The sequence below is a fragment of the Ambystoma mexicanum genome, chromosome 6q (genome assembly GCF_040938575.1).
Source record: "Ambystoma mexicanum isolate Mex_15411 chromosome 6q, UKY_AmexF1_1, whole genome shotgun sequence".
NCBI lineage: Eukaryota > Metazoa > Chordata > Amphibia > Caudata > Ambystomatidae > Ambystoma > Ambystoma mexicanum.
In genome coordinates, this window is record NC_090937.1 from 1,331,769,557 (window position 1) to 1,331,841,645 (window position 72,089).

Genomic DNA, 72,089 nt, shown 5'->3' on the forward strand with positions numbered 1-72,089 from the left:
CCACCAGCATGTCAATTTCTCTTGCACTGAAGTTGACAGCCCTCTGCCATGGGGCTTACACTCTGGTCTGAGGAAGATGGTGCGGACATGGCAAACGCTGAGGCATGTGTGAGTGGGCATGGTTCTCCTGGAGATGGGCTGTGGAGCACTGGTGGTGGTATGCCATGGTGGGAGTGCAACAAAGCTGCTGAGTTGGTCAAAAGGCCGGCGAAAGGAACACAGGCAATGTCTGGAGAGAAGGTACCCCCAAAGCAGTGCAGGTGGGAAACAGGCATGCACACTGGGCATTCAGCAGCAGATGTCAATGTGAGAGGCAGCACAGGACAGGAGGAGGCAATGGCACAGAGGTGGGAGAGTGGGTCTTTTGTGTCTCACTACGAATGCAGCCGAAAACAGAGTAAAGACCCTCAGCACATAAGTTACGTGACACAAGCAGCATGCAACACGCTGACGCTTCCCACAGCATTGGCAGGGATACATGAGGACGCAGAAACTCAACACTGGCTGTGCGTGAGAAGGAACAAAGATGGACCAGTTTCGAATACACATATTTGGGGGTGCCGTACAATCATTTCCCTTCAGGTAGCATACTTTTTTTGGGGGGGTCATGTCTCTGCGCATACACACATATTTTCCATACCATTTTGAGGTCTACGGTGTATCATGTACACACTTTTTGTTTTTGTGGGTGCCACAGCATATCACATACCTATTTCTTATTGTGTCCTAAATTCATCATTTTATCAATTGTAACAGCAAATATGTGGTTTATGCAATCAAATGCATTTGTTCAAAACTATACATCGGGAGCACCATACGCAATTTAAGATTCAGAATTGGAGAACATATACAATCTATCTTAAACCCAATACCAAAAACACCTTTGGCTCATCACTACCAGACCAACCATTCACAAAATGATATTGACAAATTAAGATTTTTTGGAATTGACTAAATACAGTCCCCACCAAGAGGAGGCAACTTAGAAAAAATCTTGAGGAAAAGAGAAGCGTACTGGATTAGCTATTTGGATGCTTGTTACACTGGACTTAACAAAGATCAGGAGATGCACCATTATCTATGAAAAGAAACATAATAAACACTAACATTGGGCAATATGAAACAATAAGAACCATAAAGGTCTGGCAACAGAAAAAAGAGAAAAAAGAATTACAAATCCAACGAAAGAAATGAGAAAATGATTCTAAAGCATTTGGAAAAGACAACACAGAACTAGTAGCCATACCAATGAATACTGTAAAAATTGTCAAGGATGGGAAATGCAATATCGGGCAAAACTTGTTTTTATAAACAAGCAGTACCTAACAATAGGAGTATAAACAGACTCTCATAACACTGCATAATTCCTGCATAAGAAACGAGGACTCAATCAAGGAATAACTATCAGATTTCAACGCAGTCCGACATATAAACTGCAAATCCAAACAAAAATTCGAAAAACATTGTGCCAACATGCACATCAATTTAGTCTTCGGACGAATGGTTTTAAGGAAATAATAATTGTACTAAACAAAATTAAAACACACGAACATACAAGACTATGTCTTCATTACAAGAGGTTTTACTCCCAAACCAAAATGGCGTTGCAACGTAACATCTCCACACGCATAAAACCAAAGTCACGTGATCGGACTTCCATTGTACAACCAGGAACACGGACGTAGTGCGGCGAACAGCGCAAAGCTATGTTAACAATGGCAAGGAAAATAGAAGGTAAAAACAACGCTCGCCGCCAACTATTCACAACTTCTAGAACTGTTGTAAACTAATGCACTTAGATCAGCAAAGAAAATGCAGATTTCGACACAATTTCACGCATTAGCATTGATTATTTGCCTTTCACATGTAGGCAACTGATACTAGACCACGGCGAAAATTTGACTTTTTTCGATCGAATAGTAAAATTTTGACTCGACCTAAAGAAGAATAAGGTACTATTGTATTCAGTTAAAAAACATATGTCAAAATAATAATGCCCACAGAGAGAGGATGTTGAACCAGCTACCATACCATGTTAGTTTGTAAATCGAAAAGTTGTGATTCTCACACAAATGAAACGTCCACATATTAAGTATGTGCTAAATGATTCTACATACAACAGTAATTTAACCAGTTTGAGCACTTTGCAAAGGGAAAAAAATTGCCAAAACAGTACTGTGTGTTTCTTTTCCAGAGATTGTTTACGCTGAAATATAAGGAACGTATAAAGATAAACTCAGCCAACAAAACTGTCCAAGCAGTTTTCTCTGTGACCAACAACAGAACAATTGAAAAAAAAGTAAAAGCAAAATGAAATGTCTTTGAATTACAAGGAACGCATGAAACAATACTTAGTCAACAATATGTTCAAACAATTACTTCTGTGATTATTAACAGAACAATTTAAAAAGGAAGAAAGAAATTCTGTGACTTTTAACAGATTTCGACAGAGAACAAGTAAGCCCTTAAAAGGAATTCTGTGATTTCTAACAGATTTATCTTTAAAGTCAAATCTAACATAAGGAACCTCCTGAAGAACTGTCAGATAGATAGACGGGGAAACACGTGTCGAGGAACCAAATAAAGGAGTATGAGAGGAACCTAAGAAAGGAACTTGAAAGAAGAACAAATAGACCTTTCAGTAAGAGGAACCAAATAAAGGAAAGAGGAATCTAATAAAGGAGTACAGAAGGAGAACAGATAGATGATTGGCAAACCTTAAAACTTTGTGCGAATTAAAAACTGCAAGACAATCCACAAACCAACTGGGAAATCTACATTGAAAAAGGTGAATGCTTTGTGGAAGAAACGAATCTGTAATATTAAAACAACATTGCACAAATTCACTGCAAGATCAATATTGCAGCAACTGGCGATATAAATATTAAATAAAGGCGCCATTTCAAAACAATACAGGATTTTTTTGTTATTTCAAGTTTCCAAACCCTGGTCAGCCTCAGGGTACCTGGATTTTGAATTAGAGCTGCCGTTTTCATACCATAATTTTTCTAACCTTCTTTGAAAATCACTAACTATATACTAATCTTATAGGGCGCCAGTAGCCGCTACAAGGCTGATTAATTGTAATTTGTCCTCTCAGTGTCATGCTGACTGTGGCCAGATGCGTGTGTTGATGATGTCCCATCAGCATGTGAATAGGCAGGTGTTGCATGGCACTTCACTGCATGGCACGGGGTGGGGCAGGCAGTGTAGGTGTAGTGGGTGGGTAAGGGGTCACTGTGGGGGATTTGGATGTTGCATTGTCATGCAGGGAGCAGATCTGGCTGCATGTGTGCCAGGCCACATGTTTAATTTGTGGTTGTTAGTTATTTTTTGCATTTGTTTCATGTCACTCATGGGTGCATGGATGTTTTGCCTGCTCTCACATTGATTTTTATTTCTCTGAAGATTCATTCATCTTGGGATGATGGGTGCTGGAATTGTGCAGAAACAGCATCAGTGTTTGTGGGTTTCCAGGCCAACAGAGGGGGACTTGCATGGATTGCATAGTCCAGCTGCAGCACACTCACATGGAATGAGGTAAGATGTGCATTTATGTTGCTGTACACTTTTGTTTTTCATATTCAACATGATTGCTTTGATGTGACTGTGTATTGTGTGCATTCTTGTGGTCAGGGAATGGGTTGGGCGGTGAACATGTTTTTATTGTATAACACACATTGTGGGTCCAGCGCTATCCTCACATGAGTTAATTTGCATCAGTGTTGTACTATGCCTTTCGACTTGTGGTCTCATGGGTGTGGTTTGGTGTCTACATGCATTACAGTTATTGTCCATGTGACAGTCGTTAGGTACTTCGTTGCGTGGGCTGTGTTGTTTTCGGTTTACTACCAGTACTTTGTAGTTTGCAGTTGCTGTGACTGTTTTGGTAATTGGTGCCATGCAGATTAGGGGCATAAATCACTGTACATTTCCTATGTACCTGCACCATTATTTGACACGTATGTGAAATCTGGCATTTGGGTGTGTGATCACTTTTGCTCACTTGTCAATTGGCTCTTTTTCAGTGGTCATTTAGATATGGGGTGCATTGTCTCCATATTGCCAGTATGTATGTCACGTATGGAATCTTTCACCCCTGCTTCACGCTCACAGCAACATGACTATGTTTGTGCCTGTCATGCATATTCTCCCACAGGTGTGCAATTCTATTTCAGTGGGCTCATAGAATTGGTGGACATGATGCTTTTGATGTCAATGAATGACTTGCTGCTCAGATTTGATTGTTCACTAATTGATTAATTTTTCTGTTGCAACAGTTTTTACATGGTATGTTTTCTGACATTTTTACAGTTGTTCTGCCTCAGGAGAGATTTCACTCTATGCTTACCACGGTGCTAGTGGTATAGTCTCACTTACATATCTTTTCTTTGCCCAATATTTGTGCATGTTGTTTTATGTGTAATGGATGTACATGATGTGGGCCTCCCAGGGGCACATTCTCAGTGTGTTGTGGTGGCCGCAGAGGATGTTCCCATATTCATCTTTGACTTACACCTGGATGTGGCTTCATTGTGTGTTCTACACAGGAGCAGGATTTTAAGTGAAGTAGGATTGCACCAGCTGGGTGCATGCAACCTCTCCACATGCCCTATGGCCAGCCTTGGGCAAGGGTGTTGCCTGCGGGTGCAGCTTGTGTCACAACTGCATGTCCACTGAGAAACCACACCGTTTGACAACATTGTGCAGGACACATTCTGTGACAATGATTCTGCAGACTACTGGTGGTGCATATAGCAGCACACCACCAGAGTGGTCAAGGAAGTGGAAACATGACTTTAGCACTCCGAAGGTGCACTACACTATGCCCCTAGTCGCTACATGGGCTGTATTATAACTCACCTCAGCAGGTGTGGTGGGATTCCTGATGTGCGTCATCATGAAGGTGGTCAGCGGGTAGAAACTGTCCCCAGTAAATGTGTACATGGTTGTCATTGATTTGGCAGTGTGTATTGGTCAGTGTGTGATGTGTATGCATGTGAGTGCTCGTTCATTCCCACCAATGAGTTATGCATTCCCATGCTTGCCAGATACCAGAGCCTAGGGCAGGGCTGACATGCAGAAGATATAGCTGACATAGCTGCTTTCCGGATAGCTGGCATACACTTTGGTTATTATTCCCTGGGCATCACACGCCACCTGTACATTTATGGAGTGCTAGCGCTTTCTGTTCTAGTATATGTGCTCAATTATTCTGGGGGGCTACAGCACAACATGGCTGCAATCTATTGCACCGAGTACTCGTGGGAAGTGTGGCACAACATGGAAATCCTGCATCACGATTTGCCTTTCTGCTGGTGTTCTAGGCATATATATGTGGTGGGGCACACCTGCTTATGCAGCTATGCACAAAAGCACCTGGTGTAGATAGCGTGACTGTGTGGCCTGCGAGATCCCACCTATTATTGCACTGGTCTTCTGGATCGATCCAGTGGCAAGGAAATGTAGTGCAATCAGCACTTTTTGTAAGGGGGTTAGGGCCTGAGAGCAGATGGTGGGCCATGTTAGCCCATCTTCCCATACTCTGACCAGGTCTAGGATGATATTGGGGGTCTTGTACCTGGTATAGACCCACCTGGTCATCCAGCATCCTGAGAAGTGTAGTGCGTGGTGTGAATATCTGGTCCCTGGGTATCCTCCTCCTCCTGTTTCCATGCACGATGGCTCTAACAAACATTGGATTCATCATGGATGTAGATGTTCATTTGGTGCATATTGCATGCTTTACTGGTATTTGTTACGATGCGTGTGGGCATTTACGCCAGCTATCATGTGATGAATGTGTCCTGGGATTTGCGTGTGTTTTTTTGTGACCCAACATACCGAGTTCAAATACATGAATACAATTAGATTTGCGCTGGTCTGGGCGTACAATTGCTTAGCCGTGGTCCATCCCTCATTACGCCCATATTGTCATGTGTAATTCCTCATTCTGCATGTTCTGCCACCTATTTTGGTTGCTGCGTTGGCCCGGCCCACACTCTGCTTGGAGTCTTGTGCAAAGGCATTTGTGCACTCGCCATGATGTCGGGCCTGCTCGGAATACTCGCAAGTCCCGTTTGCTTTGAATCGCCGAACAGGGATTTGTGCGCAGTTTGGCACACAAGTCCCTGATTTCCACGCAAATAAATCCATGAATCGGGCCCTGTTGTGGAGGAAGAGTCAATCTCAAGACCATGCAAGATTGCAGTGCCTTTGCCACTCAGTCAAATGAATCTGTGTATACCTCATAAGGGATTTATTTCCCATGGGAATGAACTATGCATGTAAATGGGACTGTTCAGAAATTGTGTGCATGCATTCAGGTGCTTAGATATAGTGAAAACCATTGTGAGTATGCACAAATAGTCCAAAGGAGTGTGTATAGGTGTGTTCTAGCTCAGGCTTAATTCCTTTGATATGATATAAGTAATTTATAATGCACCTGTACACACATGTTTCTAGGTGCAACAAGCCAAGGAGGGGAAACAGAAGGAGGACAAACAATGATCTTACTAGGCCTTGTGTCATACAGATTGCTCAAGTGCAGGGAAGAGAGGAGGGGAGAAGTGCCAAGGAGATGTGGGGGATGAGGAGAAGTGCATGTGACTCAATAAGTGCTACCAGTGGGTTGCTCTTAAGTGCAACAAGAAGGGTCTGTAGGGTTGCAGATACAGACCCTTATGTGCTGAGGGAACCCGGAGGCAGTAGGAGGGCAACTGGACATGCAGGAGCAGTGGCCCTAATTCAGGGGTGGCCAGGTGACCAGTGTGCAGAGCTATCAGGGACATTAGCAGGGGAGAGGATGAGAACCGGCCCTTTTGGGCCTTAAAATCCAGATGGACACCATAAGAGACACAGGGAAACTTTGCATCCTTCTCTTATTAGATCTATCCGCAGCGTTCGATCTAGTGGATCATAACAAACTCTGCTCTACTCTAGCCAAAGACTTCAACTTCTCCACAAACACGTCCACATGGATCAAATCCTTTCTTGCAGAACGAATCTCCAGGGTTTCCATAGGTAAAGAAGCTGCTGACCCTATCACAGTCCCCATTGGTGTACTCCAAGGATATTGTCTGTAACCGACACTCTATAACCCATACACTAAGCTTCTCTTCTCATCTCTAGATGATGGGTGTCATCTACACTAATTTTGCAGATGACACCCAGATCCTCATCCACCTTACAGAGAACTACACTCAAGACACTCAGACTATCAACAAAATCTATGTCATAATTCAAAACTGTATGGCCTTAAACAGCCTTTGCCTCAATGATGAGAAGACAGAGGTGCTCATTGTGGGACCCCAGTCTAAAATAGCTGCACTCCATCCTGACTACTCCTCCATCAATATTGCTGGCACTATGATTAAGGTACTGAAACATGTAAAAATGGTGTATACTTAGATACTAACCTCACCAAGACTAAACACATTAACGCTCTCTCATCCTCCACTTCCTATACCGCAAAATATATTGCCCTAAGCCGCCAATTCCTGACCCCCACCAACTTCATCACCCTGGCTAGGGCAGCGATCTTATCAAAGCCTTATCTACTGTAATGTATTATTACTTGGAACATCCAGTGCTAACTTTAATAAATTACAGCTAATACAAAATAAAGCCCTACGATCCGCCTTCGGAATAAGAAAATCTGACCATATTTCCAATACCAGACGAGACCACCACTGGCTGCCCATTAGAGCCAGAGTCATCTTCAAAACCCTCTGCATCACCTTTAAATGCCTCCACAAAAATGGACCCATTTACCATAACCACGCTTCAGCCAAAAAATAACTTACCAGATCCCTAAGATCCAATAACCACGCACTTCTAGCTATCCCCCGGTACAAAAAGACGAGAGCAGGTGGGTGTAGCTTCCAATACCTAGCCCCCAAACTCCCACTTTGCATTAAAAATGAGGAAACGTTCACAGGTTTCAAGAAACTCCTAAAAACCTGGCTGTTCAACAAATTCCAGTAACAACCACTACTATGTTACTTTGAAATAGAACTGCACTTGCGCTGTACCACTGGTTGCTGTAAATAGCTCTTTTTTTTGTTACTCCATAGTCTGCACTACAGCCATATGTACCCGCTGGGTCTACTGTTGTAATCCTACTGTAACTGTGCCCGATTGACCCTCCAATAAATGTTTTAACACACTGTCTGTAACCTCCCTGTGATACCTAAGGGTCTGGGCGTATAACAAATGCAATAAATAAAATAAGAAAGAAGAAGCGAACAGGAAGGTCTTGAGTTGCTTCCGCAACTAGAGGTGTTTCTGCTCATGTTTGACAGAGGAAGGGAGGCTGTTCCAGAGGGAGGCCCCAGCCAAGGAACGGGATCTGACCCCCATTCTCTGCTTAGGAAAACGTCTGACCCTCAGAGAATTGGAGGTGGATGAGTGGAGAGCTCGAGAAGAAAGATGTTTAGGAAGAAAAAGATGGAGGTAGTGCCGTCCCGGGACCCAGAAAGCCTTATGGATGATTCAAAGGGTCTTCAACTTGATCCTTGCAGCCACAGGAAGCCAGTGCAGAGAGTTCAGAGCTGGAGAGATATGATCCCTGGGCTTGAGGCCAAGGACAAGTCTTGCAGTCTTGTTCTGGATGAGTTGTAAAGGTCAAAGACTTTGCTGTGTGTTTATTCACTAATAACTAACCCCACTGTTCTCGTTTCAATAATCAGTACCTGCCCTAGTGACCCTGCTCTTGTTTTGTACTCCTTCAAAAAAAGACAAAAATGACTGACTTAAAATGCAAAAAAGCCAGAAAACTAGTCACACAATGGTGCAAAGTGATTAGAAACCAACCCACATAAATATGAAGTGGGCAACAGTCAATAGAAGAAAAATCACACCTATTTTTATTTAAGGGATGTTCAAACCTTGGATAAGCAAAGCAGTATTATGAGATACAGGTAGCTTTGCTTGCACTGTGGCAGGAACTATTAATGAGATAGCAAGAATATGCGAAGCAAATATTGTGGTGTTGATCTCAATGTGATTTCTTATGAGGACATTGCACCTCTGCAATGACATGTGACTGTGAGGACCTCTGCTAGTACAATATATAAATGCAGCCTTTGTTGCCAAAAGAGCTCTTCGTCTTCCTGCCATGAATGGTACAAATGGAGGTACACAGGTGAGGCTGAGCGTATACCAAAGACAGATCACTGAGCACTGGTGAAGAAAGAATGAAACACGTGATATGCAACCTAGCTTCCCATTGCCAAAATTCATGTTCAACCCAGAATCAATGTTTTAAAAGGCAGGTCATTTAAGGTAAGGAAAAATGCAAGAGACTTTTACACTAGAACAAGTTGAGCCTTGCCAAAATATTTAAAGCATATAAAAACGTGGGTAGATGCACTGGGTATGCTGCGGGTGGTTGTGTAAGGATGAACCCTCTGCCCTAAGAGTCCTGGGTAATAAATAGTTCAATGAATGTAAACACAACTTCACTGCACAGATCAAGCAAAATATAAATCAATGGAAGTTGTTGGGTCAGGAAGTAGTGCAGTCTTTAATAAGGTAGGTACAGCCGGTACCTAGGATGTTTTTCAAACAATAGGAAACATTGATTCAACATATACATACAATAGAACACACATTCCCAGCTAGAGGGCATCAATTCTCATCAACAAGGCCCCAGGGTTACAGGCAACACGTGCGTCGTAGTGGTACACATATTCATCATTATATTGTACTGAAACCAGAGTGAATTTTAGGTACCACATTGTGCGTTTTCTGTTGCATGCAGAGCTTTGCTAATTGCCATGCCTACCAGATGCTCTCTTTTGCAAAACCTCTCTGTGGCATTGGTTTTGGCATAATGGTGGTGTTTCACCACAAAACTAACCAGCCTAGAATCCTCAAACATGGATCAGCCACTATAGTTTTACCAACTACAGTAAGGCTGACTATAGGATTGCAGACAACCTCACACTGGGCCTCATCACGAGTTGGGCGGGTATGCCGGTGGTATTTCTGCCAGGATACTGCCCGCACTAATAGCATTACCGCTACCCCCCTTGGCGCTATTAGCACCGGATCACTTGTTTGGTGGAACGGGAATTCCCCATTGGGCTCATTCGGAAATTCTCCATTTCCCATTGGGCCCAATGGGGAATTTTCGGCACAACTACTATCGGCAGTAATTGCGCCAAAAATCAGCAAATTCACAGCGGATTTACCCCCAGGTTACAGCTGGTGGTAAATCCAGCCAAACGCGTGATTTGGCGGACCCTTAACTGCGGCGGTAATATGCTGCATTTAAGTGTTACCGCCAAACTCGTGATGACACCCACTGCCTGCAATGTGCATCTTTTAAAAACAATTGATACATACGTCCAAGTGATTAGTAGCTAAAATGTGAAAAACTGCTTATAATATTGAACTGTAAAACATGTACAGAATTGGGAATAGGCGGGGGATTATCAGCAACAGGCATATATTCTATAAATGGCTCTGGTACTCATTATTACTGCTCTGTCTCTATATGGTGTACTAGTGTCTAAATTATGACCAAAGGAGTAGTGCTATGTAAGATGATTACAATTGATCGATGTATTGTATTGTATTTTATAGAAGCCACTATTGATAATGAACGACATTCAATATAATCATACATAAATGGTGCATTTCGTAAAAATACTGTATCGAAATGTAAAACATGCGTCAGTCAGACGCTCAATGTCCACGGCTTCCATCAAAAGGTCACACCCTTCAGAGAAGGATTTTGCTTCATGTGCCACCCGGATATTTTCCAGCCAAAGGCAAGGCTTGTTGTTTCGTCCTGTACAACCTTAACATCGCCTGCCATTCCGTTCCGCCGTCCGCTCATGTTCTGAAATCCTCGCCGGAAGCGCAGTGTAAGTTAGCTGTCAGTTCCGGTTAGTGATGGTTCATCGGCGCTGCATTCTCTTTGGTCTTGCTGTCTTTAGGTCAGAACGATGCTTTGATGTGTTTTTTCGCCTCCAAAATGTCCCCACCTCTAGTGCGAATTCCGAAACGAATGTCTCCTGTGATTTTTTTAAGGGGCTTTAAAAGTTGGCTGAAATGTAACTCTCGAAGCTGCCTCAATGTGATGGAAATATCAGCGGCTAAGGTGATGTGATTAAGCACAGCTCGGGACCCGCTGCGATATGTATGCATGGCCTTTGCCAAGCCTCGGGTCGGCAAACGAGGTAGCACTGTGAAATGGTGAAATCCTTTAACCATACTCTTGGAATCATTCCAGTGAACGGGGAAACACAGGGCCAAAGAAAGCCAACAGACATCAAATTGCCGTTTTAAAATACACGGGGAGGAAAAGTATTCGAGAAAAGGACGGTTCTAAGGATGCAAAAATGCCAAAGAGAACATTCCAAAAAAAGCGTGCATTAATGTCATTACTGGTTACATTGACATTATTTAAAGGCCAATAAATACCGTATTTTGCCCTGATCCAATACAAAAGAAATACGGTTGGTGTACCAGGACTACATCGTTGAACATAATTTAATTGCTAGCTTATTCTTTGGGTGTCTACTCTAATAAAACGGATAAGAGACAAGGGAACGTCCAGAATTGAGGAAAATTGATAATACTGGAGAAATGCAATGAGTGGTAGTGTGGGTGACGTTGAAGGCAGAAGACATAGTCCATCTGTTCCCTGAGCAATTTATTAAGGAAACAAAGAAAAACGCTCTTTTCTACTCCCATTTATTTTCCCATAGAGAAAAGTCCAAATTGTTAAAGCTGGAGCGCAAAAACTGCTGGTCGGGTTTGGACGAAATAAGAAACAACTTGGGCACGAAGAATTGACTTAATTTCAGCGACAGGTTTGGGATTATTCTGTCCAGTAGTTTTTAGAATATTCAATGGGAAATGGGCGGCCCCCTGCTTCCAAAAAAATTGCTATATCTCCAAAGATCCTTTGTTGTAATATCGGGGAAAACCAAAATAATAAAAAGTGTGCAAAAAGCCATTTGGAGGAGGGAAATGGAGTACATTGAAACAGGTTAGAGGTGGGGAGAGGGAATGACGATACCAGGTGCAATTGGAGTGGTGGGAGTGGTCTGGGAAGCCAGTTATAGTTCAAACATTTTAGGATTATCGGGGGAATACTGTGGGAATCTTGCGAGAGGACCGCGGCTACAACAGAAGACACGCTCGGAAAAGAAAATGCGTCACATGTAGCAAAGAGTGAAAGGAGGTAATGGGAGAGGGCCAGGGAGGGAAAAAGCAGCTGAGGGTAGTGGGGGACCATGGAAAGAGGAGGTGGCCACTTGGTGAATGCCTGTATGGGCAGGGAGGAGTTTTTTTATTTTCAAGCTTTTTTTGGATTATCGCAGGAATACCGGGGAAATACCCAGGGCATGAGTAGTTCATTGCTGCTGTATCCGCAGTTGATTGCCATTATCCGGGTAATATCAGGGGAATCCCGTGGGAATCGGAAGAGAGTGGGGAAAAAAAGAACTGTTATACATTGCGGGCAACATTTACAGTGGCCATGGCCAAAGGCCATGGCTGGTGGGCCCCAAAGAAACCTATTGCTGCAACATATACAGTGGCTAAGGCCATTGGTAGTGGGCCCCAAAGAAATATATTGGCGCAACATGTACAGCAGACACTGCCGAAGATCAGGGATATTGGGCCTCAAAGAAACCTATCAGTGCAACATGTACGGTGGCCATGGCCAGAGGCCATAGATATTGGGCCCAAAAGAAACCTATTGGTGTAACATGTACAATGGCCAATGTTGAATGCCATGGCTAGTGGGCTCCAACAGAACTATAGTATAACAGTACGTTTCAAATTTAGTGACAAAACCTTTGTTCAGAGAGAGTTAAGGTAATCAGATTTATTGCAACACCCTTGAAATTCAGCACTCACATTTGAAGCAAGTCTACCTTAACTTTGCACCCCCTGTTGTGCAACGTATGACCAGAATGCTGACATCGCACATGATATCACTGACGAAGGCCATGTATAGTGCTCACCAAAGAAACGTGTGCAGTGGGGTTCCATGTAATTTCATTGCCTGCAATTCCATCCCCTGTCATTTTAACATGTACATTCCAACAAAAATGCTCATTGTTTTTCTTTTTTTGTTGGGGTGGGGGTCCCCCCCAATACCCTCTCCCACACCTGTTTTTGGCTATTGTCTACTCGCCCAAACTGTTATCTGCCCTTTCCCACCCCCCTAAAAAGTTTCATGAGCATATTCGTTGTAATTTGCATGTTAAAATGCCAGGGGATGAAAATGCAGGCGATGAAAGGATGTTGTACTGTGCAGTGGAAGGCCATGGCCACTGGCCAATCTAGCATTGAATCGTATTCGAACTGAACTAGTCAAGAGTGATGGCTTACTAGAAGATCAAAAGTGACCTGCTACTGTTAAATACGGGTATCCATGAAGCTCACTGCACGGACTTCTTTTATGCAAGCCCCCCTGCAAGATGTTTATATGCTGCCCTGGCTGGGAAGGGCGCAGAGCAAGGGCTTTAAACTCATTAAATGGACTAGTTGAAGGACCAATAGTGTTGTAAAGTCCAACAAAATGAGTTCTGGCATTGCTGGTACCAGGAATAGTAATATTTTGGAGACTTTTTGAACCACATAAAGCCAGAACCAAACTGCTCTTGAGATGATGACGCTTCTTTTGGCCATCACATTTCCGTTTGAGTCATCTGGACCACCAGTTCAGATAACAGGCTCAAAGCCAGGGTTCACCAATAGAATCCACTTGAAATTCAATAAGCTTCAACTGAATCATAAGCTTTCTTCAAGTTGACCTAGCTTGTCTTGTCGGCCCATGACTTCAAACATTAGAAAATGCCTATAAGATCATTGCAACGTGGCTAAGAAAAGAAAGAGAGCGTAGAGTTTAAGGGATTAGAGGTGCCTTACATGGCTTTTGTTTTTTTCTGATCTCCGCCCATGACCTCTTATCAGGAAATTGAAATACAGTTTATGTTTAAACTGTTTTCTCCATTATTTACTCCTCTGTTGTCTCCTGTTCAACTATTGCCCAGAGTGTAAAGCCTATCTATGCATAAATTACATGTTCAGTATACTTGCCTTGAGGTATAGGTGTTTAGTTTGTTTATAAGTTGTCTGTATTTAATTAAAGTAAATTATGTTATAGAACTCTTTTTTGACACTTCTTATATTTTGTAATAACCATATATTGTTGCTTGAATTCTCCCACTGTTGACAAACTACTATGCAGAGTATAGACTACCCTCTGCCCATGTTTCCAAGCAGACAAAAGAGTATACATTTAATATGCTACCTGTGTTATATTTATTGCAGGGATAGTGCAAAATCTACTTGCAGTACACATTTGGAAATTACGCTTAGAAGTTGTCACTCCCCCTTGCACTACAGATGACCAACCTTACAGGCCGATTCATGGAATAATTAGCGCGGCGCAAGTGGGCAAAAACGTGCGATTCGCAGTGGAATAGCGAAAATCGCAGTGCAAGTGCGAAAATCGCACGAAAAGCAGCGCACATCGATTCATGGAAGTCCGTGCGCGAGAAAACCAGCGGATGTGCGATAAAAAAGTGCGCGGCGCACGTTGGCGCACAGGCCATCAAACAGCGTGCGCCAGGTCACAGCGAAAATCGCACAGGCCAGAGCGAAAATCGCACATAGCGCGGCGCACGCAACAAAAGTAGGCGGAACACGGGGCGTACCACTCGGAATGGGGAACAACTTGCCAAAATGTGGGCGTCACGGGGGAAGCACAGGGTACAAGTGCGCGGAACGCCCACACGCTCGCCTACAACACGTATTCATGGAATAGAATAGGGCAAAAAAGCGCACGCTCAAACCAGCGCACAGGCACAAACACGACCGCCACAAGAAAGCAGGCGGTAGCGTCTCTGCGCCTGTAAGAAATGTGCGCCAAAAGGTGCGCCAACAAATAGCACCTATATACAGCCATGATGAATGCCCAATACTGTGGCCCTCCAGGACAAATGACGTGCAAAGGGGTACCCACAAACACAGACACGCGCTGACAGAAAAAAAATGTGTGCGTGTATACCGGGGTGCGCGGGAAGTCTCACACGCGAATTGGCCGGGTACGTGGATTACAGGGGTGCGTGGGAAGTACCACACGCGATTTGTCAGGGTACGTGGATTTCAGGGGTGCGCGGGAAGTTCCACACGCGATATGGCCGGGTACAAGGATTTCAGGGGTGCGCGGGAAGTTCCACACGCGATTAGGCAGGGTACGTGGATTTCAGGGGTGCGCGGGAAGTTCCACACGCGATTTGGCCGGGTACGTGGATTTCAGGGGTGCGCGGGAAGTTCCACACGCGATTAGTCAGGGTACGTGGATTGCAGGGGTGCGCGGGAAGTTCCACACGCGATTTGGCCGTGTACGTGGATTTCAGGGGTGCGCGGGAAGTACCACACGCGATTTGTCAGGGTACGTGGATTTCAGGGGTGGGCGGGAAGTTCCACACGCGATTTGCCCGGGTACGTGGATTTCAGGGGTGCGCAGGAAGTTCCACATGCGATTAGGCAGGGTACGTGGATTGCAGGGGTGCGCGGGAAGTTCCACACGCGATTTGGCTGTGTGCTCCCAGGTATTACCTGTACACCCTCCACGGCCCCTGCAGGCAGCACACACCACAGGGGACTACCCTGACCACCTGCTCATGTCACCCACCACCCCCACCCCCCAGCCACCAGGGGCACCCTCCACCAGGCCCCCACCCATGTCTCCCACCACCCCCACCCCCCAGCCACCAGGGGCAGCCTCCACCAGGCCCCCACCCATGTCTCCCACCACCCCCACCCCCCAGCCACCAGGGGCAGCCTCCACCAGGCCCCCACCCATGTCTCCCACCACCCCCACCCCCCAGCCACCAGGGGCACCCTCCACCAGGCCCCCACCCATGTCTCCCACCACCCCCACCCCCCAGCCACCAGGGGCAGCCTCCACCAGGCCCCCACCCATGTCTCCCACCACCCCAACCCCCCAGCCACCATGGGCACCCTCCACCAGGCCCCCACCCATGTCTCCCACCACCCCCAACTCCCAGCACTGTGGGGCACCTGCCAGCAGGCCCCCACCCATGTCTCCCACCACCCCCAACCCCCAGCACTGTGGGGCACCTGCCAGCAGGCCCCCACCCATGTCAAACCCATGTCTCCCACCACCCCCACCCCCCAGCCACCAGGGGCACCCTCCACCAGGCCCCCACTCATGCCCAACTCATGTCACCCACCACCCCCACCCCCCAGCCACCAGGGGCAGCCTCCACCAGGCCCCCACCCATGTCTCCCACCACCCCCACCCCCCAGCAGTGCAGGGGCAGCCTCCACCAGGCCCCCACCCATGTCTCCCACCACCCCCACCCCCCAGCCACCAGGGGCACCCTCCACCAGGCCCCCACCCATGTCTCCCACCACCCCCACCCACCAGCAGTGCAGGGGCAGCCTCCACCAGGCCCCCACCCATGTCTCCCACCACCCCCACCCCCTAGCAGTGCAGGGGCATCCTCCACCAGGCCCCCACCCATGTCTCCCACCACCCCCACCCCCCAGCCACCAGGGGCAGCCTCCACCAGGCCCCCACCCATGTCTCCCGACACCCCCACCCCCCAGCCACCAGGGGCACCCTCCACCAGGCCCCCACCCATGTCTCCCACCACCCCCACCCCCTAGCACTGTGGGGCACCTGCCAGCAGGCCCCCACCCATGTCCAACCCATGTCTCCCACCACCCCCACCCCCAAGCCACCAGGGGCAGCCTCCACCAGGCCCCCACCCATGTCTCCCACCACCCCCACCCCCCAGCCACCAGGGGCAGCCTCCACCAGGCCCCCAACCATGTCTCCCACCACCCCCACCCCCCAGCCACCAGGGGCACCCTCCACCAGGCCCCCACCCATGTCTCCCACCACCCCCACCCCCCAGCCACCAGGGGCAGCCTCCACCAGGCCCCCACCCATGTCTCCCACCACCCCCACCCCCCAGCCACCAGGGGCACCCTCCACCAGGCCCCCACCCATGTCTCCCACCACCCCCACCCCCCAGCCACCAGGGGCACCCTCCACCAGGCCCCCACCCATGTCTCCCACCACCCCCACCCCCCAGCACTGTGGGGCACCTGCCAGCAGGCCCCACCCATGTCTCCCACCACCCCCACCCCCCAGCACTGTGGGGCACCTGCCAGCAGGCCCCCACCCATGTCCAACCCATGTCTCCCACCACCCCCACCCCCCGGCCACCAGGGGCACCCTCCACCAGGCCCCCACTCATGCCCAACTCATGTCACCCACCACCCCCACCCCCCAGCCACCAGGGGCAGCCTACACCAGGCCCCCAACCTTGTCTCCCACCACCCCCACCCCCCAGCAGTGCAGGGGCAGCCTCCACCAGGCCCCCACCTATGTCTCCCACCACCCCCACCCCCCAGCCACCAGGGGCACCCTCCACCAGGCCCCCACCCATGTCTCCCACCACCCCCACCCACCAGCAGTGCAGGGGCAGCCTCCACCAGGCCCCCACCCATGTCTCCCACCACCCCCACCCCCCAGCAGTGCAGGGGCATCCTCCACCAGGCCCCCACCCATGTCTCCCACCACCCCCACCCCCCAGCCACCAGGGGCACCCTCCACCAGGCCCCCACCCATGTCTCCCACCACCCCCACCCCCCAGCACTGTGGGGCACCTGCCAGCAGGCCCCCACCCATGTCCAACCCATGTCTCCCACCACCCCCACCCCCCAGCCACCAGGGGCAGCCTCCACCAGGCCCCCACCCATGTCTCCCACCACCCCCACCCCCCAGCCACCAGGGGCAGCCTCCACCAGGCCCCCACCCATGTCTCCCACCACCCCCACCCCCCAGCCACCAGGGGCACCCTCCACCAGGCCCCCACCCATGTCTCCCACCACCCCCACCCCCCAGCCACCAGGGGCAGCCTCCACCAGGCCCCCACCCATGTCTCCCACCACCCCCACCCCCCAGCCACCAGGGGCACCCTCCACCAGGCCCCCACCCATGTCTCCCACCACCCCCACCCCCCAGCACTGTGGGGCACCTGCCAGCAGGCCCCCACCCATGTCTCCCACCACCCCCACCCCCCAGCACTGTGGGGCACCTGCCAGCAGGCCCCCACCCATGTCCAACTCATGTCTCCCACCACCCCCACCCCCCAGCCACCAGGGGCAGCCTCCACCAGGCCCCCACCCATGTCTCCCACCACCCCCACCCCCCAGCCACCAGGGGCACCCTCCACCAGGCCCCCACCCATGTCTCCCACCACCCCCACCCCCCAGCCACCAGGGGCACCCTCCACCAGGCCCCCACCCATGTCTCCCACCACCCCCACCCCCCAGCCACCAGGGGCACCCTCCACCAGGCCCCCACCCATGTCTCCCACCACCCCCACCCCCCAGCACTGTGGGGCACCTGCCAGCAGGCCCCACCCATGTCTCCCACCACCCCCACCCCCCAGCACTGTGGGGCACCTGCCAGCAGGCCCCCACCCATGTCCAACCCATGTCTCCCACCACCCCCACCCCCCAGCCACCAGGGGCACCCTCCACCAGGCCCCCACTCATGCCCAACTCATGTCACCCACCACCCCCACCCCCCAGCCACCAGGGGCAGCCTCCACCAGGCCCCCACCCATGTCTCCCACCACCCCCACCCCCCAGCAGTGCAGGGGCAGCCTCCACCAGGCCCCCACCCATGTCTCCCACCACCCCCACCCCCCAGCCACCAGGGGCACCCTCCACCAGGCCCCCACCCATGTCTCCCACCACCCCCACCCACCAGCAGTGCAGGGGCAGCCTCCACCAGGCCCCCACCCATGTCTCCCACCACCCCCACCCCCCAGCAGTGCAGGGGCATCCTCCACCAGGCCCCCACCCATGTCTCCCACCACCCCCACCCCCCAGCCACCAGGGGCAGCCTCCACTAGGCCCCCACCCATGTCTCCCACCACCCCCACCCCCCAGCCACCAGGGGCACCCTCCACCAGGCCCCCACCCATGTCTCCCACCACCCCACCCCCCAGCACTGTGGGGCACCTGCCAACAGGCCCCCAACCATGTCCAACCCATGTCTCCCACCACCCCCACCCCCCAGCCACCAGGGGCAGCCTCCACCAGGCCCCCACCCATGTCTCCCACCACCCCCACCCCCCAGCCACCAGGGGCAGCCTCCACCAGGCCCCCACCCATGTCTCCCACCACCCCCACCCCCCAGCCACCAGGGGCACCCTCCACCAGGCCCCCATCCATGTCTCCCACCACCCCCACCCCCCAGCCACCAGGGGCAGCCTCCACCAGGCCCCCACCCATGTCTCCCACCACCCCCACCCCCCAGCCACCAGGGGCACCCTCCACCAGGCCCCCACCCATGTCTCCCACCACCCCCACCCCCCAGCACTGTGGGGCACCTGCCAGCAGGCCCCCACCCATGTCTCCCACCACCCCCACCCCCCAGCACTGTGGGGCACCTGCCAGCAGGCCCCCACCCATGTCCAACCCATGTCTCCCACTACCCCCACCCCCCAGCCTGCAGGGGCACCCTCCACCAGGCCCCCACCCATGTCACCCACCACCCCCACCCCCCAGCAGTGCAGGGGCATCCTCCACCAGGCCCCCACCCATGTCTCCCACCACCCCCACCCCCAGCAGTGCAGGGGCATCCTCCACCAGGCCCCCACCCATGTCTCCCACCACCCCCACCCACCAGCAGTGCAGGGGCAGCCTCCACCAGGCCCCCACCCATGTCTCCCACCACCCCCACCCCCCAGCAGTGCAGGGGCATCCTCCACCAGGCCCCCACCCATGTCTCCCACCACCCCCAGCCACCAGGGGCAGCCTCCACCAGGCCCCCACCCATGTCTCCCACCACCCCCACCCCCCAGCCACCAGGGGCACCCTCCACCGGGCCCCCACCCATGTCTCCCACCACCCCCACCCCCCAGCACTGTGGGGCACCTGCCAGCAGGCCCCCACCCATGTCCAACCCATGTCTCCCACCACCCCCACCCCCCAGCCACCAGGGGCAGCCTCCACCAGGCCCCCACCCATGTCTCCCACCACCCCCACCCCCCAGCCACCAGGGGCAGCCTCCACCAGGCCCCCACCCATGTCTCCCACCACCCCCACCCCCCAGCCACCAGGGGCACCCTCCACCAGGCCCCAACCCATGTCTCCCACCACCCCCACCCCCCAGCCACCAGGGGCAGCCTCCACCAGGCCCCCACCCATGTCTCCCACCACCCCCACCCCCCAGCCACCAGGGGCACCCTCCACCAGCCCCCACCCATGTCTCCCACCACCCCCACCCCCCAGCACTGTGGGGCACCTGCCAGCAGGCCCCCACCCATGTCTCCCACCACCCCCACCCCCCAGCACTGTGGGGCACCTGCCAGCAGGCCCCCACCCATGTCCAACCCATGTCTCCCACCACCCCCACCCCCCAGCCTCCAGGGGCAGCCTCCACCAGGCCCCCACCCATGTCTCCCACCACCCCCACCCCCCAGCCACCAGGGGCACCCTCCACCAGGCCCCCACCCATGTCTCCCACCACCCCCACCCCCCAGCCACCAGGGGCAGCCTCCACCAGGCCCCCACCCATGTCTCCCACCACCCCCACCCCCCAGCCACCAGGGGCACCCTCCACCAGGCCCCCACCCATGTCTCCCACCACCCCCACCCCCCCAGCACTGTGGGGCACCTGCCAGCAGGCCCCCACCCATGTCTCCCACCACCCCCACCCCCCAGCACTGTGGGGCACCTGCCAGCAGGCCCCCACCCATGTCCAACCCATGTCTCCCACCACCCCCACCCCCCAGCCACCAGGGGCACCCTCCACCAGGCCCCCACCCATGTCACCCACCACCCCCACCCCCCAGCAGTGCAGGGGCATCCTCCACCAGGCCCCCACCCATGTCTCCCACCACCCCCACCCCCCAGCAGTGCAGGGGCATCCTCCACCAGGCCCCCACCCATGTCTCCCACCACCCCCACCCCCCAGCCACCAGGGGCAGCCTCCACCAGGCCCCCACCCATGTCCAACCCATGTCTGCCACCACCCCCACCCCCCAGCCACCAGGGGCAGCCTCCACCAGGCCCCCACCCATGTCTCCCACCACCCCCACCCCCCAGCCACCAGGGGCACCCTCCACCAGGCCCCCACCCATGTCTCCCACCACCCCCACCCCCCAGCCACCAGGGGCAGCCTCCACCAGGCCCCCACCCATGTCTCCCGCCACCCCCACCCTCCAGCCACCAGGGGCACCCTCCACCAGGCCCCCACCCATGTCTCCCACCACCCCCACCCCCAGCCACCAGGGGCAGCCTCCACCAGGCCCCCACCCATGTCTCCCACCACCCCCACCCCCCAGCCACCAGGGGCAGCCTCCACCAGGCCCCCACCCATGTCTCCCACCACCCCCACCCCCCAGCACTGTGGGGCACCTGCCAGCAGGCCCCCACCCATGTCTCCCACCACCCCCACCCCCCAGCCACCAGGGGCAGCCTCCACCAGGCCCCCACCCATGTCTCCCACCACCCCCACCCCCCAGCCACCAGGGGCAGCCTCCACCAGGCCCTCACCCATGTCTCCCACCACCCCCACCCCCCAGCAGTGCAGGGGCAGCCTCCACCAGGCACCCACACATGTCCCCCTGCCCCCAGGTCCTGACGATACTCAATCATGGCAGTAATGGGCAGCATACCCAGCACAAACACACAGGCAAGGATTGCATCCACCCACATAGTGAATGCAATTACATGATACAACCCCAATGGCAAGTCTGTAAATGAACACATGTCCGTCACACACACATACACAATGGGTGCAAGTGAATGTCAAAACCCATATCATGACATGTATGAAACCAATGAGAAAATACCACAAGTGAAAGTTAAAAAAACATGTATTAAAGATGAAAAATAAATCAAACATACAACAATGGGGATAACAAAATAAATGGTCCATGTCCGAGAACAAATGTAAAAATAAAAAAAACAAAGTAATCCAAAAACAAATGTTGTCCAAAGCAATATCATGTGGAAGGAAAATAATGAAAAACCATTTCCTCATGGTGAACACAATAATTAATAAAAAAAATGTTTCTTCAAAAAGCAAACTATATACACGAATATTCCAGGGTCCATGAGCCCAACACCATAAATGAAAGCTACTACTACCTAATGAAAAAAATATATACAAAAAAGTGGCCATTGTCCGATCGGTCCAAAAAAATAAAAATTAATAAAGGAAACCTAACACTAACTAACTAAATAACTATATACAAAGGCAGCGGGCAAGTCCTGCGGCTCACTCGGTGATGTTGCTGGCCAGGGCATCATCAAACTCCATGTCGATGTCCTGGAGGCGGGACTCTGTCCTGGCCCCGAGGTCTCGCAGGGATAACCCCATGTCCAGCTCAAACTCCCTGCGAGCTTCCTCGAGGCACTCAGCCTGCCTCAACGCCCGACGCATGGAGAACTCCGCCCTGACCATGGTGAGCCGCTCCTCTTCCGCCCGCTGCCGCTCCGCACCTATCCGCTGGACCAACTGCTCCCACACGGAAGACACCACCATCCCAGGGTTTCCCTGCCCTCCGGCCGATGCCTGCCCCTCTGATCTTGATGGCCCCGAGCCATGATGCCTCCCACGTCGAGCCTGCTGCTGCCTCCGACGCCACTGCCTCTGCCAGCACGACGGCATCCAGGCTGATGGAAACCACCGACGCCGTCGTGCACGTGCCCTGCCCGATGATGCTGTCACATCTTCCATCTGCTGGGGTCCAGTTGCTGTGTTGTCCACCCCTGCTGGACCTCCGACTCCCAACTGTGGCAGGGATGGGATCCCCACCGAGCTGGCTGCATTGGTCGGGGCAGGTCCACAGGGGGCCCTGGTGGCATCTGGGCCGGAAGACGGCAAGGAGAACGACTGGTGTATAGCCTGCACAGAGGAGGAGAGGGCCGCCAGATTGGCCAACACATGCAGGAAACCCCCGAACATGGCCGATCCCAATTGGGCCACGTCGGCACGGTGCACTTCGTGATGACGTGCGTGCTCCTCCCGGGAAGCACGCACGGCATCACGAATCACAGCCGTGCGCATCGCGACCCCAATCAGGACCTTCTCCACACGGCCAGGGGTTCCCACGTCCGCAGGTGGAGGGGAGTCAGGTGACATGGACATCCCCTCTACCTGCGGACGGGCCTGGGACGGGGCATCCCTGCTGGTGCATGGTGGTGCACTCACAGGGTCAGGGACAGCGACATGCACAGGCCCCTCCATGGTGACCTGTGCTGCCTCCTGCCCCTGGCCCTGGACTGCACCACTTGCACCAGCAGGGATGCCCCCACCAGGCCCCATGTGTGCCCCAGTGGCGGCCTCCTCCTCCTCTGTGCAAACCACCAACCTGGATGGCTCCTCACCGTCTCCCACCGTAGCAGACCCCTGTGGGGGCTCACCCACCCCTTCCGCTGCAGCCGTGGGGGCATCCCCGCCGCCTTGCTCCACAGCGCCGTCTCCGTCCTCTTCTTCACTAGCCGCTGCGTAGAGGGAGACAAAGAACACAAGCATCAGGGCACTGTACAATGGTCCCCTAGACAGGAAGCAATAGCAGATGAGCACCACTGTCAAAGTACACTTCCATCATGTCCCTCCACAACACATGGGTCAGTCCAGGCAAAACACACACAGTAACAGGCATGGTGCATGCCATGGACATTTCCATGCATGTCCAATGGACTCTTGAAACATTCAATGATATGTAACTCACATGCATCATGGCTCATGCCTATCACATGCACACACTTCACCTCAGTCACATCCATCTGGCCCCAAACACACCAAACACAGCGGATACAAGGGTAATTTGGCAGCTTCACTGAATCTGTGCATTGTCACACACATGTGTCATGCATCCATGGCATGCACAAGTCACAGACACGCAGGTCAGGCACACAGACATGGCTACCATATATGTACCTGGCATCAGCACCCATCCCTCACCCCCACCCATGTCCAGGTACAGAGACTGGCATGCTCTCATGTTCAAAATCTGCATAGGGCTCCCCATGCGGCATTTGAACACATGCAACAACCATGTGGGTCACACATCACTGGTCGCACATGCATTACCATGATGTCCCTGCACACATACATGCATACATGGCCTATGGCACACATACAGGCAAGTATCATAGAACCAGCACACCGCAACATGCCCTGTCTCACACAGTAATGCTTGGACACTTACCGCTCAACTCCAGACGGGCCTCCCTCTCAAGGATCTGGGCGTGGAGCGCTGGGCGTACGCGTTCCAGGACCCTCATCTGGATGGAACTCATGCGGCCCCGGCCCCCCTCCACGAGGCGCCGGGCCTACACAAGGGTCCTGGACCTCAAGTCCTCCCAGCGCTTCTTGATCTTCTGGACGTTGCGGGTTGCCACCCCCTCCGCGTTGATGGCAACAACACAGTCGGCCCAGATCCTCTCCCGTCCTTCCTTGCTGGCGCGGGATGATCCAAAGAGGGCATCATACTGCCCCAGGACATGCTCCACCAGGACACCAACTTCGGTGGCAGTGAAGCTGGTGCCCCTCTGCCCCTCTGGCCTGGGGTTGCCACTGGTGCCAGATGTGGAAGTGCCCGACATGGCAACCCCAGAGGCAGGTGTGGGTGGGCAACTGGGTCCTGGGGCTGGGCTGTGGAGCGATGTAATCCCAGTCGGGAGTCTTCAGTTCCAGCAGGGGTGGACACAGCAACTGGACCCCTGCAGATGGCTGATGTGCAGGCACCAAATGGCAGGGCACGGTGGCAGCAGGCAGGCAGGCAGGCAGGCAGCAGCAGATGGCACGTGGGAGGCTGCTCGGGGCACTGGGGGGCAGTAACTCGGCCTTCTGGGCAGGAGCGTGGTCTTCCGTGTGTTTTCGCGTGGCCAGCTTGATACGGAGTGATTTGGCACGTGAAAATCCTGCACGTCAGCGTGAAATCCGAGGAAAGGCCCTTAGTGCGTAAGCGCGTCAGCACGCATACGCGATTCTATTGGACCAGAGTCCTTCAGCGCGTAAGTGCGTCTGTGACGTGACCCGCACGGGTGTTCCCCACTCAGCACGTGATGACGGAGCACACGTGGAAATACTGCACGTCAGAGTGTCATCGCGTGTAATTGGACAAAAGTGCGCGTACACGCGATTGGCCTATGTACGTGTATTTCATGGGTGCGCGGGCACTTACACATGCAAGTACGTCAGCGCACCTGTATCCCGTGGTGCGTGGGAATTTCCAAACGCTATTGGACTGGGAACTGGATTCCAGGGGTGCGCGGGTCACACGCTCGCCTAGAACACGCGCAAAGCATAAATTTGTGCACTTTAACAATAACAAGCTCAGACGCCAGGATGAACATACCGTTCCTAGCAGCAGTGGCAGTGGGCTACCAAAGGAGGAGGAGGAGGATAGTCAGGGCCAGAATATTCACACCCAGAACCAGCCTTTTCGGGATGCCTTATGACCAGGTGTATGGGAGGTACAGGTTTCCACCACACATAATACTGGACCTGGTGAGTGAGTGAGAGGATGACCTCACATCACCCACCCTGTGCTCCCAAGCACTCAGCCCCCTGGAGAAGGTCCTCAATGTACTGCACTTCTTAGCCACTGGATCATTTCAGCGGACAAGTGCCATAGTGGGTGGGGTGTCACAGGCCACCCAGTCACGCTGCCTACACCAGGTCTTGAACATCATCACTGCACGCCCATCAGTCCGCAGGCACATATACCTGCCCAGAACACCTGCAGAAAGGCATGCTGCCGCCCTGGATTTTTACGGTGTGGCACGATTCCCCAAAGTGCTAGGTGCCATCGACTGCACCCATGTGGCTCTACGTCCCCCCAGGGCATCTGAGCACATCTATAGGAACCGCAAGCACTGGCATTCCATCAACGTGCAGGTAGCATGTAATGCCAAGGGAATCATCACCTCAGTATATGCCAACTATCCCGGGTCCACCCACGACAGCTTCATTTACCGAATGTCCACCCTAAGCCGGGACCTAGAAGCTGGGCGGCATGGCGATACATGGCTGCTTGGTGAGTATGTATGCCACTGCACATGCATGCATGTTGGATACTGAGCAAGGTCACAACCCCACCAATGATACCAATCACCACCTCCACAGGGGACAGTGCCTACCCTCTCAGCCCCCACATGGTGACGCCAATTCGGAACCCCACCACGCCACCCGAGGTAAGATATAACACAGCCCACATTACGACCCGGGGCATAGTGGAGCGCACATTCGGAGTGCTAAAGTCACGCTTTCGCTCCCTTGACCGTTCTGGCGGGCAGCTGTTATACGCTCCCCCAGTAGTGTGCAGGATCATAGTGGCAGCAGGTGTCCTGCACAACGTTGCAACACGCCGGGGCCTGGCCGTGGACATGGTGGTGGCCCCACATCCCCAACCACATGCACAGCCGCTGCGCATGGGAGGGGAAAGGGCACGGGGGGAGGCAGCCCGTACACAGCTAGTGGCTAATTACTTCACATAGTGATCACACCCCTGTGGAGTGCACACTGGCCTGGCACATTCCATCTGATAATCAATGATGACTCAACCTGACACTGATCCTGAATGTCTGGAGATTCAACCGTGAAAAGCATATCAGCCTGAGATTGTTCACCTGGAAGTGTTACAATGTGTGCATCCCTACCCACACACACCACCAATGCAGTTTTGTGAAGAAACACATTCAAGCAGCTAAAATGAATACCCACTTGCTAAATGCAACAAGAGGACAGTGCCATGTCACCCAACCCATCCCCAGCACCGCCACACAACACACCGTGCCATGTCATGCTATGTGCAGGTAAACAAAGCCATGCCCACAACATGACAAGTGTCACAATGTACAGTGTCCCCAATTGAAACTTGCTACACCTGAAATGCTCACTATATGCAGGACCAACAACAAACTTGAGCAGGTACTACCATTAACATGACTTCACTAATGTAATAAATCAGTAGTCTCACCACCTGGAAATACCTGCACTCCCACCACTTCCAACTGTACAGTGTTGGCGCCATGTAGAGTTGTAGGTGCACTGCTGCCAACAAGGACCCCATCTCCAGACTAGAGGGCCTTGTGTAGACATGAGGAAGGGACCTGCAAATTGGGAGGCAGACACAGATGATGAGTTACACATCAATGCAACATGCAGTGTACAACAGAACAGCAATATGCACTAGGAATGTATACACAGTATTGACTAGACTACCCACACATGTAGTGGGAGTCCAATGTCACCATGTACTTCAATGTCACTTGGGCACACCCTTTGCAAGCCCATGGAAACGGGAAGCAGGAGGGGTGTGTGTGACTCAAACCCAGGCATCTGAACCAAATACATGACAAGCCTGCATGTGCCCAGCCACAATGCAGCGTATGCCCACAGGAACCACGGAAGCCAACAAATTGTCCCAAAAAAATTGGGAAAAATATAAGAATAAAAAAATTAAAAAAAAATAAAAAAAAAAAAAAAAAATCAAAAATGGCCATTAATGGGCCCGGGGGGGTTGGGGAGGCCACCCAGGAGGTCCGAGGACAGGGTGCACACCAAAACCCACCTGTGTGGATCCTGGGAAAAAAAAACGCCTCCATGGGCTCATGGCCCACACGGCTACCCTATTGTGGGAGTATCACTGCTGTCGCTATTATCACCCTGTGCAGCTGCATCCGGAGGTGGTTGCACTATGGGAGGCAGCCCACACAAGGCCCTACTCTGTTCCTCCATGGCTGCAAGCATGCGGGTGTGGTAGGTCTCGTTCTGGAGGATGAGGGTGCGGAGGTCCAAATGCAACAACTCACGGGATGCCCGGACCTCCGCCCTCGTTGCTTGCATCTCAGCTGAGAGCGTACGGGTGAGACGCTCCAGCTGCTGTTCTGTCCTTTGGTGTGTTGAAGCCTCAAGCTCAACAAGAGTCGTCCTGAGTTGATGGAGCTCCTGCCTCAGGGCTTCCCTGTGGCCGTGGGACTCTATGGAGATGGCCTCCTGCAGAGTCGCCAGTGCCGCCCGCCTGTCCCTGTTGGACGCCAACATCTCCTCCCTGTGTGACTGGCAGATGGAGTCAGTTGCCTGCTCTAGTCGCTCCATCAGCCTTTCAGGGGGGACAATGGAAGTGGCCACCCTATCCATGGCCTGAGCCATCATCTCGGATGATGCTGCCTGTTGGGTAGCCATACCGTAAATGGATTGCTCCCATGCGGTATTGCCAGGTGGCGTACGGCCACCACGTCGGCGGGCACCACACCTGTCTGGGGCAAGGCGGACTGCGCCTTGCTGTGCCGGCACTGCCTGAGCCTGCAGGACTGCATTCCCCCTCTGATCTGCTGGCCCAGGAACAGGATCAGATGTCGCGGAGTGTGACCCTGCATCCGTAAAAACCAAAGGCCTAGCTGCCAACACTGACATCCCCATTGAGTGTTCTGACCCTGGTGCAGGTGGGTGGGACAGAACAGAATCCCTCCCTGGAACACTCACCTGTGACGGCACGTAGGTCTCATCATCCGAATCAACAGCTGAGTACAGCTCGGGGGAGGTGCAGCCAGAGACACCCCTTGAGAGCACGACCTGCAGCACTTGTGGGTTCTCACCCACCAGCACACCACGTCCCTCACTGGTGGTTGGTCGGCCCTCGGACCCCTCCTGGCTCTGCACCATCTCCACAACCCCAGCAGTATCAGGTGCGTCTTCCCCTGCAAAGACATAATAACAAAGAAATGGAAACAGGCATTAGCACCATGGCACACAATGAGGGCTGAGAAGCAAGAGAACCAGTACTTGATTGACACATGTCCCACATGACTAAGACCCTCCCATGCATGCACCCTCACTGCGTATGAAGGGCAGGCAAATGGCACACACTGATGACACAAAGATGGAAGATGAACAGATTTCCTGCATGCTGCCTGGCAGTGGCATCACACATTGGCCTGTGATTGCCAGGTGACACACACATGCCATCACACAGATGGCATGTACCATTGCTATTGAGGCAAGATGGAGAGGAGGGCAGCACTTATTCATTCAGTCCAGTTCCCGCATGTAATAGCTTTTCTAAATCAAACAGGTCTGATTTTCACCTGGAGCTGGCAGTCCTAAATGGTCCAATTGCACAGGGACATGTGTGAACATATGATATCCAGGTAACAAAGTCACTCCACTTTACCATAGCCATGCCAGACATGTGACTAGAGGACTGAGAAATGCCTAGTATAAGTGGTGGAATGCAAACAATCTGTCTGAATGAACAGAGACAAATAAGCAACAATGTTGTGGCAAGGTGACACTTCAAGGGCAACTGGCGTGCTGTTGGGCTAGATGTCTACTGTTGGCAGAAGGGATACTGCAATGGCCAAATGCAGCTGCGCAGGATGTATTGCATGAAGCACATGGCTGACCCATACGACTCAGGCGCACACACTCTCACCTGGCACACAAACAGAAGCCCTCACACACACACCATGCACATGGATGACACACACATGCATGTGCACTCACCGGACAATGCCTCGTAATCAGGCAGATCTCCCACGCCTTGGATCTGTTCCTCCGTGACGTAGGTCCCAGCGACTGACTCATGTGGAGTGAGTTCCATGTCTACTACTGGAGACCCACCTCCAGTCACTAGAGTTGCGGCATGACTTGAGGCCAGCTTCTTCTTTGCCCTGCGCTTTAGGTCATTCCAGCGCTTATAGCAATCATTGGCTGTGCGCCTCACGATTCCAAGGGCACTTACGATGTCCGCAACGGTCTGCCAGTGTGCCTGGCGTTGTGCAGGTGTGGTCTTGGATCCTGCAACAATGACCATCTCGTTATCATGTCCGGACACATACTCGACAAGTGCATTCAGTTCGTCATCCGTGAAGCTGGGCTTCCTCGACGGGCCGGACTGTGTAGCCGTGTCTGGGGCATCAGCCTGTGCCGGACGAGCACTCTTCCTCTTCCGCTTGGAAGGTGGTGGTGATCCTGAGTGTCCTGCGCCGCTCTGGACACTAGGGGCAGGAGCCCTGGTGGGCTCTGTATCAGGTGTGTGGGATTGCACACTCAGCATGGGAGTTGGTGCAGGCATTGGCTCAAGTGTAATGGTGTCAGGGGGAATGTCAGCAGGATGGACTAGGACCGACACTGTCCTGGCTGGGTGTGTGAGAGCTGGGGTGGATGGAGCCGCAGCTGCCCCTGCAGCCTCTCCGCCCTGCCTACTTGGGGCAGCAGATGACCTTGCTTCCCCAGATCCACGTGGCATGATGGCATCAACGTGCACCAGCGCACGTGTCGTAGCCCTGCTGACCTGGAAGTCAGCCATGGAGTCAGCCAGGTCTGGTGCCACAATGGGCTGGTCCAACAAGGGCTGAGCATGGATGGTGTCAGCCACATCAGCCTCAACGGGAGGGGGGGAGGGGGGATTATGGGTGCCCTTGACTGGTCCTCCACACATGGGGGGACAGGCTCACCCTGCAAGTTACGACCACGTCCCCTACCGGATCCACCACGGCCACCACTTGTGGCTCTTCCACCTTTGCCACCCTTACGGAATCCTCGCCTCCCAGCCATGGCACTGATATTAATGTGCGTATGGGAGTGGCTGTAGACTATTGTCCTGGGCAATTGGGGGTCAAAGGGGTTGGGTACCAGATGGTAATTGTACCCTAGTGCTCTAGCAAGGCTGAATGTAACCCCTGGGGAAAGATGACGGGTTACGCTACGCACAGGAGCCCCAAAAAAGGGAGATGACGTGCACGCAACCCCTCCTAGACCACGTGTGCAGAAAGAAAAACCTGCACTACGCTGTGGCACCCAGTAACACAAGAATGAACGTATGCGTGTCACACGCAGCCTAGAATGACCTCTGAAGGGGTAGGCTACACACGGGGCAAGCACAGATGTTAGATACGTGCGTGACTCACCGTCTGCCAGGTAAAAGAGCGTGAAAAATGAGCGCGTTTGGTTGGCAACACCCCCGCCAAAAGAAGATATGTACGCTGTCTGAGGAGGCAGGACAACAGTAGAAGGGAACACTGTTTGAGGGAACAGGCCCAGGTAAACCAGTACAAGAGAAAAAATAGAAAAAGCTGTCAGAGGTAACAGGGAGTACAAACTTGAAACGCCGTGAAGTAAATCGCGTGTGAAACGACAAGAAGTACAGAATTCACCCACTCGCTCTCCACGAAAAGCACGTACAAGGAATTGGTGTTCTACACGTACCTTATATGCAGGCCCACACGTACAGCGTCACTTACGCGGCGTGTACGTGCTAGGCCCATTCCCACCAATTACACGCTTTGACACTTCTGCGTGTAGGTCCATTTTCACCAATTACACGCTTTGTAACTTCTGCGTGTAGGGCTATTTCCACCAATAACACGCTTTGACACTCGGACGTGTCACGCAACTTTTTCCTACGCGTGCACGTGACTTCATAGACGCGCATACGCTAGTGACGCGTTTACGCGCTAAGGGCCTTTCATCGATTTACACGCAGACGTGTGGGATTTTCACGTGCAAAATCACTCCGTATGAAGCTGTCCACGCGTTCACACACGAAAGACCACGCTCCTGCCCAGGAGGCCAAATTACTGCCCCCCAGAGCCCTGAGCACGCTCCCACCTGCCATCTGCTGCTGCCTGACTGCCTGCTGCCCACGTGCCCTGCCATTTGCTGCCTGCACATCAGCCAGGGGTGCTGTTGCTGTGACCACCCCTGCTGGAACCAAAGGCTCCCGACTGCTTTTCCGTCGCCCCACAGCCCAGCCCCAGGACCCAGTTGCCCACCCACTCCTGCCTCTGGGGTTGCCATGTCGGGCACTACAACATCTGGCACCAGTGGCAACCCCCGGCCAAGGAGGCAGAGGGGCACCAGCTTCAGTGCCAGGGAAGTTGGTGTCCTGGTGGAGCATGTCCTGGGGCAGTATGATGCCCTCTTCGGAAGGTTGCGCGCCGACAAGGAAGGACGGACTCGGATCTGGATGGACATCGTGACTGCCATCAACGCGGAGGAGGTGGCAGTCCGCGACTACAACGTGTCAGGAAGCGCTGGGAGGACTTCAGGTCCAGGACCCTCAACAAGGCCCGGCGCCTCATGATGGCAGCAGATGCTAAGGGGCGGGCGGGGCCACTTGTCGGAAGATCAGATGAGTGTCCTGGAACGCATATCCCCAGCGCTCCACATCCAGGTCCTTGAGAAGCAGACTCGTCTGGAGTCGAGCGGTAAGTGTACATGCATACTGATTGTAAGCTGTGCGTGTGGTGGTGTGCCAGGAGTGTGCAGGTTGAACATGTATTTTTATGTGGCCAAGTAGGGGGGTTGTACAGGGCTGTGAGGGTGACACATGCGAGGGGTCTCATGTATGACACATGGATGGTGCTTGTGTGTGTGGGCTTGCATGGCACAGGATATGGAGGAATGATTGTCAGGTGTGACATGGATGTCGATCGAGACACTGCGACAGTTGGCGGTGGTGTACACATGCATGCGTAGTGTACTCCCTATGTTGCATGTGATGTGTGGATGACCTTTGGCTGCCCATGCTGTTGTATGTGAATGGATGGTGCTGGCTGTTGCATTATGGCTGTGGTATGGCTCATGTGTGCAAGTTGAAATGACATGTGTGTTGGGGATTGTGATGCCATGTGTGAGGTTTACCAATGCCACTCATGTATAACTGTCATGTGTGTATGAGTCCATTTTACAGTGCCCTGATGCCTGTGTTTTCTTTCTCCCTGTCTGCAGCGTCAACTGAGGAAGAGGGCGGAGAAGGTGCTGTGGAGCACAGCGGCAGGGGTCGCACCACCAGCCGAAGACGCAAGGCCCGGATCCCCTCCCAAGTTGTGATCTCGTCGGGGAGTGAGGAGTCTGGTGCGGCGTCCCAGGCCGCAGCTGGCGAGGGGAGGTCCAAGAGGCGGAGGTCGGAGTTGGACTCCTCGGCAGCAGAAGGGGCAGCTGGGACCCCACAGGGCCCAACGGGGGAAGATGGCACGGAGTCATCCAGGTTGGTGGGGTGTTTGGTGGAGGGTGCCCCTGCACTGCTGGGGGGTGGGGGTGGTGGGAGACATGGGTGGGGGCCTGCTGGAGGGTGCCCCTGGTGGCTGGGGGTGGGGGTGGTGGGAGACATGGGTGGGGGCCTGGTGGAGGATGCCCCTGCACTGCTGGGGGGTGGGGGTGGTGGGAGACATGGGTTGGACATGGGTGGGGGCCTGCTGGCAGGTGCCCCACAGTGCTGGGGGGTGGGGGTGGTGGGAGACATGGGTTGGACATGGGTGGGGGCCTGCTGGCAGGTGCCCCACAGTGCTGGGGGGTGGGGGTGGTGGGTGACATGGGTGGGGGCCTTGTGGAGGGTGCCCCTGGTGGCTGGGGGGTGGGGGTGGTGGGAGACATGAGTCGGGCATGAGTGGGGGCCTGGTGGAGGGTGCCCCTGGTGGCTGGGGGGTGGGGGTGGTGGGAGACATGGGTGGGGGCCTGGTGGAGGATGCCCCTGGTGGCTGGGGGGTGGGGGTGGTGGGAGACATGAGTCGGGCATGAGTGGGGGCCTGGTGGAGGCTGCCCCTGGTGGCTGGGGGGTGGGGGTGGTGGGAGACATGAGTGGGGGCCTGGTGGAGGCTGCCCCTGCACTGCTGGGGGGTGGGGGTGGTGGGAGACATGGGTTGGACATGGGTGGGGGCCTGCTGGCAGGTGCCCCACAGCGCTGGGGGGTGGGGGTGGTAGGAGACATGGGTGGGGGCCTGGTGGTGGGTGCCCCTGGTGGCTGGGGGGTGGGGGTGGTGGGAGACATGGTGGGGGCCTGGTGGAGGATGCCCCTGGTGGCTGGGGGGTGGGGGTGGTGGGAGACATGAGTCGGGCATGAGTGGGGGCCTGGTGGAGGGTGCCCCTGGTGGCTGGGGGGTGGGGGTGGTGGGAGACATGGGTGGGGGCCTGGTGGAGGATGCCCCTGGTGGCTGGGGGGTGGGGGTGGTGGGAGACATGAGTCGGGCATGAGTGGGGGCCTGGTGGAGGGTGCCCCTGGTGGCTGGGGGGTGGGGGTGGTGGGAGACATGAGTGGGGGCCTGGTGGAGGCTGCCCCTGCACTGCTGGGGGGTGGGGGTGGTGGGAGACATGGGTGGGGGCCTGGTGGAGGGTGCCCCTGGTGGCTGGGGGGTGGGGGTGGTGGGTGACATGGGTGGGGGACTGCTGGCAGGTGCCCCACAGTGCTGGGGGGTGGGGGTGGTGGGTGACATGGGTGGGGACCTGGTGGAGGGTGCCCCTGGTGGCTGGGGGGTGGGGGTGGTGGGAGACATGAGTCGGGCATGAGTGGGAGCCTGGTGGAGGGTGCCCCTGGTGGCTGGGGGGTGGGGGTAGTGGGAGACATGGGTGGGGGCCTGGTGGAGGATGCCCCTGGTGGCTGGGGGGTGGGGGTGGTGGGAGACATGAGTCGGGCATGAGTGGGGGCCTGGTGGAGGGTGCCCCTGGTGGCTGGGGGGTGGGGGTGGTGGGAGACATGAGTGGGGGCCTGGTGGAGGCTGCCCCTGCACTGCTGGGGGGTGGGGGTGGTGGGAGACATGGGTGGGGGCCTGGTGGAGGGTGCCCCTGGTGGCTGGGGGGTGGGGGTGGTGGGTGACATGGGTGGGGGCCTGGTGGAGGGTGCCCCACAGTGCTGGGGGGGGGGGTGGTGGGAGACATGGGTTGGACATGGGTGGGGGCCTGCTGGCAGGTGCCCCACAGTGCTGGGGGGTGGGAGTGGTGGGTGACATGGGTGGGGGCCTGGTGGAGGATGCCCCTGCACTGCTGGGGGGTGGGGGTGGTGGGAGACATGAGTGGGGGCCTGGTGGAGGCTGCCCCTGCACTGCTGGGGGGTGGGGGTGGTGGGAGACATGGGTTGGACATGGGTGGGGGCCTGCTGGCAGGTGCCCCACAGCGCTGGGGGGTGGGGGTGGTAGGAGACATGGGTGGGGGCCTGGTGGTGGGTGCCCCTGGTGGCTGGGGGGTGGGGGTGGTGGGAGACATGGGTGGGGGCCTGGTGGAGGATGCCCCTGGTGGCTGGGGGGTGGGGGTGGTGGGAGACATGAGTCGGGCATGAGTGGGGGCCTGGTGGAGGCTGCCCCTAGTGGCTGGTGGGTGGGGGTGGTGGGAGACATGAGTGGAGGCCTGGTGGAGGCTGCCCCTGCACTGCTGGGGGGTGGGGGTGGTGTGAGACATGGGTTGGACATGGGTGGGGGCCTGCTGGCAGGTGCCCCACAGCGCTGGGGGGTGGGGGTGGTAGGAGACATGGGTGGGGGCCTGGTGGTGGGTGCCCCTGGTGGCTGGGGGGTGGGGGCGGTGGGAGACATGGGTGGGGGCCTGGTGGAGGGTGCCCCTGGTGGCTGGGGGGTGGGGGTGGTGGGAGACATGAGTCGGGCATGAGTGGGGGCCTGGTGGAGGGTGCCCCTGGTGGCTGGGGGGTGGGGGTGGTGGGAGACATGGGTGGGGGCCTGGTGGAGGATGCCCCTGGTGGCTGGGGGGTGGGGGTGGTGGGAGACATGAGTCGGGCATGAGTGGGGGCCTGGTGGAGGGTGCCCCTGGTGGCTGGGGGGTGGGGGTGGTGGGAGACATGAGTGGGGGCCTGGTGGAGGCTGCCCCTGCACTGCTGGGGGGTGGGGGTGGTGGGAGACATGGGTGGGGGCCTGGTGGAGGGTGCCCCTGGTGGCTGGGGGGTGGGGGTGGTGGGTGACATGGGTGGGGGCCTGGTGGAGGGTGCCCCACAGTGCTGGGGGGTGGGGGTGGTGGGAGACATGGGTTGGACATGGGTGGGGGCCTGCTGGCAGGTGCCCCACAGTGCTGGGGGGTGGGGGTGGTGGGTGACATGGGTGGGGGCCTTGTGGAGGGTGCCCCTGGTGGCTGGGGGGTGGGGGTGGTGGGAGACATGAGTCGGGCATGAGTGGGGGCCTGGTGGAGGGTGCCCCTGGTGGCTGGGGGGTGGGGGTGGTGGGAGACATGGGTGGGGGCCTGGTGGAGGATGCCCCTGGTGGCTGGGGGGTGGGGGTGGTGGGAGACATGAGTCGGGCATGAGTGGGGGCCTGGTGGAGGCTGCCCCTGGTGGCTGGGGGGTGGGGGTGGTGGGAGACATGAGTGGGGGCCTGGTGGAGGCTGCCCCTGCACTGCTGGGGGGTGGGGGTGGTGGGAGACATGGGTTGGACATGGGTGGGGGCCTGCTGGCAGGTGCCCCACAGCGCTGGGGGGTGGGGGTGGTAGGAGACATGGGTGGGGGCCTGGTGGTGGGTGCCCCTGGTGGCTGGGGGGTGGGGGTGGTGGGAGACATGGTGGGGGCCTGGTGGAGGATGCCCCTGGTGGCTGGGGGGTGGGGGTGGTGGGAGACATGAGTCGGGCATGAGTGGGGGCCTGGTGGAGGGTGCCCCTGGTGGCTGGGGGGTGGGGGTGGTGGGAGACATGGGTGGGGGCCTGGTGGAGGATGCCCCTGGTGGCTGGGGGGTGGGGGTGGTGGGAGACATGAGTCGGGCATGAGTGGGGGCCTGGTGGAGGGTGCCCCTGGTGGCTGGGGGGTGGGGGTGGTGGGAGACATGAGTGGGGGCCTGGTGGAGGCTGCCCCTGCACTGCTGGGGGTTGGGGGTGGTGGGAGACATGGGTGGGGGCCTGGTGGAGGGTGCCCCTGGTGGCTGGGGGGTGGGGGTGGTGGGTGACATGGGTGGGGGACTGCTGGCAGGTGCCCCACAGTGCTGGGGGGTGGGGGTGGTGGGTGACATGGGTGGGGACCTGGTGGAGGGTGCCCCTGTTGGCTGGGGGGTGGGGGTGGTGGGAGACATGAGTCGGGCATGAGTGGGGGCCTGGTGGAGGGTGCCCCTGGTGGCTGGGGGGTGGGGGTAGTGGGAGACATGGGTGGGGGCCTGGTGGAGGATGCCCCTGGTGGCTGGGGGGTGGGGGTGGTGGGAGACATGGGTTGGACATGGGTGGGGGCCTGCTGGCAGGTGCCCCACAGCGCTGGGGGGTGGGGGTGGTAGGAGACATGGGTGGGGGCCTGGTGGTGGGTGCCCCTGGTGGCTGGGGGGTGGGGGTGGTGGGAGACATGGTGGGGGCCTGGTGGAGGATGCCCCTGGTGGCTGGGGGGTGGGGGTGGTGGGAGACATGAGTCGGGCATGAGTGGGGGCCTGGTGGAGGGTGCCCCTGGTGGCTGGGGGGTGGGGGTGGTGGGAGACATGGGTGGGGGCCTGGTGGAGGATGCCCCTGGTGGCTGGGGGGTGGGGGTGGTGGGAGACATGAGTCGGGCATGAGTGGGGGCCTGGTGGAGGGTGCCCCTGGTGGCTGGGGGGTGGGGGTGGTGGGAGACATGAGTGGGGGCCTGGTGGAGGCTGCCCCTGCACTGCTGGGGGGTGGGGGTGGTGGGAGACATGGGTGGGGGCCTGGTGGAGGGTGCCCCTGGTGGCTGGGGGGTGGGGGTGGTGGGTGACATGGGTGGGGGACTGCTGGCAGGTGCCCCACAGTGCTGGGGGGTAGGGGTGGTGGGTGACATGGGTGGGGACCTGGTGGAGGGTGCCCCTGGTGGCTGGGGGGTGGGGGTGGTGGGAGACATGAGTCGGGCATGAGTGGGGGCCTGGTGGAGGGTGCCCCTGGTGGCTGGGGGGTGGGGGTAGTGGGAGACATGGGTGGGGGCCTGGTGGAGGATGCCCCTGGTGGCTGGGGGGTGGGGGTGGTGGGAGACATGAGTCGGGCATGAGTGGGGGCCTGGTGGAGGGTGCCCCTGGTGGCTGGGGGGTGGGGGTGGTGGGAGACATGAGTGGGGGCCTGGTGGAGGCTGCCCCTGCACTGCTGGGGGGTGGGGGTGGTGGGAGACATGGGTGGGGGCCTGGTGGAGGGTGCCCCTGGTGGCTGGGGGGTGGGGGTGGTGGGTGACATGGGTGGGGGACTGCTGGCAGGTGCCCCACAGTGCTGGGGGGTGGGGGTGGTGGGTGACATGGGTGGGGACCTGGTGGAGGGTGCCCCTGGTGGCTGGGGGGTGGGGGTGGTGGGAGACATGAGTCGGGCATGAGTGGGGGCCTGGTGGAGGGTGCCCCTGGTGGCTGGGGGGTGGGGGTAGTGGGAGACATGGGTGGGGGCCTGGTGGAGGATGCCCCTGGTGGCTGGGGGGTGGGGGTGGTGGGAGACATGAGTCGGGCATGAGTGGGGGCCTGGTGGAGGGTGCCCCTGGTGGCTGGGGGGTGGGGGTGGTGGGAGACATGAGTGGGGGCCTGGTGGAGGCTGCCCCTGCCCTGCTGGGGGGTGGGGGTGGTGGGAGACATGGGTGGGGGCCTGGTGGAGGGTGCCCCTGGTGGCTGGGGGGTGGGGGTGGTGGGTGACATGGGTGGGGGCCTGGTGGAGGGTGCCCCACAGTGCTGGGGGGGGGTGGTGGGAGACATGGGTTGGACATGGGTGGGGGCCTGCTGGCAGGTGCCCCACAGTGCTGGGGGGTGGGAGTGGTGGGTGACATGGGTGGGGGCCTGGTGGAGGATGCCCCTGCACTGCTGGGGGGTGGGGGTGGTGGGAGACATGAGTGGGGGCCTGGTGGAGGCTGCCCCTGCACTGCTGGGGGGTGGGGGTGGTGGGAGACATGGGTTGGACATGGGTGGGGGCCTGCTGGCAGGTGCCCCACAGCGCTGGGGGGTGGGGGTGGTAGGAGACATGGGTGGGGGCCTGGTGGTGGGTGCCCCTGGTGGCTGGGGGGTGGGGGTGGTGGGAGACATGGGTGGGGGCCTGGTGGAGGATGCCCCTGGTGGCTGGGGGGTGGGGGTGGTGGGAGACATGAGTCGGGCATGAGTGGGGGCCTGGTGGAGGCTGCCCCTAGTGGCTGGTGGGTGGGGGTGGTGGGAGACATGAGTGGAGGCCTGGTGGAGGCTGCCCCTGCACTGCTGGGGGGTGGGGGTGGTGGGAGACATGGGTTGGACATGGGTGGGGGCCTGCTGGCAGGTGCCCCACAGCGCTGGGGGGTGGGGGTGGTAGGAGACATGGGTGGGGGCCTGGTGGTGGGTGCCCCTGGTGGCTGGGGGGTGGGGGCGGTGGGAGACATGGGTGGGGGCCTGGTGGAGGGTGCCCCTGGTGGCTGGGGGGTGGGGGTGGTGGGAGACATGAGTCGGGCATGAGTGGGGGCCTGGTGGAGGGTGCCCCTGGTGGCTGGGGGGTGGGGGTGGTGGGAGACATGGGTGGGGGCCTGGTGGAGGATGCCCCTGGTGGCTGGGGGGTGGGGGTGGTGGGAGACATGAGTCGGGCATGAGTGGGGGCCTGGTGGAGGGTGCCCCTGGTGGCTGGGGGGTGGGGGTGGTGGGAGACATGAGTGGGGGCCTGGTGGAGGCTGCCCCTGCACTGCTGGGGGGTGGGGGTGGTGGGAGACATGGGTGGGGGCCTGGTGGAGGGTGCCCCTGGTGGCTGGGGGGTGGGGGTGGTGGGTGACATGGGTGGGGGCCTGGTGGAGGGTGCCCCACAGTGCTGGGGGGTGGGGGTGGTGGGAGACATGGGTTGGACATGGGTGGGGGCCTGCTGGCAGGTGCCCCACAGTGCTGGGGGGTGGGGGTGGTGGGTGACATGGGTGGGGGCCTGGTGGAGGCTGCCCCTGGTGGCTGGGGGGTGGGGGTGGTGGGAGACATGAGTGGGGGCCTGGTGGAGGCTGCCCCTGCACTGCTGGGGGGTGGGGGTGGTGGGAGACATGAGTGGGGGCCTGGTGGAGGGTGCCCCTGGTGGCTGGGGGGTAGGGGTGGTGGGTGACATGGGTGGGGGCCTGGTGGAGGGTGCCCCAAAGTGCTGGGGGGTGGGGGTGGTAGGAGACATGGGTGGGGGCCTGGTGGTGGGTGCCCCTGGTGGCTGGGGGGTGGGGGTGGTGGGAGACATGGGTGGGGGCCTGGTTGAGGATGCCCCTGGTGGCTGGGGGGTGGGGGTGGTGGGAGACATGAGTCGGCATGAGTGGGGGCCTGGTGGAGGGTGCCCCTGGTGGCTGGGGGGTGGGGGTGGTGGGAGACATGGGTGGGGGCCTGGTGGAGGATGCCCCTGGTGGCTGGGGGGTGGGGGTGGTGGGAGACATGAGTCGGGCATGAGTGGGGGCCTGGTGGAGGGTGCCCCTGGTGGCTGGGGGGTGGGGGTGGTGGGAGACATGAGTGGGGGCCTGGTGGAGGCTGCCCCTGCACTGCTGGGGGGTGGGGGTGGTGGGAGACATGGGTGGGGGCCTGGTGGAGGGTGCCCCTGGTGGCTGGGGGGTGGGGGTAGTGGGTGACATGGGTGGGGGCCTGGTGGAGGGTGCCCCACAGTGCTGGGTGGTGGGGGTGGTGGGAGACATGGGTTGGACATGGGTGGGGGCCTGCTGGCAGGTGCCCCACAGTGCTGGGTGGTGGGGGTGGTGGGTGACATGGGTGGGGGCCTGGTGGAGGCTGCCCCTGGTGGCTGGGGGGTGGGGGTGGTGGGAGACATGAGTTGGGCATGAGTGGGGGCCTAGTGGAGGGTGCCCCTGGTGGCTGGGGGGTGGGGGTGGTGGGTGACATGGGTGGGGGCCTGGTGGAGGATGCCCCTGCACTGCTGGGGGGTGGGGGTGGTGGGAGACATGGGTTGGACATGCGTGGGGGCCTGCTGGCAGGTGCCCCACAGTGTTGGGGGGTGGGGGTGGTAGGAGACATGGGTGGGGGCCTGGTGGTGGGTGCCCCTGGTGGCTGGGGGGTGGGGGTGGTGGGAGACATGGGTGGGGGCCTGGTGGAGGATGCCCCTGGTGGCTGGGGGGTGGGGGTGGTGGGAGACATGAGTCGGGCATGAGTGGGGGCCTGGTGGAGGGTGCCCCTGGTGGCTGGGGGGTGGGGGTGGTGGGAGACATGGGTGGGGGCCTGGTGGAGGCTGCCCCTGCACTGCTGGCGGGTGGGGGTGGTGGGAGACATGGGTGGGGGCCTGGTGGAGGCTGCCCCTGGTGGCTGGGGGGTGGGGGTGGTGGGAGACATGAGTTGGGCATGAGTGGGGGCCTGGTGGAGGCTGCCCCTGGTGGCTGGGGGGTGGGGGTGATGGGAGACATGAGTGGGGGCCTGGTGGAGGCTGCCCCTGCACTGCTGGGGGGTGGGGGTGGTAGGAGACATGGGTGGGGGCCTGGTGGTGGGTGCCCCTGGTGGCTGGGGGGTGGGGGTGCAGGGGGACATGAGCAGGTGTGCAGGGTAGTCCCCTGTTTTGTGGGCTGCCTGCAGGGGCCGTGGAGGGTGTACAGGGAACACCTGTGAGGACCCACCCAGCCTAATCGCGTGTTATAATTCCCACGCACCCCTGTAATACACGTACCCAGCAAAATGGCGTGTGATAATTCCCACGCACCCCTGTAATTCACGTACCCTGCCAAATCGCGTGTGATAATTCCCGCGTACCCCTGTATTACACGTGCCCTGGCTAATCGCATGTAAGACTTCACGCGTACCCCTGTAATACACGTTCCCTGGACAATCGCGTGTTGAACTTCCCGCGTACCCCTGTAATACATGTACCCTGGACAATCGCGTGTTGAACTTCCCGCGTACCCCTGTAATACACGTACCCTGGCTAATCGCGTGTAAAACTTCCCGCGTACTCCTGATATGAAGGTTGCCCGCTTTGCGTTCCTTGTTTGGCAGCCCTGTAAACTGGTCCAGGGTTAGCGCAGCCCTTTGCGATGATTTAGCGATGTTGATGGCTTTTCCTTGCGCAAGGGCGTTCTTGGGGGCGTTACTGGCGCTGCTGCAGGCTCGCTGCGATACTCTGCGCCACAGCTGGTTTGGGAGCATGAAATCCATGAATACGCTGTGCGCGGAAATCGGTTTTAGCGCACGTGCCTGGCGCACACAATCGCACGCGGACACTCTGCGCCAGCCGCTTGCGACACTTTTCTGCGAAATTCTATGAATTACCCTGTTAGTTTCTTCACAAGAACATACATGATTGATACACTCTTCAGACATAGCCATCGACAGAAGGAAATACCTTAATTTTCTCTAAAGCAGGAATCTGATGTGTAGTCCAAAGCATCTGAAGACCCAAAGGTTGCAGACTCCTGCAATAGGTGATCAATGGGATATTCGATTATTTTTAAACTAAATTGGAGAAACTTGTGAAAAGTGAAATTCACAATAAAAAGGTCAATCACATGACTCATAACGTGAAACGTCAAAAATACAAAAACAACACCTCCATCTGAGGAACAATGTGATACATAGAATTTGCGTAACAACTGAGTTGATACATAATTAATCATGCAAACGTGGAGATTCTTTGCACAAATCAAACAAGCGTGTAATGCAGCACACATTCTACTTTATGCTGTGGAAATCAAAATCAAGATAAAGGTTACTTATTCCTGCCTGCATTAGTCAGCTCACTCTTCACTTGATAGTGGGCCGGTGCACTCATACACAAACAAAAACATTCAACAAGGACTAGCTGCGAATTCTAAACCTTTTATGAAAACCACACATGATTCTTTTTTGGATTTTAATAAAAAACGAATGAACACACAATACTTATTTGGGAAAGAGAGCTAGGAAATTAATAGCATTTAATAATGCATCTTAATTGTCTTCTCAGCCACTACTGAAGAAATATATATTGTTTTCTGTTGGGCTCAGTTACTCAGAGGAGAATAGCTCAGCGGCAACATGCTCGCCTTGGAAGGAAGATGACACAGAGCAATATAGGTTCGATTCCCGGGTCCGCGCTTAGAAACCTCTGGGTATTGAGGGTGTTATAAGCAACCCATCATATCATATCATAGCTACCAGTCTCACAGATCCTGCTATACCGTGAGATACTGCCCAAGGACCTGCAGTGGACCTGCAGCAGGTGAAAAATACGCCATTCTTTTAAGGTTGGAATAGAAGGGATATAATCTCCTCCCAGGCACAGAGCACCTGTGCGGAGTCTGGCGTCGAGTCCAGTCACTCTACTTGAGGACGGAACAGTGGACTATCCATGCTTTCCTGTTGGACTCAGTTACTCAGTTACCAGTCTCACATATGCTGCTATACTGTGAGATACTGCCCTATGACCTGCAGCGGTTGAAAAATATGCTGGCCTCTTAAGGTTGGAAAATAGGGATATAATCACCTCCCAGGCACGGAATCCGGCGTTGAGTCCAGTCACTCACCAGTCAACTCACTGCCCTGAATGAATGGCCCGACTGCCGGCTCCATACCCACTGTAATGGTGAACAAACTGGGGAGGAAAGAGCTGCTGGGCAGGGGAGTGCCCGAGGAGTGGGCCGCCAGTCTGTACAGCTTTCGATTCCCCTTGAGAAGTTCATCAGCTGATGAAGACGTAGCCTCATACAACAACCTGTCAGACATCGGGATCGACAGCACTGCATCCCAGGAAGGGGCAAGTCATGGTAGGATGAATGACATAACAATAATGATCCCGCCGACCCGCGTCTTAACGGTCTTCCACGACCTTGGTGAGCATGTGAATTCCGGCCTGAAAGAAAATGAGAGTGAGCTTATCATTGGGTTCCCTCCATTCTTACACCCAACCTTGCACAGTAATCAGCTGTACCTTGTAGAGAGAGCGGTTTCAGTGGGTAATGGCTGTTAGTCACTGAGGCCTCTCGCACCAACCCTCGTACAAGATACAGTCCCAAATGAATCAGAGCAAGCATTGATTGACGTGAATACTATGATATATGGACTGCCTCAGTGCTCAAAATCTCGATGCATTCCAGCTGCCACGCAGGCAGGGCCATCCAGGGCTGATGCACACCCGGGCTTGGCTGATATTACATCCAATGGAGGGTTCCAACCACCCAGGGGTAAAGTTACAAACCTCCTGACTCGGGTTCCAACCTCTCTGAAGTGAAACACGACAAATGACAACGTTGTCCTAGCCCCTCAACAAAGATATGACATGAAATGCTGGCCAATGGTATTGGCTTCATTTATTCAGCCTTCTAAACCAACGCTGAGTCAACACAGTGATCTGCTTAACCTTGCCTCACCTTTGGAAATTCATGCTTTATCCTGCCTCAAATGGACATGGAGGGGCCCTCAAGGAGCAACAAACCAACAGCTGTTCTATCTAATACTAAGACTGGGAAACATTCATCCCATCATATTGACCAGCAGTCAGTCCTTAGCTCCCTCTTCAGGCATGCAATGGGGGTAACCGAGACATCAAGCCCTCAAGCAGAATCTGATCTGAGAGATGCCAAATTATTGGAAAGTGTAGGTGAAGACTCTGGCTGACTGCAGCCTTTAACATCAGAGTCCCCATCTTCTGAGAGGGTTATGCCTACTATCCATATATCTAATGAAGTGTCATGGCCACATGCCCTAGAACACAAAAACCACACCATCTAGTGATGGGGGAAATGGGTCACTTGACTTACTTATGTCCCTTTGGGTCGCATAAATAAAGAGCCCTGGCAGGACTCAGTCCTGGTGCCTTTCCAGGTGCTGAAAGCCTTTATTCCAGAGAACATCCCCATGTGCTGACTCATCGGGTGTGGCTCCCTAGGCCTGGTCTTCAGGTGCTGACTCATCGGGTGTGGCAGGGTGTGGCAGGCAGGCTGAACCTGGTGGGCGTGGCTTCAGAAGCTCAGCTGTATAAGCTGCTCCATCCTTAAGGCCGGTGCTTCACGTTACTGTGCACTTGCATGCAACGTGACGCTCACCGCCGCTTGGACCAGTTTACTTTCCTATGAAACCAGGCATTCTCCTGCATACTCACCTCCAGGAAACCGGTGCTTCATCGCTTCATCTGCAGACTCATCTCCTGACATCCAGTGATCTTGATCCTGACGCCGCAGCACGGCGCTCCGCATCCACAAACTCGGACCCTGTGAAGAAGAAGAAAGACAAGGTTAGAACATCCGTCCTAGGGCTGCGCCGCATTTGAACCCACGTGCCCCCTAGTTAACAACTTACCAGCTACTGTACCGCTGCAGCTTCGTTCCTCGTTCCCTCTGGCTGCCGCCTTGAGCTCCCCAGCTTCTGCCGGGCCAGCAACATCCCCTTCAAGGGAAGAAAGCAAAAGAGCAAACATCTAAAGTGGAATGGACAGCAATACAAGACAACAAACTTTACAATTCAACAAAAACAGATGAGGAGAAACAAAGGCAAACAGGAATACTTACCTGAAGTATAGTGTCTTAGTCACAACTGGACTGGACCACCACGTGCAAGGGACCAGTGAAGGATCTCGGTCCACATCATACAAGCACCACTGCTAGAAGCAGCAGGACGGAGTGCTTGCCAAAGCTAATCAACAGGTGAGCTTTCCAGAGGCAGCGCATCGCACGGGTACCACAATTTGGGAGAAGGGGTCTGGAAGTGAATCAGGCTCACAAGCTGGCATTCTCACACCCCCTATTCTCCACGCATGAGCAGTCCTGAGCAGCATCACCTACTACCACCAGTCACCACATAAGCACAGAAGGCGAAGTCGGACCCGAGCTACCTCACCCCCGGGAGGGCTGCAACCCTGCCCAAACGCCTCCGCAGAGACCAGGTGAGCGTAACAGAATGCAAAGCCTCTTTGAATCTCTGCCTGGGAATTATGGAAACTTCTGAAACTGACCAGTTGGCCGGATTACTGGGAGAGTTACAGGCTAAAGTTCATGCCTCAAGACAGGACACCAATGCCCTAAGGAGGGATATAATTGTGAACCGGGAGTGGACAGATGAACTAGCAAGGCAAATGCTCCAGGCACAGGCAGGCCAGGTCCCACTGCTGGGGTATGCCCCTACTGCCACGCCTCCACAGCCCACACCAGTACAAGTGGTTCTTCCAGGGCGGGTTCCCCTGCCCCCGCCAGAATGCTTCACAGGTGATCTGAATAAGCACGCCACCTTATGAATCAATGAAGCCTAAATTTCTTGTTCACTCCTGAGGCATTCCCCAGTGATCAAGCGAGAGTGGTATTTGTACTCTCATATTTGGGAAGTAGTGCAGCAGACTGGTCAATACCCTTGGTAAACCAGGATGATCCTTTTCTTTGAGACTTTGGAAGAAATGGAGAAACTATTTGCACGGCATACTCAAGGGCGTGCTCTGGACAATGAGCTGTTATCACTACGGCAGAGTAATCAAGACCTACTAACATATATCGCTTCCTTCAATCATCTGATAGCACAAACAACCTGGCCAGAGGATAAAAGAACTATGCTCTTTTACCGAGGCTTGCAAGGGGAACTTAAGGACGTGTTAACACAAGTAGTAAATCCCCCAGATAGATGTGCTGAATACATCGACCTGACAGTGCAGCTCACAGATTGGAGGATCGGAAGATGGATCGGGCCAAGGCCGATGGGCAGTCCGTCTATGCGCGACCCTATCAGAATCAAACCTAATCACATGATCAGTCCGAGCCAATGCAAATCAGAGGCTTGCAGAGCCCACTCACCAAGGCAGAAAGGGAGAAAAAGAGACAGCAGCAGCTTTGTTTGTACAAACCACAAGCAACCTTCAAAAATACATGCCTTAGAGGCATACATTGAAAATGGGGGTGTGGGAAATTACATGGACCAAGATCTGGCTACCCGGATAGGCCTTCCTCTCCAACAGAAGCAGGTTTCAGAAAATATCACAGCAGTTGACGGATCTCAGCTATCATCCGTCCCAGTGACGCATTACACCAAGAAGGTCACACTTCTGTGTCAGGACGGTCACCAAGAGGACATCACCTTCGATCTCATCGGTGCTCCTCAGTTCCAGATGATATTGGGAATGCCCTGGCTGGAGACCCACAACCCCAGGATTGACTGGCGTAAATGAGTTCTGACCTTTCCCCAAGACTGTGCCGACACCTCTTATAGCAAGATATTCTCATTAAAAGTTCTTACCAACCCTGGTTTTTGAAGAAAGGAACCATACTGGGCCTCACCAGATCACTACCACCTGAATACCTGGATTACCAAGACGTCTTTCAAAAAGAGCAAGCAAACACCCTACCTCTGCACAGACCGTATGACAGCCAAATTGATCTGGTACTTGGAGCTCAAGTTCCTTGCAGCCGGATTTATGCCCTAACAGAACAGGAAAACCAGCATCTAAAAACCTACCTCGATCGTACCTGGCAAATGGCTTCATTAGTCCATCCAAGTCCCCTGCATCCTCGCCCCTCTTTTTTGTGCCTAAAAAGGAAGGACACTTGAGAACTTGCATTGACTACAGAGCACTTAACCAGATCACGGTAAAAAAATGGTACCCATTACCGCTTATCCCTGAGTAGATATATACAAAACTAGACTTACAAGGGGCCTACCATCTAGTAAGAGTCAAAAAAGGAGATGAGTGGAAGACAGGCTTTTGCAAAAAATGTGGCCCTTATGAATATCAGGTTATGCCCTTTGGACTATGTAATGCCCCGGCGGCATTCCAATTATTCATGAATGACATGCTCTGCAAACTGTTGGACGTCTGTGCTCTTGTCTATATTGATGACATTCTTATCTATTCAACCACCAAGGGGGACCACGTCAACCATGTCTGGGCAAATTTGGAGAAACTGCGGCAACACCGGCTATATGCCAAATTGGAGAAATGGATCTTTCATGTGACAGAGGTAGAATTCCTCGGCTTTATTCTCACACCACAGGGTGCACTCATGGACACGTGCACGGTGGACGCTATCCTTAACTGGCCCTCACTGACATCCATAAAGGGAGTATAGAGTGTACTCGGGTTCGCCAACTTTTATCGACGGTTCATACCCGGGTTCTCCCAGATCGTCCACCCAATCACCTCTTTACTACGGAAAAATAAACAATTTAATTGGTCTGCAGAGGCAGAGAAAGCCTTCCAGGAGCTAAACAAGCATTTACCACAGCACCAATTCTACGGCATCCTCGACCAGAACTACCATACGTGGTCGAAACTGATACTTCCAACATAGCAATGGTAGCAGTCTTGTCACAACAAGACCCTGAAATAGGTCAGTTGCATCCCGTGGCATTCTGGTTTTGCAAGTTCTCAGCCCCTTAATTGAATTTTGCGATCACTGATAAAGAACTGCTAGCAATTAAGGCAGCGGTCAAAGTTTGGAGACACTATCTTCCTGGAGCTAGTTTAACGCTCACCTGGTATCCACGGGGATATCACTCAGCCTGTTCTGACCTCTTACAACCTCAAACCCTTCCCTGGAGTCTACTCGACTGGAGACTGGGCCTGAAACACAGGATTGGTAGAGTTTAACTCCCTATTGTCTCTGTGTGCTTGAACCCCTTCTTCCCCGGGGTCCAACCCTTCCCTTTGATCCACAGCTCACTTTGTTTTCTTGGAAAGTGTGCTCTCCTTCCTGCTTTCAGCGCAGGGGCGCGTTGATTGATGCAGGCTCGTTGCTGCCTAGTTACTTCACTGGCAAGAGTCCGACAGGTAAGTATAATGAGTCTTTTGAACAGTTCTCTTACTTTGTTCCTTTCCTTCCTTAGATGATGGCCGGCGTCCGAGGATGGCGACATGCTGCTGAGATGAGTAGCGCTGAAGGAGAGTGCGAGCGCGATGTGCGATGCAACCCTTTCGTGTTTGTATTGAACTGAGTTCTTTTTCTGTGTCTTTTAGGTGCCGCAACGTTTTCAGCGTGGATGCCGGTTATGAAGAAGAAATGCGTTGAGTAAGCGCGGTATGCGGCGCCTCTAGATGTTTCCACGCTAATCTGGAGTGTCTTTTCCCTCTTGAAGATGGATGAGAAGTTCCGGAGACAGTGTTCCCCCAGAGCGACTGGGATTCAGGTCAGCTTTTGAAGCTCGTACAGTCTTTAAAAATAAGCAAAGATTTGCTGAATGCTTGCTAATGCCTTTTTTCTGTTCTTTTCCCTTTTCCTTAAGAAGCAGCGTGCCGGGATGGGAATGACACCGCTGAAGATGCCCGCAGAACAGAAGGAGCGATGAATGATGGGCAGAAGCACTGCAAGGTAAGGCTGTTCCTAGCAGTGTTCTTGTTATTGCAGGAGCTGAGCGCAGAAGAAAGAAGCAGGCCTACTGGAGACCGATCCGAACACAGTGAGTGTCATGCTGCAGGTGCAGAAAACACAAAGCATGTTTCTCAGCTAGGGCATGGCTTAAATAGTCTCTGGGTATCCCAGGTGTCTCTGGGCTGAACCACACCCAAAAGACTAGACTGCATATGCAGTTCTGGGAACCGAAATATGTGGGGGCATCCATCTTGTCCCCATCAATGCACTACAAGTCCAATCCCCAATGTTATCCTATGACAGTGAGTGAGTCTGGTGCCACAAGCGCAATGTCTGACTCCAAGTGGGTCTTTGGAGGGATGGAGAGGCCCTTGAGGGCCAAGTAGGTGATCGTGGCCTGGCTCCAACCTGACATCTTGGAGGGCTGGGGACATGAGGGGCAGGAATCATGACAGCTAGACATACAGTCACCATCGTCACGGATCATCACAATCTACAATATCTGAAGACCCCTAAAGCGCAATCATCACGCCAACTCCGCTGGGCTCTCTTCTTTGCGGAATACAACTTTGTCATCACCTATAGACCCGCAGTACGCAATGGAAAAGCGGACGCCTTGTCTCGCATGAGTGAGAGAGAAGAGGCATTCACTACACCAGATCCCGTGGCCATCATCCCTGAAGGACGAATCCAAGGCATGATTGCCGCAACCACCACTCTAAACAATTTAAAATCTGACCTGCAATATTTGATGAGTCCACCAGCACAAAAGGAATGGCTAAGGAAGGGAGACCGGTATACGATCGTGGACAACCTACCACTATCAAGGACGATTGTACATCCCGGATTAGAAATTATAGAATCAAATCATCGCAAACTATCATGATTCATTAGTAGAAGGGCATCTGAGAATAGCCAAAACCCTAGCTAAAATAAAGAACAATTACTGGTGGCCAACTTGGCGAAAGGACATTGTCCAGTTCATCGTGACTTGTGGCACCTGTGCACAACACAAGTCCCAAAAACAAAGTCCTGCAGGTCTGCTACGACCTTTAGAAGTACCCCCAGCACCTTGGCATATGCTATCAATGGATTTTATTACAGACCTTCCCTCCTGTAACGGATACGATACCACCTTAATCGTCGGAGATCTATTTTCCAAAATGGCCTACTTTATTCCCCTGAAAGGTCTCTCAACTACTTCTATTCTGGCTACCATGTTTTTGGAACAGATTGTCCGGCTACACAGGTTCCCATCAATATTGATATCAGACCGAGGAACTCAGTTTGTCTCTGCATTCAGGAAAAGGTGTTGTAAAATTGCCGAAATGGACCTCCGGTTATCTACAAGCCATCACCCACAAACCGACGGCCAGACTGAATGGACTAACCAGATCCTCGAGTAATACATAAGCTGTATGCTGCAACAAACCGAGGATACCTTGAAGGACATAGTTTGGTTAGCAGAATACGCATATAACAACTTAATTCACACCAGTACGGGACAAAGCCCATTCTACATAGTGTACGGTCAACATCCACGGACATCCATTTTCAACCCACTCGAATTATTAGAAATGCCCGCTGTAACGACCTTACACAAAACCCTCACCCAGGTTCTTAAGGAAGCAGCAGAGCATCTTGCCAGTGCCAAAGAGAAACAGAAGCAGTTTGCGGATCGACACCGAAGGGAAGCTCCGAACTACCATGTCAGTTTGGTTAGCATCCAAAATCATCCCCTGAAAGGACCATGGGCATTCCATCCCAGATATCTGGGACCCTACACTATCAAGGCTGTGATCAACCCTGCGGCCATGAAATTAGAATTACCGGCCCACATGCAGATCCACCCAGTGTTTCATGTCTCCCTCCTAAAACCATTGAGACCAGGTACGCGGATCGATACTCCACCGGATCCCAAAATAGTTCAAGGAGAACCAGAATACAAATTTAAAAGGATCCTAGACTCTAAGATGGTCCGGTCCAAGCTATACTACCTTATAGACTGGAAAGGTTATGGCCCCAAGATTGGACCTGGGAACCCAGTGAGCATGTCCACGCTCCACGATTAATCAGGCACTTCGACCACAATAACCCCACTAAACCAGGGACAGGGAGGGAACCACCCTTGAGAAGGGCCTTGAGGGGGAGTGCTGTCATGGCCACAGGTCCTAAAATACAAAAACCACACCATCTAGTGATGGGGGCAATGGGTCACTTGACTCACTTATGTCCCTTTGGGACTCATAAATACAGGGGCCCTGGCTGCACTCAGTCCTGATGCCTTTGGCGCCAGGCTCATATAGAGATGTGTGCAGGAACACTTTATTTCAGTGCAGGAGTGCTTTTATTTTAAAAGGACTTTCCAGGTGCTGAACGCCTTTATTCCAGAGAACATCCCCATGTGCTGACTCATCGGGTGTGGCTCCCTAGGCCTGGTTTTCAGGTGCTGACACATGTGGTAAGCAGGCTGAACCCGGTGGACGTGGCTTCAGAAGCTCAGCATTGTAAGCTGCTCCATCCTTAAGGCTCACCGTCGCTTGGACCAGTTTACTTACCTTTGAAACCAGGCGTTCTCCTGCATACTCACCTCCAGGAAACGCTTCATCGCTTCATCTGCAGACTCATCTCCTGAAATCCAGTGATCTTGATCCCGACACCGCAGCACTATTCTCCACATCCATGAACTCAGACCCTGTGAAGAAGAAGAAAGACAAGGTTAGAACATCCGTCCTAGGGCTGTGCCGTTTTTGAACCCACGTGCACTACTGCAGCTTCGTTCCTCATTCCCTCTGCTGCCGCATCGAGCTCCGCAGCTTCTGCCGGGTCGGCAACATCACCTGCAGGGAATAAAGCAAAAGAGCAAACATCAAAAGTGGAAAGGACAGCAATACAAGACAACAGACATTACAATTCAACAAAAACAGACGAGGAAAGACAAAGGCAAACAGGAACACTTACCTGAAGTATAGTGGCTTAGTTGCAGCTGAACTGGACTACCACGTGCAAGGGACCAGTGAATGAACTTGGTCCAGATCATACAAGCACCCCTGCCAGAAGCAGCAGGACGGAGTGTTCGCCGAAGCTAATCAACAGGCGAGATTTCCAGGGCCAACGCATCCCACAGGTACCACAGTTTGGGAGAAGGGGACTGGAAGGGGATCTAGCTCACACGCTGTCATACTCAAGCCCCCTATTCTCCAAACAGGAGCAGTCCCGAGCTGCATCAACTATTACCACCAGTCACCACATAAGCACAGAAGGTGAAGTCGGACCCGAGCGACCTCACCCCCGGGAGGGCTGCAACCATTCCACAACGCCTCCGCAGAGACCATGTGAGCATAACATGAAGTGACAAAAATACGAACACCGCAGATGAAGCATGTCAGGCATTCATCTATTTCGGGGTGAGACCCCTCTTAATCGGAAGTCCCGACAAGGGATCTCGTCAACATGAGAAATCAAAACCTACTATTTCCTATGGTTACATCCGTCCAAACCCTGAACATAAGGTCTCTACCACAGAGAGCTTCATCGGCCAGTGAGGAGTGGGTAATTATGGGATGTGGTGAACTGGGGTCAGTATCTCCAGACATAACTATACTGGAGCAAGTGGGCACTGAGGGTTTATAAGCAAATGGGGCACAACCCGGCGGCACTCCGGACCTGGACTTAACTGGAGAATGTGTAATGGCTGAACAGACTTCGGTAATCGATTCTCAGGGCACCCTGAAAATCCATCAGCTGCCTGAGGTGGACTCCAAGCCAGCACCTGAACACATGGTTTATGAAGACAGCGCTAAGCCCCAGGAGGGTAGGTGACAATCCCAATATGGAGCTCCTAAACAAGTGAAAAAACCCAAACAAGATCCATTCACACAGATGTTGTTAGTGACAATAGCCATGCCTCCTTTCATGAAGCCTTATGAAGCAATTCATGAAATACTGACGATCACGCAACACTTCTAGCTATGCTTCACAACAAATTGATCTTTGTGGAGGGATTTATTATGGCTAAATGATCTGCACCCAGATCGGGTGTCCCCTCACGTCCTTCAGAGGCAGTGAGCTCCTTATCAGGAATACAGGACATATTCCAGCAACTAGCCTAGATATTACAAAGGCTCCTAGTAATTCCCCACTAACCTGGGGACAACTGCAGATCAAACTATAAGTACAGGGTTGTGGGAGGGGGAATGGATTACTGTGCTATCCCAGCCCCCTTGCTCTTACTGGCAACGGTACACAGAAAGAAAGGAGGATACATCATCACAACGTGGGCAGGCCTCCTCTCACAGATACTCATGTCAAACCCACTAAAGAGCAGAGCTACCCCTTGTCTGCCAAGCCAGGGAAAGATGCCATGCATGCACTCCGAGGGCAAACCAACCTATGACAATAGAGAAACAGCTCCAAAAAGTTTCTCAAAAATCTCGCTGAAAAGTCATGAAAAGAACGGGAAACAATGGACAATACCCAGGCTGACCTGTTTGCTAGGGACGAAAAAGATCAATCTTCCACGGAGCAAGTCCATTTGAATCCGGATCTATTGAACCTTTCAATCTATTCAGTGGAAAGTAATGAAGCGGATATTCCTTCCGGTAAGGCCAACATCTAGTGGACATGACCAGAGGTCTATGCTGTCTGGCCCCCTGAGACTCCATCGGCCACCAAGAAGCAGTTAATTTCCCCAGAGGCTTCACCATTTTTTACTCTTTCCAAAAAGCGCAAAAGACTTTTTTTCTAACCTACAAAGAAAAATGACAAAATCCCTTGGTTTCCCTGTTCACGAAAAAGCAGGGAAGACTAAAGTAGATCCTGTTTCATCATCTGTGTGATCCAAAAGCAAGGTCCCTGAAGTGAATTTACTGGATAAACGACAATCTTGCAAGGAAGAAAACAACCAGAAAAAAAGCCTAAATCCAAACCCAAGAGATAATCATAATAAATTACATTGTTCTCCAAAGTAAAAACCTGGGGACAAAAGTCAAAATAAGTATCGTTCAGGGCAGTATAGCAGCCACTTAACACAAAGAAAGACCAGCACTAACGCCAAAGACTGGAGAGAGTGATTGGTAAGGGTGATGGCCTCATTCTAAATCGAAGGGCTGTGGTTGGTCTATGTCATCTGATCCCATGCTTAAAACATCTTTCATGTAAAGACTTCACTATGATCAAATTCAGACGTGAGGACAGACCAGACCTTATCCACATTCAACTACACTCATTAGCAATCAAAAACCTTCTCCTATCAGAGATGTACAAATTCCTGTCAATGAGATTTGACATTACAGAATTGCCTCTAAAGACGTCCGCTATGGTGCACCATAGGAAGACGGCTAGGGGCGAGGTTATACCAAAATCAGACCAGGACCAAGATCGGGAAGCGACTGTGTTTTGGCCTGAAGGCTCTTCCAATAATTGAACGAGAGAATTAACTACATCCAAGAAGAAACTGAAATGCCTTAGAATGGACGCTAAACCCCAGAAAAGGCAGTATTCCAATTTCACTCCAGCAATAATGAGAGATGCCCTAAGGGACCTTCCTTTAGCATCGAAGAGTATGTTTGTGTTTAGGAACCAATAACTTCAGAGGACCTCTGGACATGTCTCCATGGAACTAATCACAGTCAAAATTAGGGCCATCAACCATCCTACCCTAATCTTGTGGAACACAAGAGGATTTAACCACCTGACTCACAAGGATGCGCTATCTTGGATGTTTTTGGACATAATACGCTTACAAGAGACCTGGTTGCGAGGGGAACCATACCTCGATGGTTTCACAGCTCTGGTTAACCCAGTCATCAGAGGGTTAGCTGGAAGACCCAGGGCAGGTCTCTTGACGCTTATCAGTGTATAGGGGGTTTCAAGATCATTGAATCTTGGAACGTGTCCCCTTACATAAAACACACAATCCTAAAGAAGTGGTCTTGCCAGCTCTGAAAGGGGCATCTGTAAAACACTATTTGTCCATACTTAACATTTATTGGAATGATTCTGACATTGATCCACCTGTAATGTTGGTCAAGATCGCTGACACCATTGACGTGGGATTATCATTTGGCAATCCTTCCATCATCATATGTGGTGATTTTAATATGCCTTCTTATACCTCCTTGGGTAAATCCAAAATTTATAGAGTGATCTCCACAGATATAAAGGGTAAAACCACACTTTGGCGAAAATTCATGGAAAGTCACAATCTTCACATGCCTAATGGTATTTTGAGTTCAATAATGTTTGTCATACCACGTAGGAAAGGGGAGGCCTGTCATTCATCCTTGATTACATCTTCGTCTCCCAAGAGCTGATCCTGCGGATATCTAGTCGGGAGGTCACATTGACAGACAAAAATGACCACAACTGGCTGAAGCTATCTTGGTGAGCCCTGGTTTTAGCGCCCCATCTATCCTTAACAATGCTGGTTACAGTCATGAGTCAAGCAACCGCCTACTTTTGGATGAAGATAAAGTAGATCATCTCGCAACAAACCTAGTTAAAGTGCTTGATTTATCTAGGGCTGCCAATTCAAATATGATGGTTGACTACACACAACTGCTGGCTCATTTTAAAACAAAGAAGACTAATGGTCAGGCCTGACCAACACAAACATATCAGCACACTTATGATTCTGCTCTTGTTCTAAAATGAAAAGAAATTAGGAAAACTATTCATACCACAAGGCATCCTTTAATCATGGCCCAGGTACTTCATAAGAAATTAATACAATCCAACTATAGAGCGTGGTGCAAAATGCACAAAACAGGTCTAATGCAAAAAGATGCGGAAAGTGCATTAGAAGCAATGAAGGATAAATCGGCAGCCCAGATGTGGTTACTTTTAAAAGCACTTTGGCATACACAACACCACCTACAAGCCACTGGAGTATCGGAAATAGCCTGGTTGAAATTTAACTCAAAACATTTTGAGGATCCAAATAGGGCTATTAAAAAAGAGCCTGCAGCCTGTGAGGACTGGACCCTAGTTTATGAAATGGAAGATCTGGTCATAATGATCAAAAAACTTAACCCATCCAGAGCACAAGGTCCTGATGGGATTTATAATTAAATATTGAAAGACCTCCCGGAACAATGGGCAACACTGTTGGACGTGATATTTAAAGAAATTCTGAGGAAAAAACAGATACCAAGGTCATGGAAGACGGCCAAAATAATTCCAATCTTCAAAAACGGAGGGAGGGCAGATCCAACCAACTATAGGCCCATAGCCCTTTTGGATGCAATGCGGAAAGTATACGTCTCCCTACTGTTGAAAAGACTGATAAAATGGTTGGAGCACAAGGACCTACAGGACCCATACCAAGCTGGTTTTGTAAAGGGCCTAGGAACGGTCCTGCCAGTGTTTATCATCTCCATGCTCAAAGCCAAAACTGCGAACTCGAACACTAAAATACACCTGGCTTTCATTGACTTCACCAAAGCCTTTGACAGTATCAGCAGAGACCATCTGTGGGCAAAATTAAAAGAGAAAAACATGCCCAGAACACTTACTCGTACAAATCAAAGGCCTTCATACCAACACTTCCATCAGAGTGCGTTCTCAACAACAGGGGAACTGAGTGAAGAAATCCAGACATTCAGAGGTGTTAAGCAGGGCAGTGCTTTGCCTCCAGCCCTATGCAGTTCTATCTTTCAGACTTGGGACTGAAATTGGCATCAAAAAGTTGTTTCCCGCCTAAGTTATGTAATACAATCATCACCCACCTACTCTTTTGTGACAATCAGGTTTTGCTAGATCTCACTGAAATTGGCTTGCAGCACCAGCTAACCGGCTTGCAAAAACATGCTGCAGACAATCATCTACAGATCAATATTAAAAAAACAAAAATCCCAGCCTTGGAAAGGGGTCAGGTGGTAAGCAAAATAAAGAAATTCAATTGGCACCTCGAAAAAGAAGAGGTGGCAAAGGTCCAGTCCTTTAGATGTCTGTGTATAATGCTTTCCTCGAGCAGAGTGGAACTGGAAGCAGTTGAACTTTTGGCTATGAAGGTGCGAACATTGACAAGCCAAGCACTGATCCTCAAAAGGAAGTACTGTAAATTCTCTCTGGTACTTCTATTATCAGAATGGTTCAGAGTCACAGCTAGGGATAGACTTCTTGCTCTGTGAGCATACACTTTTTTTTATATAAAAAATTCACAAATTATGCAGACGATACGCAGATTCTCATACCTCTATCAGGCAACTTTGTCGAAGATACAGCTCTAGTAAACAAAATCTACCTCCTCATTCAGGCATGGATGGCCTCCCACGGCCTCTGCCTAAATGACGACAAAACTGAGATACTAATACTGGGTTCCGAATCCAACCTAAAAAAACTGAGCCCCAACTATCGTAACTTTAACATAGATGGCAATACAATTAAGGTGGCTACCGAGGTAAAAACCTTGGGCTTCTACCTCGACTCCACTCTATCCCTCAAAAAACAAGTCAACTCCCTGGCATCCTCTACAGCGTACACCTGCAAACTAATCAGGACCTGCAGACCTTACCTCTCTAAAACTAACTGCATCATGCTTGCCAATGCGTTAGTCATGTCCAAACTAGACTACTGCAATGCCCTCTATGCAGGGGCCAACAAGTCCATCATAAATAAAATGCAAATCCTTCAAAACAATGCTCTTAGAGCTGCCCTTGACATACCCCGCAAAGCACATATCTCAAACGTTAGGAAAGACCACCACTGGCTCAAAATCAGCGACAGAGTCCTGCTCAAGACACTATCACTTACCCATAAAGGGCTCAACAACACTGCTCCCCCCTACATCTCAGCCAGACTAACGAGAAAATCATCTAGGCACCATACCAGGGCTACTAACCACTACCTACTCGAAACCCCTAGATTCAGACGCTCCAAAGCAGGCGGAGTAAGCTTCCCTGTCAAAGCTGCCCAGGCCTGGAACGCATTACCCACTGCACTAAGAGCCAACTTACCCTACTCCAATTTTAGACACAAGGTTAAAAATTGGCTCTGGACAAACGACAACTAACTCCTGAGACACCCAATGTCCATAACACTGTTGTCCAAAATGACGTCTGTTCTCAGACCTGCACACTCTTTCAAAACTACAATATGCTAATTTTTCTTTTTCTTCTGCCACACGGCAAGTATTGATATGTCTTACTGTACTGTTATGTTGTTTCTCGCCTATACTCTGTATGTAACCCAAGCTTAAGTAACCTTGTACCTGCTGCGCCCGGCTACCCCTGGGTTTTGTGCGCATTATCAAATAAACAATACAATATATACAAAAAGAAAGTCCAGTATTTCAACCGGTGTTGCTTAACACTCTTCCCCCATCAACGATGGAGTCAAATATCCAAAATACTTTATTTAAATCTCATCTATTTCATAAAAACAATCATAAAAATGATCATAGTACATAAAACATATATCATATGTTAAAACCACACAAGTAAGAACACCATAAGTGAAAAATGTTATAATCATTTCTTTAGGATCATACACTCTGATTCCTATGCCACACAATTGATGGCCTATTTCCTATTGGTGTAATGTAAACAACCCGACTTGTACAAGTTTCTGTCCTTCAGATACAATAATGTAGGACATTCTTCAGGGGATTTTTGACTTGTGCCGGAATTAATAATTCTTCTTTAGGGGAGAGACCTGTTAATCAAAAGCAAAAGGCACCCTATTAGTATCTAGTAATCCAGTATTAATCTTATTTTACTTAAATGGAAACCCTCATCCCTAAGAGGGTGAACAGTAGGTATGAATCCGACTACATACCTTTCATCCCATTGATAAATCCTGGGCCTGTTCTGTAAATCACCGCAGATTCCCAATTTCTTGAGGAATTCTTGCGTTTCCTTAATCTCTCCTTTCTAGGTAAAAATTGTCATGGGCAACATTTAGAATTACGAGCAAAAATAGACTCAAGGGACTTAACACATACCTATTTCTATTCACTGTCAATCATCATTCTTATAGTCAAACTTACCTATCTCACTGCTGGTCTGTAATATAGTGAGGTAAGCGCTCTCAGTCCTGTGTCTTAAATTGTCTTATTATTCCACACCCGTGGTAATTGGACCCATTCATTACACCAATAGGAAATAGGCCATCAATTGTGTGGCATAGGAATCAGAGTGTATGATCCTAAAGAAATGATTATAACATTTTTCACTTATGGTGTTCTTACTTGTGTGGTTTTAACATATGATATATGTTTTATGTACTATGATCATTTTTATGATTGTTTTTATGAAATAGATGAGATTTAAATAAAGTATTTTGGATATTTGACTCCATCGTTGATGGGGGAAGAGTGTTAAGCAACACCGGTTGAAATACTGGACTTTCTTTTTGTATATATAAAAAAAAGTGTATGCTCACAGAGCAAGAAGTCTATCCCTAGCTGTGACTCTGAACCATTCTGATAATAGAAGTTGTTGGAGACTAATATGGTCTCGGTGGTTAATGTGTATAGTGACACGAATTTGTCCTTAAATTCTTTCCTTTTGTTGTGTTGTGTGTGTTGGGGCATTTTTTAATAATATCATTATGGACTCTGAGAGATGCTTAGCTTATGATGATGAGTACGTCCGGAAATTGATAGAATCTTTACCGATAGTGGGGCTCAATAAAGATTTAGAAACATTGGACAAAGACGATCAATGGGATGAGTTAGTCCAAATGAGGAAAAGACTCATTCGCACAGAACTACATGCCATTATCATGTTAGAGTATGTTAAAAATCAGGCTCTACCTCAGGGTCTTATTGTGAGAAACGAACCCAGATTGTTTTTAGATAATCCGGATTTCAAATTAAAATGGAGCTATATCTCCAATAAATGTGGTCGGGATTGGCTTATTCTAATTATTGAAACAGCCCAGGAAACAGCCAAAAAAATCGAGATAGATCTGAAGGATCTAGAAGAGAAAATGAAGAGTAAATTTGATGTGGAAGCATTCAAAAAAGGCTTAGATAAACATCTAAAAGAAATGCAAGAGTTTAAGAATGAAACAATATCCGAAAGAATTAAAAGAATGAAAAAGGATATTCAGAATTTCTCACATGAGAAAGCATTTCGTTTTACCAACAAAGACTACAAATTTGGAGAGCCCAAACCTAATATAAAACAGAATCGGAGAGTACGTTTCCGGAATACATCATATAGTTCAAGTGGAGGAGGCTCCTCGGACTATGATGAATCCGGCGACTCTGAGATTCCCAACAACAGGGGGGGAGGCCGTCCATCTAGAGGTAGAGGCACAAGAAACAACAGTCAGAGAGGCAATAACCAAAGACAGGCTTTTTTAGGCAGAGGAGGAGATCAGAGACAATGGGAACCAGACCGAATGCAAACAAGGAGCTACAGGGGTTGGTAGTCAACCTTTCAAATTTTCAGATTACTAAGGAAGAAGAAGAAGTACTAAACAATGGGTTAAATTTTGTACTCACCAAGTTTCACAATCCTTTTGACTTCAGGATTGAATTTAATCAGTTTATGCGGAAAGTTCACCTTAAAGAGTTTTTTATGGATAATACCTTTGATAAGGGAGACAATTGTAGTGGTTTGAGAAATCCATCAGTTTTTTGTGCACCAACCAACGCACATACAGTAGAATCCAAGGTTTTTGAAAAAAAGGTTTTGGAGGAGGTAACCAAATTAGAAACTAAGGGTATCCCTCACCATTCTAATTTGAGTATAACAGAACAAAAGATTTTGAAAAGTCTGGGCGCCAATGATAAGATAATTATCCGTCAAGCCGATAAAGGAGGCGCTATTGTAATCCTGAACAGGAGTGATTACATTAGTGAATGTGAAAGATTATTATCAGATGAACACCACTACCAAAAAATAGACAAAGATCCGAGTAATGATCTGTTGAATATCATCCGAGATAAAGTACACAAGGCTATGGATGAACACATGATTAGCAAACAAGAGGGTGATTTTCTGATTAGAGAAAACGGCCGCGTACCCATTTTCTATACATTACCGAAAATACATAAAAACCTGGAAAACCCGCCAGGTAGACCAATTGTTTCGGGGGTTAGTTCTCTCTTGGAACCACTTTCCAAATATGCAGATTTCTATCTAAGACCTTTTATTCCTACTATGAAAAGTTATATCAAGGATACTACGGATGCCATTAACAGAATAGAGGGCAATATTTTTGACCCCGGGGCTAATTTACTTATTTGCTTAGATATTCAAGCATTATACACTAACATACCACAGTTGGCGACTTTGGAGGTAGTAGAGGAGACTTTATTGAAAAGAGAGGATGAGAATCCAGTATCCTCCTCTTTTATTAAGTGGTGCACAGAGATGGCCCTTACACAAAATTTCTTCCAATTTATGGGACAGTTTTACAAGCAGATTGAAGGGACAGCCATGGGTTCTGCCATGGCCCCGAATGTTGCCAATTTGTATGTTAACATGTTTGAGGAAACGGTTGTCTATAATGAACGCAATCCCTTTCAGAATAATATCGTATGTTGGTTGCGTTATATAGACGATATTTTCATTATCTGGAAAGGGAATGAAGAGGAGGCGAACCATTTTTTACAGTGGCTTAATCAACAAAATAGATACCTAAAATTTACCAGTAATATAAGCAATAAGGAAGTCAACTATTTAGATATCTGCATATATCACCAGAACGGATTTCTATTGGTCCGACCGTATACCAAAGCCACTGACAAAAATGCATTGCTGCACTTCAGGAGTCATCACGCCCAACATGTTAAGAACAATCTTCCTTTTGGGCAATTTTTACGACTGAAAAAGAATAGTAGCACCAATGAATCATATGAGGTTGGAGCGAATAATTTGATTACTAAATTGGTACATCGAGGCTATCCCACCCCTTTGGTTAAAAAAGCAGCCAAAAGAGCGTTTAACAATAATCGAGAATCTCTCCTTGATCAACAAATTCAGAGAGAAAGAAAGACAAAGGAGACGCCTCTTGTTTTTGTTAACACATTCAGCAATCTGTCATATAAAATTAAGGGCATTGTAACAAGAAATTGGAATAAGATCATGCCCAAGGAAGTCGGGAGGCCTATTGTAGCTTTCAAAAAAAGCACCACTGTAAGAAATTTGATTATGAGAAATGATGTGAGCACTAAAAAGAAACCTGTGCAACAAACAATGTTATGGGGTCTCCCCCCTGTTGTGGGTCATTTCCCTTGTGGAACCTGTTGTATGTGCACCCAAACAAAGAAAACAGTGCATGTAGATTTGGGTCTGGATAAAATGTGGAATATTAATGAACACACCAATTGCAATACAAATAATGTGATCTATTTGATTATATGTCCATGCAAACGAATGTACATTGGCAAAACTAACAGAAAATGCAGAACTAGAATGATTGAGCATAAAAGCTGCATCAGGAACAAGGTGGTACAGGCCCCTATGGTCAAGCACTTTATAGAAATGGAACATTCACATAATGACTTTGAATGGTGTATTTTGAAACACATCAAAGGTCGGTCACAAGTGATTATTAACAAAAAATTATTGCATTTAGAACAAAAACTCATTTTTCTATCCAAAAGCCATATTAAGGGATTGAACGAAGGTGTGGAGTGGCATAATGCCTAGGAGGTGTGTGGTGATTAATTACACATGCATTTGGGTGTCTCTCTCTGTTGAGTGCCTCCCGCCCGTACGTGTGCAATATTTGACCTGGGTAGAGAAGGACTAGGATGTTGGGGTCCCGTAGACTCGATGTGGTGTGGGTCAGTCATGCGTTCCCTATGTGTTCTGAAATACAAAAGTGTGTGCAATATTATGTAATGCCTATGTGAGCAGTGTGACATTTGTTAAGATTTTGTTCATTCATTCTTGTTCAAACACTTGTCTTTATTGATGTGTTGCACTGGATTTGTAGTGTGTGGAAAGAAAAAAAAAAAAAAAAAAAAAAAAGTCCCTTGAGTCTATTTTTGCTCGTAATTCTAAATGTTGCCCATGACAATTTTTACCTAGAAAGGAGAGATTAAGGAAACGCAAGAATTCCTCAAGAAATTGGGAATCTGCGGTGATTTACAGAACAGGCCCAGGATTTATCAATGGGATGAAAGGTATGTAGTCGGATTCATACCTACTGTTCACCCTCTTAGGGATGAGGGTTTCCATTTAAGTAAAATAAGATTAATACTGGATTACTAGATACTAATAGGGTGCCTTTTGCTTTTGATTAACAGGTCTCTCCCCTAAAGAAGAATTATTAATTCCGGCACAAGTCAAAAATCCCCTGAAGAATGTCCTACATTATTGTATCTGAAGGACAGAAACTTGTACAAGTCGGGTTGTTTACATTACACCAATAGGAAATAGGCCATCAATTGTGTGGCATAGGAATCAGAGTGTATGATCCTAAAGAAATGATTATAACATTTTTCACTTATGGTGTTCTTACTTGTGTGGTTTTAACATATGATATATGTTTTATGTACTATGATCATTTTTATGATTGTTTTTATGAAATAGATGAGATTTAAATAAAGTATTTTGGATATTTGACTCCATCGTTGATGGGGGAAGAGTGTTAAGCAACACCGGTTGAAATACTGGACTTTCTTTTTGTATATATAAAAAAAATTCTCTCTGGTACCCATCGTAGAATTTTACAGATTACAGGTCATTCGAACCCTGATCTATGGGTCTGAAGCCGGTCGGTTTTGGGAAAAACGTCTTGGGCTTCCATCCCGATCCAAGTGTTACGGAAAAAACGAGGCCTAAATTCACTATTTATGGCAGTTCAATGGAAAAAACTATCATTATTCGCAAAGTGTCTGATAGATCCTGCAGCTCCTATGATAAAAGCTATACAGCAGGAACTTCTAACTTGATTCAATCAAAGGATCAATGCCTGGGAAACAGATTGCACTGAAATGAAAAAACCTTTGAAATTCAAACAAATTACATGCTGTCATCTCCAGCATCAGTGAAAAAGAAATTAAGACTAGAGGATTGGATAAGAACAAAGGATTAGATAGCGCAGCTAACTCTACACCACAAGCTGGCAACCGAGTCAAGACAAAGGGGTCTCCCCCACCCACGTATAATAAAATTTCCTGATTCGGAAGTCCGGAGATGCTTCATGAGAATCTGTTTTAACCTCTGTCTAACGGGAGAGATTATTTCAATCAGAGACCCTTCCCGAGAGAAGAGTCTATTCTGTAGATTCTGTTTGAGAAAAGACAGGATAGAATATCTTAAACACCTATTCACGACCTGTACCTTCTTCAAAGAGCAAAGGTCCAGTTTCTTTGAACGCTTCTTGGCAGATTTTCGAACAGTCACTCTGGACATGTGGTGGTCATATCTGCTAGCTGGGTCTAAAATCTCAGTAACCTTAGCTATGGTTGCCTTCTACAAGACCACCTTGGAAAGAGAGCTGGAAATGAAAGTGGAGGAGCCTTAGCCCTCCAGTGACATTACTGGTTCTTTTGTCATCAACGGAATTGGGTCAAAGTGCCTGATATCATGTTTCTCTGGCAGCATGGTTTTGGGGTTTGCCGAAAGATAGCAAAAAGTTCACCTGTAAACTATATGGCTTAATAAATAAGTACTGTAAATTCTCTCTGGTACCCATCATAGAATTTTACAGATCAAAGGTCATTCCAACCCTGACCTATGGGTCTGAAGCCTTCTTGAACATGACGGACAAATGGTGGCCCCGTATGGAAGGTCCGTTTTGGAAAAAACTACTTGGGCTTCCATATTCCATCCCAATCCAATTGATACAGAAAGAACTAAGCCTAAATTCAATATTTATGGCAGTTCAATGGAAAAAACATCTTTATACGCAAAATGTCTGACAGATCCTGCAGCTCCTATGATAAAAGCTATACAGCAGGAACTTCTAACAAGATCTAATCCAAGGATCAATGCCTGGGAAAAAGATTGCACTGAAATGAAAAAACCTTTGAAATTCAAACAGATATGATATGATATGGCATTTATAACGCGCCTATACACAAGTGTTTCAAGGCGCGACGAGGCAAGGGAGGGGGAACAGAGGGAAGACAGACAACAATCCTACTAGGCCAGGTGACATTCAGATCGCGCAAGTGCATGGGATGGGGAAAGGGGAAAGTGTGGGGGTAAGGGGGGAGGGTGTTTCTCTGGCGGCAGGGTTTTGGTCTTTGCCAAAAGTTTGCTAAAAGTTCACATGTAAACTATATGGCTTAATAATATATATATATATATATATATATATATATATATATATATATATATATATATATATATATATATATATTCAGTGAAAACACTTTGTCAAAGGGACGTTATGGCTCCAAGTTAAACCGAAAAACCCTTGAAATTCGCCAGTTATGGTAAGCTAAGCAACCATAACTCGCGCCACCACCGTGCACTGCTAAGACTAACAGCTAGGACATCAAAGATGACATCACAAATGTCATTGATGACATCACATGTGTATGTATTTTTCATGAAATATGTGTACAAGGGATTCTTATTATAATGTTGTGAAACAAGTGTCAAGGATTATTGCAATAAATATCATACCCTAATTAGTGCATTGAACGATGCATTGATATAAATAGCATTCTATTATGGGGTTCTATCTAGTATACTAAGCTACTCATACAGAAACATAATGTTATGTGCAGTGTACATGATGAAGGTATAATATTCGTAATGTTAATATGTTGAATAATGAAATGATAATTGTTTTCTTAATAGATTTTTGTGTACTGTGAAATATGTAATAAGTAGCTAATAAAACACACGTATTACATAATTGCATTACTATAGACAAAACACAAATACACACGAACACATACCAATATGGGTATATACAGGGAAAGTGAAGTTAGCAAAAAAGCACAAGTAGTAGCAGAAACAATTCATAATTTACCTGATTATTTTCATGCAAATAAATGATTGCTCTGTTTCAAAGCTGCTACTTACCCTAGGTAAATGTATCACTTGATGTGATTGGACCCTAAGGAAAGTAGTGTGAGTACAATGTATACAAATAAGACCATATACAGGTAAAGTACAACCATAAAAAAAAACAACAGAACTATCAGAAAGTGCTCATAAGTCTATTGATTATCTTTATGCACAAAAAGGATTGCTGTCTTTCAAGCTTGTGTCTTCCCGTATGTATATGTTTCATATGATGTGACTGGACTCTAAGGGAATTACTGTAAGAACCTACTTGAAGGATACGTCTACAAATAAAATAAAATGTTTAGTTTCTGACTGTTACAGAAGAAAACCATGTGGCCTAGATATGTCAGCAAAAGAAAAAAGAGTGAGCCATACATGTGATGTCATCAGTGATGTCATCAATGACATTTGTGATGTAATCTTTGATGTCCTGGGTGTTAGTCTTAGCAGTGCTTACCATAACTGGCGAATTTCAAGGGTTTTTCGGTTTTACTTGGAACCATAACGTCCCTTTGACAAAGTTTTTTCACTGAATTTCATAGGTTTTTAGCAGCGCAACTTAACCATAACGTCCCTTTAACAAAGTTTTTTCACTGAATTTCATTGGTTTTTAGCAGCGCAACTTAACCATAATGTCCCTTTAACAACGTTTTTTCACTGAATTTCATAGGTTTTTAACAGCACAACTTAACCATAACGTCCCTTTAACAAAGTTTTTTCACTGAATTTCGTAGGTTTTTAGTAGTGCAACTTAACCATAACGTCCATTTAACAAAGTTTTTTCAATGAATTTCATAGGTTTTTAGTAGTGCAACTTAACAATAATGACTTTGACTTTATATACATGTCATATGGAACTGACTGAATCTCTTCTACTGTACTTGATGTCCGCGAACTCATTTAATGTTCGCGGACATGTTCGAAGAACAGTACCACTACCTAAAAACTCTGGGGGGGTATGTTTGATTGTTATATCATAACATAGGAACATTTAACAAATTCAAAAAGGAGAACACAAACACATTATATGTACTAATACATAAGAAATGTAACTCATATATACAACACACTAACCATTCATTTAAATGCACTATGTTCTAAAATGGAATATACCACAAGAAGATAAATTGGCTTCCAACATAATTACCTCACAAACATGACAGAACTGAGAACAAGAGCAGACCCACTGAGTACAAAGGACATATTTTACCTGAAATAGTAAGTGTACTTAATTTTATTCATATATTTATAAACTTTCTGTATTAGATAAAAAAAATATATTATCTTTTTTTTTTCTCTCACAGAACTGTCTAGTACTCTGGAATGGCTAGAGGAGCATTTCCCACATGAAGAAATGTCACAATATAGTGAAACTAATGGTAAACACTTTATAATATAAACCATTTAATTATTATTATTTTGTATACATTTAACATATATAAATATATATTTTTGTACAGAGCATACCAAAATAGAAAATACTTCAGAAAAACCTGTTATGGATAACACTTTTCACAGTATAGAAGAAAAAATGGATTTATTGTTGACTAATTTTTATAATTTGAAAACATTTGTGGAAGATCATTTTAAACCAAAAACCTTGTACCATTGCCCCACATGTACTTGTCCCTCCTCACCATATCCCAGTCAATTATCCCCAAACCCTCTCCATAACCCAAAACGTTTTGATGAGACTTACATCCCTTCTTCACCTAATAACAATCATGTTGAAACCCCTAATTCTCCTGTTTTTGTTTCTGTTTCTGCCTCACCTTCTCTGTCATAAATTATTAATATATGTTAAATAAAGTTTAATTTTTATATTGTGTTGTAAATAGTTTCGTTTTTTTTAAAAAAAAACAATGTAGGTGTCCGCGGACAGTGCAGGTGTTCTGAAATGTTCGTAAATAAACGAAAATGGAGGTGTCCTGAAGAACACTATACCTGTTCGTACTGTTCGCTAGCAAGATCAAACTATTCTAAGAACACACGCTGTGTCCTGAAATGTTCGTAAAAAAAAAAACACAGGTGTTCTGAAATGTTCGTAAATAAACGAAAATGGAGGTGTCCTGAAGAACACTATACCTGTTCGTAATGTTCGCTAGCAAGTTCAAACTGTTCTAAGAACACACGCGGTGTCCTGAATTGTTCGTAATTAAATGAAAATGGAGGTGTCCTAAAGAACACTGTACCTGTCCGTACTGTTCGCTAGCAAGTTGAAACTGTTCTAAGAACACAATTGGTGTCCTGAAATTTTTGAACATTAACGAAATTGGACATGTCCTGAAGAACACTATATCTGTCCTTACTGTTCGCTAGCAAGTTTAAACTGTTCTAAGAACACACGCAGTGTCCTGAAATGTTCGTTTCAAGTGTGATGCATTTTTAATTAGTTCAGGACCCGAACAGTGTCCGTAGAACATCAACGTGCATGCGCTAGCCAATCTCCGTACATTTGGTGTCCTGCGGACATGCGCTTCCTTCGCGGACTTGTTCGCGAACGGATCATATGACCGCGCCCACGCTGATCGCGTGTTCTGAATGCGGACACTGTTCGTGTCCCCGAACAAATTGAAAGTACATTTTCAATTAATCCATAATATTTTTCAATAAAATCTCACCATGGCACAAGTCCCACATAGTTATCCTGAGTTTCTACATACCTTTTGAAACATTTTGAACTTTTTTTTGTGTTCGATCTGTCCGCGGACAGCACGCATGTCCGCGGACTGCGCACAAGCACCCCTATAAAAGACCACGCCCTAGAGCTTATTCTCATTGTGTTTCTGGCTATTCTTCAGAACACAGCGATTTTTGCTGCCACCTGCAGATTACACCATCATCGAGATGGCATCCCTGGCTGCTGAACTGCCACCTGGTGCTGCACCTGCTTCAGCACCACCCCCACCCCCTCCACCACCACCACCTCCCCAAGGGCCTGAAAAGAGGAACAGGAGTGAGGATGCAGAGGAGGAAGAAGAGGATGATGAGAATGTGGTAGAGGAAATCCCTACTACCCGCACTAGGCGTGAGTCTTGGGTGTGGCGGTTATTTACCATTCATGGGAATGTTCCTAAGGCTCGTGCGAACCGTGTTACCTGCAATGAGTGCAAAATGATACTCAGTCACGGGAAGCACGGTAAATACAGCTTTGGGACCACTACTATGAAGTGACACATGAGGTCATTTCACTCTGGGGCTATTCGCAGGGTTGTACCTTGCAAAGAACGTAGCAGGTTGATTTCCTCTACTTCATCCTCTGTTTCTGATCCTGTCACCACAAGGACCACCTCTGTGGGACAGCGTCTTCCTCAAGCTGCCTCACAGGCCATACAGAATTCTGATGACCCTTACCTTTCGAGGGTCACAGTTGTATGTATGTACTGTGACACAGTACTCTGCAGAGGGAGCGACTTCGTAGTGCTTTTGAGACTATCGTCTCAGAGCATGAGAAGATCTGCTCACTACCCAAATAAAACCCACTCTACATCTTCCTCTCTCAGCTCGCCCTTTCTTATCCCTGTGGTTGGTGTCCCCCCCTTTACCTTCCTTTCCCCTCCTCTTCTAGTGTGTTGTGTATAAAAAACCAAAAAAAATACAAAATATCAAAAATCCCCCATAAAATAAGGCTCTTTTCAGAGCCACTTTTCACAGTTAAAAAATAGAAGTGAAAATAAATGAAGCAGGGCCCTTTGTATTTTTTAGAAGTCCGCGGACAGTTCGCGAACATTTAAAACATTGGGTTGCTACCCTATCACAAACATTGCAATTTATTCTGGGAGGAAGTGGTGGCTCTGAAAAGAGCCTTTGGGAGGTGTTTGTAAGTCAAAAATTATAAATGCTTAACACCTACTTCAAAATGGATGTTGTAATTCCAAAAAAGGTCGCAATGCATTTTGTAAATTTCTCAGAAAAATCTGATTGCCACCATAAGTAAGATGGACTCCATCTTTGCGAAAAATGTTTGTACTACGAAACAGAATATTTTCATTGTGAAAAGAAGACATGCCAAAATCTTTTAGAAAGGCACAAACAGCTTTATTAACATTGTGCCTTGCTTTTTCCATTTGTGGACCAAATGAAGAAGAACGAAGCCACATTTGTCTCTGCGCAATCTGTGAAAATATCACTTGAGAATTAGGAAACATGTCCATAACCTTCCCAAGTCCTTCTTTAATAGCAAATTGCAAATTGCAAAAAAATTCCAGTCACATGTCCTAAACTCTTCCCTCCACAATGAATTACAATTACAATTATGTCTGGATGTTGCTCTGTCTCCAAAGTAGCACAGAGAGGTAGCAAGTCCAACCATTTAAGTTCACGTACTCCATGCCAGTGTACTTCCACATGTGGGAATCCAAGATCTACAGCTACTCCACAGCTTTCTGCATGCACCTTCAACTAATATATCCATGAATCTCCCAAAATCTGACAATATTTTTCCTAAAACACACAGACATAGCTATCTGTTGTTCTCTCAGCAAAACAGTATATGAGAAACTCTCTTCTGGCACAACACACCCACTAAACCTTCCTGACCAATCCCTTTCAGTACTCATTCTCATTTGCATGACTTCTGAACCCAAAAATTCCCGTATGTAACTCCCGATGTCTGCGAACTACCGCCATGTCCGCTGGCATATCGTAACATGAACAGCCCTTCTACCATTTCCACTTCACTCTCTCTGCCATTCCCTCATTGGATGTAGCTAAGAAGTCACATGACCATGCACCAATCGCATTCAAGACCTCTACATGTAACTGCATCATCATAGATCAGCACTGCAAATGTACTGTGAATCTCTCTGAGTACAAGTGTCATATCATTGGCAAGCACGATCTACCAGAAATACTGTACAAGTCTCCAAGATTTCTACTTGCAGCTCCATGCATATCCATATGCATTAACACAAACTTCTGGTATGCATATTTTCTGTACAGTAGATGAACACATATTCAAACAGACTTTAAGCTTATGTAATCTGTAAAATGAATTTACTGTATTTTTTTCAATTTCCTAAAATCAACTATCACTTATAAACCTTTATACTATTTACTTTCTTTATACACACACACTCAAATCATGTTAAACTAACATTTTTTAAATGAAATATATAGACTACATATATTCAAACAAAATTGCATGCAAGCACAATCTATGTTTAAACCTTTAAAAAAATACTTATACAATTTCATATTTTTTTGTTTTTATTTATTTATTTACTTAATTACTTTAATTTAGACATGACATTGAGGCGCTATTACCTAGAACAGCTTAGTTACAGAAATAGTGGTATTCACTGGTATATTATACATTTCACAAGACATAGTAAAGATATTTTTTTTGCTACAGTTAGTCATTCAATACCATTTGTTCATTAAGAACATATCATATGTACTGAACTGATGCATGTATCTTATGTAAATAAATTAGTTTAATGATTTTAAAGAAGGCGCTGAGGATTTCAATTAAATAAAAATCAATATCTAAATTAAAAACAGCACTATATGCAAACAAAGTTACTAATTTGAAGCTTTTACAATTGCAGTGAAGACCAGTCTCCTGAAAAGAAGCAGCCGAATTCGAAGAACAAAGAAGAACTAAGAAGTTACCTGTTAATTTAAGAAAAAAAGTAAGTAGAATATCACCATAATATTTGTATTATTACTCAAACATACTGGCCCTCATTACGACCCTGGCGGAAATCGAAAAACGATGGCGGAAATGCAATACCGCCATCGAATAGCGCTCGGTGCGACTATGACCCGTCACCGCAAAGTACGATGCCATTAGCGACACCGTAGTGAACGCCAACGCTAACTGCACCAAGTACGCGCGCGCGCGCCATGCCAAACCGTAAATACCACCATGGCGCAACGGTACGCGAATTCCGACCCTAGCGGACATGTACCTAACGCCATCAAGCATGGCGGAAAGTACCATTCCGCCATGGCGAGAAGTACGGCATCGCGAATCAACCGTAAACGGCCCCACTGAGTGCCTGTACACCGCTCCCTGCCCACAAAGTACAACTCCCCGTAGGTGCAATGAAGTCACAATGCAACCAGTGAAATGTACAAGTCACCCATGCATGCCAACGAACAAAAGAATCACAAGAGGGGCCAATGGGAGCTGCAGGGCACAGATGGCACGAATACAGAAGCCATCCCAATGGACATGACCACAGTCCCCCACCAAGAAACGCACGCAAACACAGGCACCTGTGACCAGCAATATTCCGAAAATCACATCATTCCACCAGTCCACCTGGCTGACCGGCAT